The sequence below is a fragment of the Anabrus simplex genome, chromosome 1 (genome assembly GCF_040414725.1).
Source record: "Anabrus simplex isolate iqAnaSimp1 chromosome 1, ASM4041472v1, whole genome shotgun sequence".
Taxonomy (NCBI): Eukaryota; Metazoa; Arthropoda; class Insecta; order Orthoptera; family Tettigoniidae; genus Anabrus; species Anabrus simplex.
The window spans coordinates 1270422523-1270494611 of NC_090265.1; positions in this window are offsets into that span (position 1 = coordinate 1270422523).

The following is a 72089-nucleotide window of genomic DNA, read 5'->3' on the forward strand; positions in this document are numbered from 1 at the left end:
TTCCGCACCGTGAGCTAACTGTTTGTGAGCATTCCAGAAGTCATTACCAGTGATATTGTTGTATCTTCATCTGATTCACTTGAACGTGAGCTTGCAGAAGAAAGATTGTCTTCCTCTATAGCACCTCGAATTATCGCCATGGCTTGCAGCAGGATCTTGGAAATGTATGTTTTTGAATCTAGGATCCAAGATAGCGGAGATCGCAACAATGGACTAATGTTCAATTTGACCGAATCTTTTTTTAAGGTCCTTTAGAAAAACAGCCTTTCACTGGATTAGACAGCTGGTATTTTAGTGGAAAAGTCATTATCTATGATGATAAACAATTGAACATAGGAATGACCTTCGAAAGGGTCACGTACTGCTCCCCTGAACTTTCTCTCGTTACAAACTCAAACGGATGTAGGAGTTGTTTTAAAATTTCTATCTCGGATGACAAAGGTATTTCAGGACTCGAAACATCATCAATTAAGACTTCAGCAATGGTTGCCCGAATTTCAAGAAATTGCTCAATCATGTAGAACGTTGAGTTCCGTCTCGTTCTGGTATCGATTTTTAACTTTCTCAAGAAACCTTCTGTGACCTTCCTGTCGATTTGGGCGCTCCTGAACCGCTCAGAGACGTTTATACTGTTCTTTATGAATTTCACAATGTATCTTAATTTGGATATAGGCTCACTAAAGCACGTCATGGATGTAGCCGCTTCTGTAACCACATTTAGGGTATGAGTATGAGCAAAACATGGAAGCCGACGATTTTCGAACGACTTCTTCATAGCTGCTGCCATATAAGAACCCTTATCTGTCACAACACTCATGACTTTGCCTCGTACATTACCCCAGTCCTTCAACACAGACAAAAGAGCATTGTTTATATTCTCAGCGGTATGCGGTGACTGCATGTGTTTTATTGAAATATCAATGGAGAGAAAATGAGTACCCTCTAAAAAATGCATAGTAATATCCAGGAAACGTCTCTCGGCCATGGTTTCTCTCCACAAGTGATAAGTTAGGCACAAGATTAGGGGCCGCTGTGATCCTTAACTTGAAATTATTTTAGAGAAGTTCGTGTTTCATATTTAATTGCTTTTTGACCTAAGAAACACACGGAACTTTGAATGAAGGAGCCAAAAGTTTCGTCAATCGTTTGAACCCCTTTCCTTCAATAACAGCAAAAGGCCGATTATCTTTACAAATGAAATATAAAGTATGTGACTTACTATGCAACATGTCGGAGTCCTCCGTCAGAACACTGAGATGCGTTTTCAAGTGCTTGTTTGGTTGAGAAAAATGATTTCTTCAGTTGAAGATCGGCGTCACTGTTAGCGTCAGAAGGAAAAATCCCAGAAGTGGGTGGTGATAAAGATAACGAAGGTTCACTTGACTTTGAAGTCCAATGCCACCCTTTTTACTGTATGTTTTGCACAACCTGGCCAAAGCTATGTGATAATAAGATAAGTACTTGAACAAGTTTGTCATATTTCCACTGAATTTTATGTGTTTAGAACATTGTTTACATTATGACACTTAACTGTCTATTTTTAAGTACATCAACACTGCACTGGGTGGTGGAGCCATCTTTACAACTGAAAGTAACTTTCACGGGAAAACCACCAATGCAGAAATGTTATGTGCGAATAAAAATTCACATTAATTTACAAAGTACAAAATGTCAACAATATGCAACAGGCCAACAGTACCAACGCAAGATACACGCAAAACAATGATAAAAAAATGAATGGATAGCCAACAAGATAAAGAGAATATCCTTGTTACTGGTCACTAAATTTTTTCCGTATTAAAAACTTCGTGTTTTCCTACTAGGCTATTAGACTACTCATGGAATGTTCTCCTCGTTATAATTGTGTACCTGTTGTTCGATTAACACCACTCTTTCATAATACTTTAATCATCATTTCGGTATCAGTAACATATCACAGAACCATATCGATACCATAAAATATCGATACTGAAATATCGAATATCGGGGGAAAAGTACCGACACTTACTCTTATCGAACATCCCTATATTGATGACGCTGCTTTTGCAAAGATCCTTACTTTCATATTACATTCGATCGCCCCAGTTCAATCTAGATCTCTTCCATTGTCGTCGGCATTAGGTGTGCAAGGCCTAGGGAGTTCTTCTTCTTATCGTCTTTGAATGCTATTATTTTTCCATTACTTTCATTCCTAGAAGGTTGGGAACTGTTTATGTAGACTGTGCTACGTAACTTTGGTCCCTAAGGGAGCAACCTAACTATTGTAAATTTACTGTATTAGGATAACACCAGCTAAATAGAATAGAACCTAGTTCAAATAGGATTAAGGAATGCTTTGTTGAAAGCAGTGGCATCATTACGTCCAATTAGTAAAATATTTATTACTTATGTTTTAATGAAGATGTCCAAGAAACACGTTTCTGATATTTAAGTATTAATGTACGATAGGATCCAAATTTCGCAACTTTCAGCATTAGAGGTATTAAATGGCAATGGAATTAACTGTATTAAATGGTAAACTGATTTTGTTGATTCACAAGCTGGAAATAGTTACTTCCGAGTTGTACAAAAGTCAGCCAGGATGTAAGGAAGAAATGAAATAGGAGAGAGGACTGGCTCACTGCTAATCTTGCATATGTTTATTTCAAAGACGAGATTCCTTCAATCAAATTTTCTAAATCAGTTGAGTGCTAACCGGCTTCAATTATGCGTAATTAACTTGTTTCTCTGTTGATGGTGGAAAAATAAACGTTTGCCAAAACGGGCTATTTTATCGACTGACGGAAAAGTTACTCATTGTGATGTAATTAAAATGGTCATTTCGTGAATTAACTAATTAATGTAGTATTTCGCAAAGTGAGATATAGGCGGAAAAAATTCCTAGTCTCTGCTCTGATTTAATTGGAACAAAATGTTATTTGAAGTATATTAGAATGACGTACGAAATTAATTTAATTTGAGTGGTAAGGACTTAATTTGCTCTTTGTAGTGCTGAAATATTGCAAAAGGCAGAAAACCAAATGAGCTTTATGGATCGTTAGTCCATTGTTTAAATGAATACCCTATATTCTCCGCATGCTTCGTTGAATTTATGCATGCCAATATACCGAACGGGAAGTGTTTACGCTGTAGGATTGTTATACCTCTATGTAGATACCATACTTAAATAGCATCGGGAAATGTAAAAATGTAGATCGTACTGGGGGATTGGAGCAAAACAACTGCGCATACATTTAGTAAAGTTTTGCGCATGAAATGGAACTTATATCGAAAATTGTTCAAAATATTATCATTCATTCGCTCTTTCACGTTGAATATTCAATTCTACTATAATTAGGGTTTCTAGATACTATTTTATTTAACACATTGAATGCCACGTCATTCATATATGAATGACACTTAACTTCCCGCTACTGCAGCGTCATCCATATATGAATGACGCGCAGATGAGCTGTATCAGGTTTCGTCATTCGCATACGAATGACGCTACGGTAAAATCAAATGGTAGCCTTAAAGTGTGGCCCACGGGTTACTTTTTGGTGTGCTTGGTTTGGCCGTACCTGTAATGAAATTGGGTATACCATGCTGAATGTAAACATAATATGCGCGAATAAATTTGTTATTTATTCTAGTTGAAAACAAATTAAATATTTTATCGAACACACTTGTGCTGAATTATTGTCTGAATTATTGTATTTTAAACGTATTATAAATATCCGATAATATGTAATGATACCAGTAATGACCAGTGGCGACTCTAGAATTACAAATTTTACATTTTTAAAATTATTATTCAAACTGGGGGCACGCAGGCTGAGCTCGAACCGTCTCTGGTAATGGTTTATTTTGATGTTTGTAGTATTTGAATTTTCCCTGTGCCTTGCTGAAAAATAAAAAATGTCTAGTTATCTAAAAGAACCTAAATAAAAAGTCTGCAGTACAGGAACCACTGGTGCACCGAATTGAAACAGTCTAGACACAGTTGTGGCATTCCAAGACGTATCTTGCATTAGGTGAGAACCATTTTTGCGTGCTTTTCTCGCCTCAATCCTGCCTCAGACAGCCTTTGTGTGCGACGTCTCTTACTTATTTTTAACAAATTTTAATCAATTCTGAAAAGATAAAAAGAAAAGAACATTAAAAAGTGTCATTCATATATGAATAACATGGCCACCATATGTAAAAGAATGCCTCCAAATTAACACAGGGCCACGTCATTCATATGTGCATGACAGTGAAAATCATGAAAATAGGACCGTATAACTGTTGCAGATGAAAATAAAATTCAAGGTAGCAATCCATATGCGCAAAATAATTCAAATCACTTAAAAAATACATTTGGCCCCGGGGAAGTTTTACGAGCAAGACCTTGGCATTCAATGTGTTAAACGAGTAAATTAGACTGTTAACCCATTTTAAATAGGCAAAAAATACCAAGTAGTTATTTTGTTAGTGTTACCGTGTTTTTGCGGTAGGTAGAGGTGAAAGAAGGTGCGGGCTTGAACGGGTCTCAAACTACGAAATTAAAGTTAATTTAAAATTTAACAAGGTTATATTTTCTTTGCAAAATCAAGAAATAACAAGCATGGCAGGTACAGAGTAGCAAAGCCACTACTCGAGAATGTACAATTACAGAGTTACAGGATGGGCTCCGAGAGCCAAACCCACAATACATGAACAATTAGCTCACTCTTACGATATACAGAAATTCAACAAAGGGGCAGAAGACCCCAATCATGCCCCGGAGCACTTGCTCCGAATTACACAGTAAAGCCTCCTCGAGGCGTACAACACTCAATTTTCGAGAAAGAGCCACTCGCTCTCAACATTAAGCCTATTAAAGGCCACACCAAACTCCACCTTCAAGTTGTCCTCTAAGGACATAGATACAGGGGTAAAATACCCAACCTACTGAGGCCTATTAAGTAAGAAAAAGGTTAATTACATGACCTCAAAAATAACCACTTGAGAGGAGGCGATCTGCGCTCCTAATACATTTTGTTTAAAACCTAATCTGGCTCTAGGCCGCTAATGCAAGGGCTAATCCCATACTACAGAGGTGACTTTAGAAAAGAACAATTTACCTTACATTAAGGAAGAATCGGTTGTGAGAAATAAGTTCACCTCAAAGCAATATGAGTGGGAGCTCGAGAGGGTTAAGCACTCTCTATCCCAATATGTAGCTTTAAAAAAGAATAGATGCTAAGAGTAGTTACATTTTAGGAAAAGGTTACATGCTGGAAACGCTTCGGACCCGCCCCGAGAGTTAAACTGCTGAGCTAGCAAGAAAAGAAATTAAAAGGCCATTACCTGGTTATTGAGCTGCTGCCCGAAGAAAGAGGCGCTTCCCGCCCCCTGCTACGTACTTTACACACTGAAAGATGGTACAGAAGTGGCGCAGAGACCCTAAAATCAGCAGTTTATATACTCTCGCAAAAAGTTCGAGGCGTTTCAGGAAGAAAAACACCCGCCCACAATCATTTATTGGCTAGGGTACAGCAACATATCCCCTTTGGAGAAGATACACCTGATTGGTTAGAAATTAATTTTAAAATTTCGGGATTGGCTAAATACAAAACAAGGGGAAAGAAAGGGGTATACAGCAAACTTAAACAATAACAGAAAGAAATTTAACAAGAAACAAACTTTTGAAATAAAAATTTCTCCAAAAAACAGTTCTTTCACTTCGCACTAGGGTGCACTATTGTTGATCTTCAGTAGTGTCCTCTAGAAGAGAATGTTCACACTTCCTACTACAAGCAAAACAAAAATACGTCGAAAACAACACAGTTCAGAAACGTCAAAATTTCCAAGTAGTGACATCTTCAGGGTAACTTGAAAATTAACACATAAGACAAAGTTCAGACTTATTCCAGTAGGGGAGTTTCAACTGGCGCAAGGTTTGAATTAGCGGCGTGGAGGTGTACCGCCCGGTACAGTTAGCATTAGTTATATTAGGTAAGTTAGCATTTCAAATCAGTTTGACACTGACATCCACATTTACTATAGTCTGGTTTCGGCACACATTCCTATTCTTCTTTCCACTATATTCGCCCTATCTAATTATGCCATTTATATCTTGTAATTAAAAACAGTTATTTATTGTTGAGGTACCATGATATGTCATCGCGAAATTATACGTCAGTTGCCACGTTTTGAATCCAGGCAATCTTTGAAATCGGGTTACCATGTATGTAAGTTATTCTTTATTGTCAGACAGATAAATAAATGTTCACAAGTGATATAACAAATTATATTATTTTCTTACATGTGGTCAAAATTTGCTAAATATCTTTCACAACCAAGCAAACTGACCAACAGTTGTTGCGGACTAATAGGATAAAGAGTGGGTTATGCCTGTGAAATTTGAGTTCCAAGACAGCTGAAGGAACAAAATACAGCACTTCGTTAATCAGGAAAAATTATTTCCTAACGTGCCTCAAGCATAAAAAATGCAACAGCCATTGCTCCCGCCGCTACAGCCGTTAGCCAACACCGCGTACCTCAAGGCCAAGAACAAGTGGAAACGAGAAAGGATTTGATACAAAAGTTATATACTGTATCTTTCACTTCAATACAGAATTATCCTTCCAAGTAGTTCTGTACGAAAGAAATGCCAAAAATGAAATTATCACAAGAAGGTAGTTTTATTTCAGCTAGTGAATGAGTTCGGAAAAGACGTTTTTACAATAGATGGACGTGTTTTATTTTGTAAACTGTGCAGTGTTAAAGAGTGCGGAAAAGCAGTTTGTTATACAAAAGCATATTAAACGAGTAAAACATATGAAAGCAGTAACGAGTGTGATGAACACGTGTTTGCAGGTTCTTCGGGGACAAGCGCTTTGCAATAAATATAACATGGATACATTTCTTATAAAACCATTGTTACAAATTCACCTGAAGTCACTACTAATGCCGTTGTTTATGGTAATGAAACTTTTAAGTACATTGATTAGTTTCACGCGACAGTGTTCTCTGTCTTATCCAAAACTTACCTTTTCAACTCTGACAATTGACGTCCACATGTACTATAATACGGTTGCTTCATTTCTAAAATCATCACCATCATCAGCATCATCATAAAAAATCGATTTACTCCTTTATGAGTATCGTGACACCCCTGGCTTTGCTGGTTAGATCTCTGCTGTACTTTCGCCTTCCCGGACGACCTACGGTTTTCCTTAGGACACATTAGAATGACAAACCGGTTACAGTATTCACTTGTCCCATACATCTGGTTACAGTCCGCTGTGATGTACTGCCCTCGACCTTCCCTTCCATGATTAACTTCTTTAGATTTTCTGCAGGTCGTCTCGCTATGAGTCCAAAGAACTGCAGTATTCTTTCACTGGTACTAGAACTTTAAAATCTTCAGCTCCAGAAGAATGGACGCATTGGCCCTTGCGGTCCAAGTCATAAGTATCGTTCTACGCCACTACCACATTTCAAAGAACGCATTGGTTCTCTCGATCCCAGGCATATGTGCCGTTCTACGCCAGCACCACATTTCAAAGGATGAATTGTTTCTTGGGGTCCATGGCACACGTACCGTTCTACGACAGCACCACAATTCAAAGGACATATTGCATCTTGCAGTTCAAGGCACACGTATCGTTCTACGCCAACACCACATCTCAAAGGACGCATTGGTTATTGTGGTCCAAGCACACTTACCGTTCTACGCCAGCTCCACATTTCAAAGGACGCATTGGTTCTCACGTCCAAGACACACGTTCCGCTCTTCATCAGCACCACATTGCGGTCCAAGGCACACTTGTCTTTCTACGCCAGCGCCATATTTCAAAGGACGCATTGGTTCTCATGGTCCAAAGCACACGTACCGTCCTACTCAAGCACCACATTTCATAGAACTCATTGTTTCTCGCCGTCCAATACACATGTGCTGTTCTATGCCAAGACCACATTTCAAAGGTCACATTGGTTCTTGTCGTCCAAGGCACAGGTGTCGTTCTACTCCAGCACCACATTTTAAAGGACACATTCGTTCTCGCGGTCCAAGGCACACGTGCCGTTCAGCGCCTGTACCACATTTCAAAGGACGCATTGCATTTTGCGGTCAAAGGCACACGTACCGTTCTACGCCAGGACCACATTTCAAAGGACGCATTGGTTCTAGCGGTCAAAGCACACGTACCGTTCTACACCAGCATCACATTTCAAAGATATCGATGCGTTTTTCATCCAAAGACTTTACGGTTCAGGTCTCAGAGCCATGTAATTAAACATAAAATACAAGCGTTTCAACGGGACGTATATTTGTATTATTAGTAATTCCTCTGTTCTTCTAGATCTTAGTTAATTTCATCGTAGCTCCTCGTCCTAGGAAATTCCTTCTCGTTATCTCTTTCTAAGAAACTTCCGTATCGCTGATAGTCGACCCAAATAATATTCTTTTAAATTATTGCTCTTCCGAACATAAGGCAGGAAGCTGCTCTCCTCTCACTATCAGGATGGAGTTTTTCTACATTAGTAATATTTTCTACCCATCTCACCTATAGCATTTGTTGCACCATTAGTTTTGGAAAGCTTCAGTTTTTCTGTTTATTATATATTAGGTGTGGCGCCACTAACTTATTACTTTTACATACTGTTAACAGTGTAATTGTCATGTAAGAAATCAAACGTTTCTGAATTTTCAATGTATTGAAATGTTACGAATTGTAAGCTCAAAATTGTACGCTTATGGTCACCTTGAATTAATAAAATTGATTAACATTTAACGACCCTAAAATAACTTCTCATAAAACATCAATTCCTATCTTAATCAATTTATAAAATTATGAAAAATTGCTATTAACACCCAAGTAAAAAGTGCAATGGCCACTTTAAAATTATTAAACTGAGTAGAATTTTTAGAGCCTTACGTAAAATCAATGTTTTTTTTTCATGTTCCTAAATTATTTCTTGCAGAAACTTAACTGTCAACTGTAACGTTATTATTTCGTGTGGCTGCAGTATGGATTCTTTTAAGCTGATAAATTCATGATATGAGCGAGTAAACATTGCAATCTACTTTTGTAAATTTGTAAATGGGTTAATACTTAATGGATGGGTTGAACATTTGTGTTTATGTATAATATTTATTTTCAAATTTAGCATTTAATATGTGTATAACAGGAAACTGGAATCCATTACCAAATTACATACATGAGAAGCTCTGTCATCATCTGTTTATTAGCTAATGATATATCGATTTTAACATGGAAATGTTCCACAGGGTGCAATATTAATCATTGTAGATGATACTTAGGAAGTATTTTCCATTGATTTTTTCTAAGAACCAGTCGTGTGCTGTTGAGGTAGCATGTCAGTCTCATGGCTTTAACTGAGGAGCAGAAAGGTAGAAGGCCTTATCATGAAATCCAAGCAAGACAATTGAATAATTCGTAAAGGGGACCACTTGGTATTATAATACTTGCTGGCTCTCTGGCTGAGTAGCAGTCGCTGTGGCAGACGAGGGCTTTTAATGAGATCTGTGTTACAGCCTTTCAGAAGAAACTGTTAAGTCAAATAGCTTAGTTAGGTTGCAAAAGGTAATAAGTCACAAGACAGTAATTGCGAGAAAGTTGCATTTGAATAGGATCGTATGAATAATTCACATTGAAAAAATAGCTGTTTACGTACAGTATATTAAAGATGAATTAGTTTTATACTCAATTTATAGAACATAACATAACTGTGTCTTACTTACGTAAATCCCGTCCTGCGGGCATCCCGAAAACCCTGACATTTAAATATGGGTATAACACGTTTTACACACCAATAATTTAACCTTAACACGTTTGGCACACCACACGTGCGAAATTCTCCGGTCAAATCATTTCAGTGCTCATAGGGATCAATGCTATGAAAGGTACTTTAATTGAACTGTAAACAAACGCTCCACATATTAAGTGAAAAAACGACCATCTACTTTGTTCAAAGTAACTTAGCATGGTTCTTACATGGTGAAGCTAATGGAGAGAAAGACCCTAATCGCACTAGATTTAATAAGGTGAACTGGATAGTATGAAACACTTCATTCTAACCATCGTTACACAAAACAAACCAAAAATCACAGGTAATGTTCACTTATCTGCAACATGGCGTTTATCATAATTTACTGTCTTCAGCAATTGTATCAGGATGCAAATTTCCGGCAGAGTGTGTTGTTTAGAGATCCTTTTAGAATTCATTAATTACTGGATAGCCGGGCTGAGTGGCTCAGATGATTAGGGCGCTGGATTTCTGAGCCCAAGTTGGCAGGTTCGATTCTGACTCAGTCCGGTGGTATTTGAAGCTGCTCAAATACGTCAGCCCCTTGTCGGTAGATTTATCAACACGTAAAGAAATCCTGCGGGACAAAATTTCGGCGCCTAGGTGTCTCCGAAAACCATAGAATTAATTAGTGGGACGTAAAATCAATAGCATTATTATTGTTATAAATACAATTTCTCTGTTGTGATAGTGTGGAGATGAAAATCGATATTTTGGTCATTTTTGTGAAATTTTTATGACTAACATTGGAAGGATTGAGTTTCTTTTCTCTTGTCACGAATTTATTCCGCTGAATTCAAACAGTTTATCACTGTAGTAATGCTTTGTTTGCCCATTGTAATTTTACATTTAAATCCTATTTTCTCCAATAATATCCTACCAAATGTAACAAAATTGGTATGGTACATGTATCACCGCTATATTAAACGTGTGTATGGAATTTTTGACTGCAGAAGTTTTCAAGTAGTAGGAACTTTTAAGTCCAAAATATTAGAACGTAAAAATGACACAAACCTTAGTACGATATACGAGGATTGGGGCAAAAATCATGGCAACTATTTTTTTCTTGTAGATATGTGAACGGATCACAAACGAATATGTGTCGTGTAGAAGTTCTGCAGACATAGTGTGTATGCAGAACAACAGATGGCTCTGTGATAGCTGGTAGTAGCACAGCGAGGGCTGTGAAATCCATAGAGTTAGTATATTATACACTAGAGGTATCATTGGCGCTGCAGTCGCGTGCGAAGTTGAACGAGCGCGCTGTTTGGCAAAAGCTGTATTGTTTGGCACTGTCACTACTGGAGCTTCCCGATAAATTGAAGTATATACTTCTTTGAAGGAAAATGCCAGTCTCCTGTGTGCAACGTATGGCTGCATAGAGAGGTTCATAAAGGGCAGTGGCTTATCATTTCACAGGTATGTTTCCTTGAAATTCATTTCCGTGCGTATACAATAATACTTTGGCCTACTTGGGCTGACTTCGCGACTGATTCCCCTGTCGGCGCGAATGAGTTTCTTTGGATCTTTCCTTGAAGACTGAAAATAAAGTTTTAGGAAATATAAGGGATGACATTTTCCTTTCGCTGAATGGTCATGCTTTTGAAAGCAAATATGCAGAAAAATCATGTGCATGATACCGAGCGGGTGGCTGCAGGCTTTAGGTCACGTAGCTGTCAGCTTGAACCCCACTGTCGGCAGCACTGAAGATGGTTTCCAATTTTTACACCTTAATTAAGGCCACAGTCGTTTCCTTCCCACTCTTAGCCCTTTCCTGTCCCATAATCGCCGTAAGACCTATGTGTGTCGGTGCAACGTAAAGCAAATCGGTACAAAAAAGAAAATAAGAAAAGTTGTGCATGATAGCCTGGAACTGTGCTCCATTTTTCAGTTTCTGTGTGTATTTATAGTATTAAAAGCTAATGAATGTATTTTCTGTGTATACAGTTTGTTGCTTTCGCTTCGTATAGTACGTGTACTGTAGCATTCCCCGTTCATGCCTTACCAGACTAAATGTGCAACACTGTGTGAACATCTGAGTCCTTTACTTTCGTGAATATTATTCCCTTAAATGGCGATAGCACTACAGGCCTATACAAGCATAATACGTAAATTAATGACCGAGCGAGTTGGCAATGCGGTTAGAGCCACGCAGCTGTAAGTTTGCTTTCGAGAAATAGTGGGTTAAAACCCCACTGTCGACAGCACTGAAGATGGTTTTCCGTGGTTTCCCATTTTCACACCAGGCAAATGCTGGGGATGAACCTCATTTAAGCCCATGTGCGCTTCCTTCCCACTCCTAGTCCTTTCCTACCCCATCGTCGCCGTAAGACCCATCTGTGTCCGTGCGATGTAAAGCAAATTGTAAAAATTATTGTATTTTTTCAGTTCTCTTCGATCATATAATTTACCACTTTCCCTTTCCATTTTACATTTTACAAGTTAAAATCTTAAAGCAAATCATACATTTCACGACAAGCTAAGTAAAACTCCATAATAGGCTAAAACCATAAGCGAGTGTCATATTTCCACTTGTAATCGCATTTAGAAAACATCGATAATAACAATAATAATAATAATGGATTTACGTCCCACTAACTACTTATGCGGTTTTCAGAGACGCTGAGGTGTCGGAATTTTTTCCTACGGGAGTTTTTTCATGTGCCGGTAAATTTATCTACAAGTTGACATATTTGAGCATCTTCAAGTATAACCGTACTGAGTTAGGCTCGAACCTGCCAACTTGGGCTCGGAAAGCCAGCGTTTAAACCGGCGATGACAATATTTTGTCTAGTTTACCCCAAAATCTCGCCAACGTTTTTAGGCCTAAACACTCTCTCATCCGCTTCGTACGACAGAGGACATTTTCGGTCATTGGGCAGAATTATAGCAAATTCCTGGCCATTTACACAAAAGATAGCAAAATATACGTGCCCTCCTTCTAAACGTATGTTGTTAGAAGACTTAATATGAACAGCAAATTGATTTTGTGTTACTTAACTGCACCTGAACACCGTCCTCTTTTATCACTCATTTCTCCTGTATTTTTGCTTTTAGGGCTCTCGTTTTTACTGGAAAGAAGCATCGCAAGTATGCTGTAGTATCTGAGAATGTTTACATGTTAGAAATTTAAATCGTATCTACATCCACACAGTTTTAAAAGTCCCCAATTTACATAGATGAGTACGGCGGAGTGAGCTTTTTGCCAAACAGCTGCGATTTCAATATGCTCCGCTCGCTACAGTGATTCTCTGGTAGACGGTGGCGCCAATGCTACCTCTAGTGTGTTATTTACTAACTCTATGGTGAAATCAGTCAGTTGGTGAGTGTCGTGCGAGATGGAAGTAACTCTGTGTTGAGCAGCGCGCTTACATCAAAATAGCCGTTCTCCAAGGGAGAAAGGCGATGGAATATCACAGTGAATTAGTGGAAGCCATTGGGAATAATGCCCTACCATACCGTACAGTAGCACGGTGAGTAGGAAAGTTTCAGCAAGGACGTGTGAACCAGTGATGAGCAACGTTCGGGACGACCTGTCAGTGTGCGGACCGACGTGGCACGTGCCGTCATCGAACAGCTCCTGGAAGAAGACAGACGATGAACGCTACTGGAGTTAGAGATGGCAGGTGGCATCGAGAAACGCACCGTCCACAGGATATTGCGTAATGAGCTGCAACTGCGCAAAATCGCATCGCGGTTGGTACCGCATGCACTGACGGAAGTTCAGAGGTGGATGAGCTATGCAACATACTCCGACCACCTTGTACGCTGGCAACAGGACAGCGATCAATTATTTTCACGAATAATCGCCATCGATGAACTTTGGGCCAGGGCATACGAATCAGAGCTGAAACGTCAGTCCGCGGAGTGGCGACATGCTGGATCACCAAGGAGGCTGAAGGTCCGGCAGAATCCTTCCCCAGTCAAATTGATGGTGATCGTCGCGTATGACGTCAGGCGTGTCATTGTTTGCCACTTTGCTCCACATGGCAGAACAGTGACCGCACAGTACTACAGGGACTTCCTGGTGCGGCAGGTACGACGTGGCGTTCGGGAGAAACGTCCGGATCTTCTGGACTGTGCAATAATCCTGCACGACAATGCAAAACCACATAAAGCAGAGTGTGTAGGGCAGCTACTGCGACGTTGGGGATGGGAAGGATTGGAGCACCCACCGTACTCTCCCGACATTTCGCCCTGTGACTTTGATCTCATTCGAAAGATTAAGGAACCACTACTGTGCTGTCATTCTTTTGCATCGGGAAGGCCATATTGCCCTGTATACTACCGTAATAAATTAATGTCTTACGATATTTCAGTGCTATTCATTGTCCACACATGTAGTTAACACCTTGTTATTTCGTCTGTATATGTCTCACTTTCCAACTGGACTGGTATCTTCATGCAAAAAAAATAGTTGCCATGACTTTTGCCCCAATCCTCGTATCTCCTCGTATAAATTATGTACAGAAATATCGTTAAGTAGTGCTTTTAAAATAAGTATTATCTACCTAACTGCGAATTTAAATTAACATATTAACTTTCATGAAGAAAATGGAAAGGAAATTTCAAAAAAGATATTTTGAAAAAAATATGAATTGTACAGTATATGAAAGAAATGTTCGCGATATCTCTACTGTTATGCAGGTGACATTCACACAAAGTGAAAATCCATGGTTTAGGTAAAAATATACGTTTTATCTCCGGGGTGTCGCCTTAAGTTACACATCCAAGTTAATACAGAATGGAAAATCGATCTTCTGGACTGTGCAATAATCCTGCACGACAATGCAAAACCACGTAAAGCAGAGTGTGTAGGGCAGCTACTGCGACGTTGGGGATGGGAAGGATTGGAGCACCCACCGTTCTCTCCCGACATTTCGCCCTGTGACTTTGATCTCATTCGAAAGATTAAGGAACCACTACGTGGTAGGCGGTTTGAGGACATTGCTAATGCTGTGCGCCAACAGGTGACTCGATTCACACATGGTGCGGCAAATGCTGAGGCAGATGGTATTCAGCGCCTCCCACATCGTTGGCAGCGTGTGGTGTCGAAAGCAGGGGACTATTTTGAGGGACTTTAGGCCCAAGTTTGTCATGTCAACTTTATGTGTACTGTGCTGTCATTCTTTTGCACCGGGAAGGCCATATTGCCCTGTATACTACCGTAATAAATTAATGTCTTACGATATTTCAGTGCTATTCATTGTCCACACATGTAGTTAACACCTTGTTATTTCGTCTGTATACGTCTCACTTTCCAACCGGACTGGTATCTTCATGCAAAAAAATATAGTTGCCATGACTTTTGCCCCAATACTCGTATCTCCTCGTATAAATTATGTACAGAAATATCGTTAAGTAGTGCTTTTAAAATAAGTATTATCTACCTAACTGCGAATTTAAATTAGCATATTAACTTTCATGAAGAAAATGGAAATGAAATTTCAAAAAAGATATTTTGAAAAAACTATGAATTATACAGTATATGAAAGAAATGTTCGCGATATCTCTACTGTTATGCAGGTGACATACACACACAAAGTGAAAATCCATGGTTTAGGTAAAAATATATTTTTTATCTCCGGGGTGTCGCCTTAAGTTACACATCCAAGTTAATACAGAATGGAAAATGTTAAGTTTAGTATCTAACTAAGCATGCCACCTAATCCAAGATATCAACACAAACACAAGTCGAAGAGAAAACAGCAGCTAATAAACTTCTTCGGAAGAACATACCAAATCCTAATATAGCAATGAAATTCCAAATTCACACAATAGTCTACAAGATCAAGATGGTAAACTTTGACAAAGATTAATAATATGCAACAGAATATAATTGTATAATTCCAGGTTCTCAGAGCAAGTTCGGAGTGAATTAAATATTAATCTTACACCTTGACAGAGGTACAACCTACTTTACCATTAGCACATTATCACACTTTATTGTAACCCATAGACATGAATCGTGGTTAGAACATTCAAGAGAAAGGAAAGGTATTAATAACAGTTAATAATAGTAGTAAGAACCAAAGAGCAAATAACGTAATTCATCGGTAAGTACTATACATCCTAAAATGACCAGGAAAGGAAAGCAGTAGGAGTTTAGGTGGGGACGTAAGGAAATCCATATGTGTACAAGAGATCTCAAAGGTTAATCCGCACTAACCCTATTACAACTATTACCAATCCAAGAAACAAGGATGAAAAATAACTCATTAAATAAATAAATATACTACACCAGAATGTCAAGGTTATGAAAATATAGTTTAACTTATGATTCGACAGTGAAACAGGACAAGGACAAACTAAGGGTGGGTTATTAATCAATAGTTCAGATAGATAATGAACGAAATGAGTTAGTGGAAATCCTCCTAGCTTAATAATTTAAGTTACTAAATGACTACATTTAACATCTGATGATCTGATAAAATTTGAAAGAGAATATAACGTCCCATATCAGAATACACCAAAATGCCAAATTATGTCAGAAGCCAATTCACACCGAAGAATCGACAAATGCCCCAAAGGAGTCTCAGGATAAATCTCGGCTAATAATAAGGTGAATTACCTCACATACGAGACGTCCAATACAGCCCGTAACAACCTTGCCTACCGCTAGGCACCCCAAGTTTAAAAAAAATATACCAGCCGAGACATAGACATACGATAAGAATAGACATACGGTAACACTAGGGAATCAATCTCGAAGACCCCATAATCGACCAGGCTGACAACAACATAAATCTCCACGCTGACAAGATGCAAATCAGATAATCCCGTACTTATCGGAGAACGATATTAATTCAAATGACAATAACCCAACACATTAAGCTGACTTCATGCCAGAGCACGAATCCAGTACAGAAAAAATGGACAGATACAGTATACATTTCCTAGCTATCAGAAAATTAAAAAAATTAGAACACAATAAGCAATTATAACCACCTCACAACAGAATCATAGAAGTTAAGATCCACCAGAAAGATACCTAATGAGATATTATACAGAGGAGGTAGAGAAAATAAGGTATAATTTACACAGGGTAATAAATTCAAAGTACCAAAATTACTTAGAATAACGGATGTAGAACTAACTATATTAATTTTTCTCAACAACTACCCAAAATAAACAAAGGACATCAGATATAATTCAAAAAACGTCAGCACTCATTAACATGTCCAGACAGCGACATCAATAAATTCTGTACTGATATAGCCTAGGGCTTTCACCCATAAGCGTCCATCCAAAATACCATTGCACATTACAAAAATAAATGTTTAAAAGTATTATAAGCTAACACACCAAATATTAAAATCAGAGACAGATAACAGAGGAAAGGCAAGACAAAATTTCCCACAAGAACCAAAATCATAAAATAGCAAATGAAATGGGTGCCAAGGATTAATTTAAGTCACTACCAGATTACACACACATGCTCACATTCAACCAGGTCCCTTACCAACATGACACAAATGATAATTAAAGGTTATGTAACCCTCCAGAGTGTCTTATTGTATCACCTACATATTACCAATAACCACTAATAACAAACGGTAACATCAGAAACATGCGCCAATCCATCACAGGAAAAAAAGGAATTAATATCCTCAGTACATAACCATAATAGGCCTAAATTCTCAATTTTCAAACACATGGATTCTGAAGATAATGGTCCATTAGAAGATACACACATACTATAAGACAAGATGTAACGCGTACGACAGGGGCATTGTTATAAATGGCAAAATACATTAAGATTATGAGAAAAGATTTTAAGAGAAATCATTTGAAATTCTCAAAACCAGAACAAACAGAACACCATACTGCTGAAATGACATGGTAATAATATCAAACATAGTTAAGACAGCTTAGCATAAATCCAGGCATCGTCTTAGGGAAACATAATTTAATGGTTAAATGATTAAAACACTAGGATCATTCTTAAATAAAAGGACGTATCTTCAAGATGATCACCAGATCGCCATGTATGCCATTTCACATCAACCTGGATAAATAGAGGAATATCATATTTTAGATCCACATAGTGTTTCAGTGAGAATATCACCTAATAAGTTGGCTGAGAGCACAATCTGCTCACTATCTAATTACATTATCAATACCATTAATATATTCAAAATAAAGGCCACAGGCTTACTTTTCTTGCTCCAGGAGGATAGGACCAATAAAATTAAAATTGCATACACATAAAATAGGTTGATATCCTCCAAACCAACTCCAGAATGATAGGATCCAAAAGAATAATTCCAACATATAACATCCACTCTCCATGCAAATAATCAAGATAGGTACAAGCCAGAAACACAACATGGAAGTAAGACAACAATAGGATTAGAAGAATGCACAAACAAGGTTAACAAATAATCCTTATATACCATTATGTTAATCAGACCAAACAAGAGGCAACCACGCTCTGCTACCACTGTAACTTGACGACAACTAATAAATAAACTGATCAACCGTGTACATCAAACATGAATACACTGAAAATCAAAGTGGTATGGAAGGAGCTAGCCATAACTTACCCAAAATCCGTAAGATCGTTGCGTGATTGCCAACTTGATGTTCGAACAATATAATGATAACTCAGAAATAAATTATATCAAGGCTTTAACGAAGGAAAATACAAATTCAAGAACTACATAGATACATAGAATCAATCCTACGAACCCCGATTTGATATGCCCCAATGACCATTGGCTGCATTTATTCGTTATTATTCATATCAACACAAGAAGGTTTTTATGAAGGAATTAAGTTCAAGGATGGTTAGTCAAACGTAAATTGAAATTAAGTTATGACATAATAATACAATACTTCGTTAATTGAATTTATTTAGGTCGATATTTAAATTAGAAGAGTTTTTGTATTTTGCTAAAACCAAAACCTACAGCGTAACAAGTTTGTTATCAGTGGATAGAATATAGTAATAAAATTTAAATTATACAGAATTACTAGGTTTACACACAAAATGGTGAGTGAGACAGAGATATCTCGACTCCAACGAAATTGAGTTAATCCAAGAATAAATAAGTGCGCAGTTAGATTTTGTTCGAATAAAGATCGATCAAATTACGACAAGCCTTGAACAGAAACTGAAAGAAGGTCACACTAGATTTAAGATTAATCACTCTAAGTCGAGGGAAAATAAATACCGAATATAAAGAAGGTGTCCGATACATAAATTGCATAGACCCAAAAGGGACATTCTGGGGCAAGATACCCGTGCTTCGCTACGGTATTATACTGAAATTAATAGTTGAATGCTCAACATTTTATATACAGTATAATCCGCCAAAATTCGCTGACGGCATACTTCCTCCCATTCTTCAATCTTTCTTTCCAGAAATCGATTTCGTACTTCCCGAGCCAGCTCCAGGTATTCCGCCCGGTCAGTTGGGTCCCTAAATCTTTACCAACTTTTCCCATAAGCATTTTTAATGCGGACGGGCGTGGTGTCGTCTTGGGTGCCATGGCGGTACTGATGCCGCGGCCGGACTGCATTTGTAGTCATTACCCGTTCAGAACCCGTTCCCAGCGCGGTCCGCACATTTTGACGACGGTCCAGAAAATTGCTTTGCTTGATGATGCTTGTTGTTTTAAGAGGCCTAACATCGAAGGTCATCGGCCTAGTCCAAAAAGTTATTATTATTATTATTATTATTATTATTATTATTATTATTATTATTATTATTATTATTATTATTATTATTATTATTATTATTATTATTATTATTATTATTATTATTATTATTATTATTATTATTATTATTATTATTATTATTAGGGTGGGTGATATTAGTTGAATTTAGGTTATTATTATTATTATTATTATTATTATTATTATTATTATTATTATTATTATTATTATTATTATTATTGTTACGGGGATACCCGTGGAATGCAGAGGTGAAAGAAGTTTCGGGCTGGAATGGGTCTAATTACAAGGCCGAGATACGAATTAAATATTTTCGAAAATAGCAAAACTTAACAATTATCACATATAATTTGAACATTCAACAAAACAACAAGTCAGCAAATAATCAGGTCCAAGACCAGGAAAGCCAAGATTTAGATACAAATTAACGATCTGGGCTTCAATCCCTACTTTTTACAATTTCTGAGCTCTCAGCTCACAACCACATATTACCAAAGGGCAGAAAACCCCTAATAACATGAAGCATTTGCTCCCACCTAGCAATGTCAGGCCTCCTAGAGGCACATATCCAAATACTAGAAAGAGCTGACCCACTCTCAATTTTTCAAGCTTATAAAGGTAATACCAGACTTTTACACATGATTGCCATCAAGGCACAGCTTACAATGAAACAGGGGTACCTTGTACCCAATCTACTGGGCCTTAGCCGACAAGAAAAGGTTAAGTAAATGGCCCGCAATACCAAGTAGAATGGAGGCGAGTACTTGCACTCCTACATGAAAGCTTTTTAAAACCTAAGAGGCACTAGGCCGATGAAAAAGGGGCTATTCCCAAACTATGGAGGTGACCCGCATAAAAAATTTAAGACATTACAGAAAGGAAGAAAATCAATTACAAAACGTAGTCACCTCAAACTAGTATGAAGGAGAGCTCGAGAGGGTAAAGCACTCTCTATCCCCGAATTACAGTTAAAGATATTTGAAGTTTTACAAAACGATGGGAGATTATATGTTTATTACGTAGCAAAGGTTTCGGACCTTCCCCGCGGATTAAACTGCTGAACTAGCAAGAAATAAAGATGTTAAGTGGCCATTACCTTGTTGAAGAACTGCTGCCGGATGAAAGAGGCGCTTCCCGCCTCCTGCTACACTTCCATACACTATGCTAGATGTTGTTCGAGTGGCCGAGAGACAAGAAAATCAGCAGTTTTTATACTCTCAGGGAAGATTCGAGACCTTTCATGAATAATTAAGACACACCCACAAGCGTTTATTGGGTAGCTTACAGTTACACATCAGAATCGAAGAAGAAAGACACGATTGGTCAAAAATTAATTACAGAAATTCTGTATTGGCTCAATTCAAAACTGGCGGAAATAAAGGATTAATATTGCCAACCCACAAATGAAAGAACGAAATTTAGTAAAGAGAAAACTTATGAATACAAAATTTCTTCAAAAAGTTCCTTAACTTCGCACCAGGGTTTGTAGAGACATCTAACAGAGAATGTCCACACTTCTTGATCAATAGAAAACAAAACAAGTTGAACTCCACACAGTACTGACAACTTCGTAATCTCAAAATTTACGGCAGTGACATCTTCTGAGAAAACTTATGAGTTTATACAGTTTTTAAAGTTCAGAGTTTCTCCTATAGATGAGTTCCAATTGACGCAATATATAAACTTGCGGCGTAGAGGTGTACCTCGCGGTACAATTATTATTATTATTATTATTATTATTATTATTATTATTATTATTATTATTATTATTATTGATGTTCTGGACCCCGCAGCAAGATGCGAGACCGCTACTTGGCGGAAAATTAGATATGCTTCCATTCTCATTGCTCACAATGTGACCAGCACCATTGTCGCGCGTAGGCAAGTGCGCGAGATTTCTGGCGATAAGAATGATATACCTCAGTGCGTTATTGACCTTACTACAGAGGTGAACAATTGCAAGATCAATATCATTCCTATCGTTTATTTCAAGTGTGTTTAAATGTTTATTGATGTACCAGGAGAATCAACTGTAATCTAACTTTAAGTTCTCCGAAGGAAAAGATGGCTCTTGAAAACGTACCCACGAAAGATTAAAAATCATCGGTTCATGATCAGAATCAAGTTCATTATTAACAGTAAAATCAATTGGTCACAGCTCCTTTTCCACCCCACCGCCGTTAAGTTGATTTTCCCCATCCCCCCCCCCCCCCCAAAGAAAGAAGGCGTGTTTCTTTATGCTAAAAGGAGATTCGAAATACCAATGTTCACGTCTGTTACATTCAGTTTTGAGATATAGGTTACGCAAGAAAAAGAATTCACTTTTCTCACTTCCTTTCACCCCCGCCCCCATTAAGTATTTTTCCGGAAAATACTTGTTTCTTTAATATATAGGATCTCCTAAATACCAATTGTCACGACTGTAACATCTTCAGTTTTTGAGATATGTGCCCTCATGAAAGGAATTCAACTCTTTTTAACCCCCATCCCACCAAAATGACCTTCCCCCCAAAGTGCCTTTTTATTTTGTTTTTAAAGGAGATAAAAATACCAATTTTCGCGTCAGTAACAACTTTAGTATTTATTACATGTAAGTATCCTTACTTAGTTACTTACTTACTTACTTACTTACTTACTTACTTACTTACTTACTTACTTACTTACTTACTTACTTACTTACTTACTTACTTACTTCCTCTTCATGGATTAGGCTAATAGCCTGTTCCGACCTCAGATTTCATTCCTTCTCTTCATAGGACGACCAATATCTCTTCTTCCCGTAGGATGGTATTCCAGGGCAAGTTTTGAGATTTTGTTGTTATCCATCCTCAGAACGTTGTTTTTCCAATTTATCCTGGTTTGGAATATTCTTTCATTCACTGAGAATATATTTAATTGTTGTCTTATCTCTTCATTTCGTATTTTATCTTTTAGGGAGCATCCTTTCACTGATCTTAGGAATCTCATTTCAGATGATTGTATTTTATTTCTAATAGCTCGTTTTATCCACCCATGTCTCACTTCCATATAACAAAGTTGGTACAGCCATAGTCTTATAGAATTTAAGTAGAGTATCTTCTCTTACTTTTCCTTTCAGTGTTCGGCGAATTGTCCCACACATATGTTGAAATCGATGAAGCTTCTCCTTCATCTCGTCATCATTATTTCACAACCAAGGTACTTAAAATTTGAGACTTGTTCTACTGGTTGATTGTCAATTACTATCTTCGCTCTGATAGGATACTTCCCTTGCCATGAAAAAACTTTAGTTTTCGTTCTAGATAGCCGAAGATTATAACTTTTACAAATGGAGTTTAACTGATGTATTGATTTCTGGTGTTTATCTTCATAATCCTGCAGGATAACTTGATCATCTGCAAAGAGCATAGTATTTATGCATGTTTCTGTGTTCAATTTTATTCCAGAGTGCACAATTTTTTTCCTATTTCTGATTACTTCATCTATATGTATATTGAATAGTGTTGGAGAGAGGCTGCATCGCTGACGTACACCTTGATTAATTAATATTTCTTCTGTTAGTTTGTATCCTAGATCTAACACAATTCTCGTCCTTTTGTTCAGACTTTGGATAACTTGAATAAGAATTTTAAGGCATCCATTCTTTACCATTATGTTCCATAACTGTTCTCTTTCCACCCTTTCAGAAGCTTTTTCATAGTCGACAAAAGCGACATAAGTATCCAAGTTAAATTCATTTCTCTTCTCCAGTATCTGTTTGAGGAAAAATATGTTATCTGTACAGGATCGGCCTTTTCTAAATCCACATTGTTCTTCCAATAAGAGTTTGTGTGCAATGATTTTAAGTCTATTGTTTATTATTTTAGCATATATTTTATAGCCAACATTTAATAAACTTATTCCTCGATAGTTACTGCAAAAACTTCGACTTCCTTTCTTGAAAAGTGATATTATTTTAGCTTTCCTCCATTCTTCGGGTATCTTTCTTCTTTTTCAGGAAAGATTAATTAAATGTAACAATCTAAATTTAAGAATGATCCAACCATATTCCATATTTATATTGTCTAACCCTGGTGTTTTTCTATTTTTGAAGGATTTCAGAACAGTATTAAGTTCTTCTATATCTATTAGGTAAATTCCTTCAACGTTGATATCTCTGTCTTGATTTTCCTGACTCCGTTCATACTCTCCGTTATGCTACAATTCTTTGTAGTGTTGTATCCATGATCCTTCTTCGATTACATTTATATTAGCAGTTTCTCTTTCATCACAGTTGAGGTGCTTCATTAACTTATACGCCACCTCTTGCCTACCATGGATATCATCTTCTATTGAGTTTATTAACCTATTCCATGATTCTTGCTTGAGTTTTCTCGTTAGTGACTTGACCTTGTTCCTGCTCTTTTTATATTCTTTCTCATTTTGTGGGGTGCGATGCTGAATCATTTTCAGGTATAATATTTGTTCTTGCTTGACAGCTTCTGAAATTTCTTTATTCCATATTTTAAGCCCAGTGTTTGTCCTAAATTTATTCTTCATTCGAATGGCTTCATCTGCTGCCCTCTGAATTGCTGAGGTTATGATTTCCCATTCTTTGTTAATATCAGTATTTGTCGGAATTTGAACTAAATACTGCTGCAGCCGATTTTGATATAAGTATTTTATTCCATCATCCTGTAGTAAATATACCTTATAGGTTTCTTGGTTTCTGTGTATATTTCTATTCAGCCTTTTCCTCCATTTAGCAAGAATTCTGATTTTTGCAATGACCAGATAATGATATGCGTATAAATCGCTGCCTGTATGTACTCTGACATCTGTTACATCAGGGCCTAACTTTTGATTGACCATTATATAGTCAATAATTGATCGCTGTCCTCTTGCAGTCCATGTAAATTTATGTATGTCTTTCTTCTCAAAGAAGGTGTTAGTAACTTTTAATTGATCATAGGATGAAAATTCTATCATTAGTTTACCATTTTCATTTAAAGTTGGTTCAGCTTTATTTCCCACTGTTTCTGCAATTGGTTTGGTCCCTACTCGGGCATTGAGATCATCAGCCAGAACAACAAAGTCATTTTTACGTATATTATCTTACACTGATTGAAGAACTTCATAAAACTGTTCAAATTCTTCCTGTTTGGTTTCTTCAGGAGCATACACGGCTACCAAGGTTAATTTCACTCTCTCTACCTTCAACCTCAGCACTAAATCCTTTCATTTATAATAGTGTAGTTTTCTATTTTGTTTTTCAACTTCCTGTCTATTAATATTGCGACTCCTGCTGCAGCTCTTTTATACTGTGTAACTCCGCTATAAATTATAGTGTATTTATCAATTTCTTTTGTCCCTTGTAATATCATTTTTGTCTGAGTAATTACAGCAACATTGATTTCTTTCCTACCCAGCTCTCTATCCAGTTCTTCTTCTTTGCCTTTTATGCCTCTCACGTTCCAAGTTCCCAACTTTAATGTATCTCTAATTCCAAACCGTTTGTCCTTTCATCTTTTCTTTGTCGTCATTCATTAATCCGTCCGGTTATTCATATGAGATTTATGAGTGAGGTAAGTTTTTAAGTGGAAGAGTTACCAGCCCTTCGCACAACCCCAAACCTGGAGGACCAGGGACTCTTCTGTCGGGGTTACCATACCTTAGCCGAGGGACTAAGTTTTAAGGCGCCAGGTACTCGCCCTCACCCATCCCCATGAGGGGTAGGATTTACTGGTTACATTAACAGATGGACTGTCAACTAAAGCATTCTTTGAGTTTTAATGGCAGCACTTACCCAACATCAGTGCATCCCCCAAGGATCAACAACCAGCCATTGACCTTCCTCCTTTACCGGGCTTGGGACCGGCACTAGGAAATCCGAGTCATTCCTAGTGGCGGAGTTTGTAAGTATCCTCATAAAATTAATTCAATTAATTTTTCAAATCCTTCACTCTCCCTTCATTGTATTTTCCGAAATCAAAGAATATTTTCTTTACTTTTAAAGCAGATTCTAAACACCAATTTTCACGTCTGCAACATCTTTTGTTTATGAGATAATAGTACCTTCATTCAAAAAATTCAAATATTTTTTTCAGTTCTACCCCAGGATTTCCAAAAAGGGACATATTTCTTTATTTTTAAAAGAAATTCTTAATAGCAAATTTCACGTCTGTAACAACTTCAGTTTTTGAGATATCAGTATCCTAATAAAAAGAATTCAACCCCATTTTTCAGCGGTTTCTCCGAAAACAAAAATTACATGTTTTTTATTTTAATAGAGATAAGAAATACCATTTTTCACTTCTGCAAAATGTTAAGTTTTTGAGATATACTGTAGACATGCTAATTTTAAAATTTCACCCACTTTTTATTTATTTACCCTTACGTGGAGTTTCCGAAAACAAATCACCTGTGTTTCTTTACTTTTACAGGAGATTCCAAATACCAATTTTTACGTCTGAAATGTACTATAGATATAGTCTTTCAAGAAATTTACCTCATTTGTTACTCCTGTTTAACACCCATTAATTGTTTCTTCCGGAAAAAATACGCGTTTCTTTATTTTTAAACGAGATTCCATATACCAATTTTCAGGTCTGTAATATCTTCAGTTTCTGAGATATAAGTATCCTCATTAAAGACATTCATCCCTTGTCCACCCTTTTTCACCCCTCCTAGTGGGATTTTCCGAAAACAAAAAAATACGTGTTTCATGATTTTTAAAGGAGATTCTATATACCAATTTTTGCATCTGTAAACGTTTAAAGTTTTGAGATATAGATACACTCATTTTAAAAATTCACCCCGATTTCCACCCCCTTAGTGACGGAATGTCCAAAAATCCTCCCTTAGCGAGAACCTACAATGTAATACAAATGTCTCCTCAAAATGTCATTTTGTTATGTCTAGTAGTTTTGGCTCGGCGGTGATGAATCAGTCAGTCAGTCAGTCAGTCAGTCAGGACATGTTCTTTTATATATCCTACATAAGGCGTCTGTAAACGGGACCGTCTCAAGCCATACTAAGTAACTATCAATGGCAGACAAAACTCGGCATGGCCCCACACAGATGTCCGCAGCGAGTCAAACACTCGTCTCAAGGGTGCGTATAGGGATAGGTTACATAATAATAATAATAATAATAATAATAATAATAATAATATTTTGAAAGAACAACATGTATAATAATACTGTTACACAACAAATCTCACTTATTCACATTCTTAATAATTACATACAGAATTCCCTTATCGAATGATTAGATGACATAAGATGCGTGATATGTAATTAATTCTGCAATCTAAATGATGAAAATCAGAATATAAAATGTAATGAATCGGATCAATAATGATAATAATTGTAATGAATGCTGAATGATGTCTGTAACCCTGTTGTACGGTTACACCAGTTCCATATTCTGGATGTTCACGTGCACTTGTGCTCTTGTACACGAGTCGCGCTGCATTCAGTCTTTAATTTTTCAGTACCGAGCTCGATAGCTGCAGTCGCTTAAGTGCGGCCAGTATCCAGTATTCGGGAGATAGTAGGTTCGAACCCCACTGTCGGCAGCCCTGAAAATGGTTTTCCGTGGTTTCCCATTTTCACACCAGGCAAATGCTGGGGCTGTACCTTAATTAAGGCCACGGCCGCTCCCTTCCCACTCCTAGCCCTTCCCTGTCCCATCGTCGCCATAAGACGTATCTGTGTCGGTGCGACGTAAAGCAACTAGCAAAAAAAGAAACATAATAATAATTTTTCAGCACACAATCTACCATAACAAATACTGTATCCTACAAGTGGTTTCATGCACATATCCATGGTAATTAATCCATTTACATTATTCCTGAGCCCCAGTCATGGTATTACGACTTATTGGTACAATAGGTTGTTTTTCGCATCATGCTGCTCCATACTGGTGCTCCAGGTCAAAGTAAGGTTTTTTAATTATTCAATGAAATTTAAACTGTATAATTGTAAACAACTTACCAAATACATCCATGCAATTTAGTTCACTGAGTAAGTTAGCTATGTTGTGTGAGATGTGTAGCTGTATGCTGTGGGAGATGGTGGGTTTGCACCTCGCTGCCTGTAGCCCTGAATATGGTTTTTACGGTTTATTATTTTTACACCAAGCAAATATCGGTGTCTTACGTTCTGCGGTTCTACGGCCACTAACTTCCTAGTGCCCGGCTTCATAGAGTAACGGCAAACACCATGAGCTGCCGTCCTAGGGGGCCTGTATTCAATTTCCGTTACTACAAAAATTGTGAGGTTGGGAGGAGGGCTGTATGTGGTTAAATGGTACATGCAGCTCACCGCCATTGGGGGTGTGCCTGAGAAAGAGCTGCATCACAACCAAGGTACTTAAAATTTGAGACTTGTTCTACTGGTTGATTGTCAATTACTATCTTCGCTCTGATAGGATACTTCCCTTGTCATGAAATAACTTTATTTTTCGTTCTAGATAGCCGAATATTATAACTTTTACAAATGGAGTTTAACTGGTGTATTGATTTCTGGGGTTTATCTTCATCATCCTGCAGGATAAACTGATCATCTGAAAAGAGCATAGTATTTATGTATTTATGTATGTGTCTGTCTAGCTGTTCTTCCCCTTACACTGAAACAATATGTGTTAAGGGGATGTTGGATCGAAGGAAAGATCAGTACAACGTTTAAATGTGGAAGGAACAACGGGCTAAGTCCTATATGACACAATTACACTGAACGAAACATTTACAGAGAAGTATTTTACATTTTGTTGAAGAAAGTACATCACAGAAAATTCAGAAATTATTTCTCTCAAAAGAGCAGTATTATATGGTTTTATCTTCAGCGAACTAAACACACTCTAAATGAACTGCGTACGAATAAATGAAACATACATTCTGTAAAAGGAATGTAATAAGTACTTACACGTGTACTGGGGCGCTTCAACAACCGGACTAAAGCTGAGCTCTAAATACTCTACCAGATTCAATGGTAATACCTCCCGATTGCTTTTACAAGCCTTTCTCTCCATATTAGTAGTAATCCCTTACTACTCAATCACTAATGTGGAATTTCAAAGAATGCGAGGGATGGATGCACAAAGAGTAGTTTTTCAACAGATATTATAACATTTTGCATTGAGTACCCATACTTACTGAGAGATCGGCTAACATTGAAATAAAAGACTGTCTATTAATAAACGGAACACTTGTAAATAATGGTACAGAAGGAAGAGAAATGACGTAAGATATAAACTTTGAGAAATATATAATAATGATGAAACATTAACAAAATGAATTAAAATTAAGTGTGACGACAAATAATTTAATAGCCATTTCAGTAAACTGGCAGTCATAATTAGGATTTTCAGTATACGCATGTTAGTGCATGAAACACCGCTTAAAATCTGGTCACGGAAGATAAGAAACTTCTAATCTCATTGTCAAACTTCTTGAGATATTGTCCTTATCTCCCTATTTTAACGCTTGGTAAATATTGTGTTAACGCTAACGTTATTTATAGTCAACTTATCAACTAATACACTGATTTGAAAAAGCAGCATTGCATATAATGTTCCTGTGGAAACGACATGAAATGTCGTACGGCTTTTAGTGCCGGGAGTGTCCGAGGACAAGTTCGGTTCTCCAGATGCAGCTCTCTTGATTCGACTCCCTTAGGCGACCTGCGTGTCGTGATGAGGATTGAATGATGATGATGAAGACGACACATACACCCAGCCCCCGTGCCAGCGGAATTAAACAATTATGTTTAAAATTCCCGTTCCTGCCGGGAATCAAACCCAGGACCCCTGTGATCAAAGGCCAGCACCATAACCATTTAGCCATGGACCCGGGCGTTCCTGTGGAGACTTCCCATACGAGTTTTTTTGTTGCTATTTGCTAACTTTGCACCGACACAGATAGGTCTTATGGCGACGATGGGACAGGAAAGGCCTAGGGATGGGAAGGAAACGGCCGTGGCCTTAATTAAGGTAGAGCCCCAGCATTTTCCTTGTGTGAAAATGGAAAACCACGGAAAACCATCTTCAGGGCTGCCGACAGTTGGATTCGAACCCACTATCTCCCGAATGTAAGCTCACAGCTGCGCGCTCCTAACCGCACGGCCAACTCACCCGGTCCCATACGAGTTACGAACATGAAAGCGTTGATCACGGTAATTGAAATACCTCAACCTTCACCACCACGACCAACAACAACAGCAGAGCTCTTAAATAAACTTGATTTACTATCTGGAAGAATATACTGTGGAGACAAGACGCCGCTAAAACAATTAGAGGAGGGAGTGAAGTATACAAATAACTAAAAAGTCCTATGTTAGTGTCGAATCCAAAGTTTTCGGTGTCGATGAGATAAACAGTGACACTCTGGATGCCGTTTAAGTCAAAGTTCAGCCCCAATCGGAATGGAGGTTAGAAGGGACGGAAAAGGAATGTCCATGAGAATACCAGAGAAGGGGATGCCACTTAAAAATAATCGAAAACAACACATTGTTATCGGATCCGTAGTTTTCGAGGTCCCTGAGATTAATAGTGTATATCCCGATGCCGTTTAAGTCCATGTTCATCTCCAATCGGCATGGGTGGTTGACACGAGAGGAAAAAGAATGTATGAAATGGCCGAGATTATACATGCATAATTGTGTTCCAGCTCAGCTCTTACCAAAGTTGGTACACATGCTGTATGACTTACTATCTCGAAAAATAACTGCGTGGGTAGGACACTTATAGCACCCTTGGGGTTGGGGTGAAGTGGGGGTGACATGTACAAATAATCGAAGAAGATCAATATTAACGTCGATTCCAATGTTTTCTGGGTTGCTGAGGTGAATATTGACACGTCGGATGCCGTTTTAGTCTAAGTTTAGTCCCCATCGGTATGGGGGTGTGAGAAAATAAGGAAAAGAATGTCAAAAATGGCCGAGATAATTGATGTTCCAGCATATCACTCAAGCAAACTTGTTACACATATGATTTAATACCTAGGATATATACTGCGGTGGTAAGACATTCGTAGCACAACTAGGGGAAGGGATGACATATAAAACTAATCGAAAACGATGGATATTAGAGTAAAAACTATGGAGAACTATGGATGGCACTCAAATCAATGTTCAGCTACAATCAGAATGGGGTCTGCAAGGGGTGAAAAAGAATGTCCAAAATGACCGAAATTATGGAAACACGTGCGTATGTTCCAGCATAGCTGTCAACCAAACTTTACCTGGAAAAAATACTATGGGGATAAGACACCCCTCTCACCCCTAGAAGTGCGCTGGAAACGGGGTGAAATAAAAATCAAATAAAATGACCAATATTAATGCAGGACCGAGATTACGGACACAGCATAGATCTCAACCAAACGAAATTTTGTTGACGCAGTCCTTGATGCTATAGACATAAACCGAACACCAACATTAAACCAAAAGTGTTTCATTTTAAATGGACAAGTAGGCAATGTAAAAGGTTTAATTACTTGACTCTGTATCATACAATCGGAGGGAAGGTGGTTCAAGCTATCCCAGAGGTGTCTATTGCAATAGCAGCTACACTTTTACCAGGAGGATGAACTGCTATTCCTGTTTTCAAAATGCCATTGATTCTGAATGCTAATTCTACCTAAACATAAATCCAAAGTAAGCTGAGGTAAAATATCTCTGAAATACAAAATTAATAATGTGAGATGAAGCTTCACTGATGTAAATGTTTTGAAAAAAGACCTTTTAGACTAATAAATCAAACAACTGTTCATTTTCTGGCCGTGGCAACTAATATCTCATTGCATAGTCTTTTGCTTCTATCACAGCCTCATATCTCACAGGCACGGAAGAAATAAGGCAGGGCCCCTCAGGGTGCATGCATCGGTGCTTTGCACGGTGCACGGTGCAAAAGACGACTTCGCTAGGTTCACCATAGCAGACCACCACTCCTCGATTTTGAGCAATAGCGCTATCTCTCTCACTTCCCACGCCTATCTCGCTCGCTCCACCTGTCTCCCCCTTCCTCACTTACTCTGCAGCGCTCAAAATTCCGAGCAGAGTTTAGTCGAGGTTAGCCGAATCACCCCGAGACAGAACGCTGGTCCGAACCGAGCAGAGTCGGACCGATGCACTGTGCACAAAACCTCTGCACCTTGGTTTGCACGCGTGAGATGTTGAGCGTTTAAAAAGCCCTGCAATAAAGGATCTATTTTTGTCTTTAGGGAATGCAGCCCATTCAGATTTCAAATTGTGAAGGATGTCCGCTTTACTTTTTTTAAATTTTATCCTGTCCTTACACGTGTGTCTAGCAGCTACCACATGTGTTCTATTTGATTTAAATCCAGACTTTGACTTGGACATACCTAATTGTTATCTTCTTCTTTTGAACATAATTTTTTACACATTTACATCGATGCTTGGAATCATTATAATGTTGCAAACACAATTCTCCAGGTATTTTTTTTCTAGCATATGGTAGCATATGCTTGTCCAAAATATCCTTGTAGTCAAAGCTCTTCATTACACCATTATTATTATTATTATTATTATTATTATTATTATTATTATTATTATTATTATTATTATACCATCGATGCGCACTAATTTATTGAAACCCTTAATGGAAAAGCATCTCCACCTCAATGTTTTACAGTAGGAACCTGGTAGCGTGGATGGTATCTGGAGCGACTTTATGAATAAGCAAGGTGGTTAAAACAAGCAAATATACCGTCATTTTATTTTGTATCACACGTGACTATAAAAATTAAAAAAATATTTCTTATTTATGGTGGTACATTTTTCTTTAGGAAGGCCGAATTCCGTTTTCAAAATGTTTTCTTTTCCTGTAGGCCAAAATATATTCGGGTATGAAGGTTTTAAGAGAAATCACAACTTGATTGAGGAGATAAATGCTAAGTTAGGAGTGAACTACAGTAGTGCTATAGTCATATTTAAGTCGTTTGACATAGTGTGCACCATCTCTAAACGATCACAGTCTTTTGACATAGTGTGCTCGATTTCTAAACGAGGGCAACACAGACGATCCAGTTGTAGTGTGGGAAGGTGGGAGGGAGTTGCAGTGTTTACTACAACGCAGCAGAGTCATCAAGTCCGGGTATAGAAAGTGTTTCTATGAGCATTTCCACAGCAATGGTTTCTATGTGTTGCAGGGTAATTGAAAATCATTAACTTTTCCAATGCCACCTCATAAGCGTAAAGAGTACTCCATGGAGTTTAAGGAGGCAGTAATATGTGCCTGAAGAGGGACCTCAGGCAGAGACTTCTCCTACGTTCAGCATATAGACAACTGGTATCTGTTAGTAGTATAATGGGAGAGTTCGGCGGCCTCCTCCGCCGCCCGCCTCCTCCTCCTCCGCCGCCTCCGCCGCCGCCGCCGCCCGCGGGAAATTTGAATTTTGGCGGGAAATTTGATTTTTGGCGGGAGATTTGAATTTGTAAACAAAGCCACGTGCTTTTTGACAGCTGTCATCGACAACAACGCATCGCTAACCTCACTGCTGCCATCTTGACGGGCCTAAACCTCACTAGTACCAACTTAACCTAACTAGCGTGAGGTAAACAAAGCCACGTGTTTCTTGACAGCCACGTGCTTTTTGACAGACAACAACGCATCGCTAACCTCAGTACTGCCATCTTGACGGGCCTAAACCTCAGTAGTGCCAACTTAACCTAACTAGCGCGAGGTAAACAAAGCCACGTGCTTTTTGACAGCCACGTGCTTTTTTGACAGCTGTCATCCGCCATCTTTAAACCACAAAGCACTGTGCTGCCCTCTATATCGCAGTAGCTGCATCAGTACTGCCATCTTGACGGGCCTAAACCTCAGTAGTGCCAACTTAACCTCACTAGCGCGAGGTAAACAAAGCCACGTGTTTTTTGACAGCCACGTGCTTTTTGACAAATTTGTAAACAAAGCCACGTGCTTTTTGACAGCTGTCATCGACAACAACGCATCGTTAACCTCAGTACTGCCATCTTGACGGGCCTAAACCTCAGTAGTGCCAACTTAACCTAACTAGCGCGAGGTAAACAAAGCCACGTGCTTTTTGACAGCCACGTGCTTTTTTGACAGCTGTCATCCGCCATCTTTAAACCACAAAGCACTGTGCTGCCCTCTATATCGCAGTAGCTGTAAATTCGTCACCTGTCATCGGCAGTGCTGCCATCTTGACGGGTCTAAACCTTAGTGCTACCAACTTAACCTAACTAGCGCGAGGTAAACAAAGCCACGTGCAGCTGTCATCCGCCATCTTTAATCCATAGAGCACAGTGCTGCCCTCTTTAGCTACTTACCTTTGAAATGTGGTGGTGGATAATATGAAAAATGCTTTTTGACAGCAGCCATCTTGCATCGCAAACCTCAGTGCTGCCCTCTTTAGCTAGATACCTGTGGTGGCAGACAATTCCACGTGACAGCAGCCATCTTTAATCAAGAGAGCACCGTGCTGCCCTCTATGTGGTGGCGGCAAATTGAAAAAGTCCACGTGCTCTTGTTTGGAAACAAACTCACGTGCTTTTTTGACAGCTGTCATCTGCCATCTTTAATCTATAGAGCACAGTGCTGCCCTCTTTAGTTTGAAATGTGGTGGCGGCAAATTCCACGTGCTCTTGTTTAGTAAACAAAGCTACGTGCTTTTTTGACAGCTGTCATCCACCATCTTTAATCAATAGAGCACTGTGCTGCTATCATGCGGGCAATTTCGTCAGCTGTCATCCGCCATCTTTAATCCACAGAGCGCCGTGCTGCTCTCTGTAGTAGCGGGCAATTTGAAAAGTTCTGCTAGCTATCATCCACAATCTTTAATCAAGAGAGCACCGTGCTGCCATCTTTAGCTAGATACCTTTGAAATGTGGTGGCGGCATATTGAAAAATTCCACGTGCTCTTGTTTGGAAACAAACTCACATGCTTTTTTGACAGCTACCATCCGCCATCTTTAATCAACAGAGCATAGTGCTGCCCTCTTTAGTTTGAAATGTGGTGGTGGCAAATTCTACGTGCTCTTGTTTGGTAAACATAGACACGTGCTTTTATGACAGCTGTCATCCACCATCTTTAATCCAGAGAGCACCGTGCTGCCCTCTTTATCGTAGTAGATGTAAATTCGTCACCTGTCATCCGCAGTGCTGCCATCTTTAGCTAGATACCTTTGAAATGTGGTGGTGGATAATTTAGAAAGGGAAATTCTACAGCGGCCCTCTCTCGACGCTAATTGCATAAGATGGCGGCTATACATTACTCCTTAAGGGTGCTTACGCAAGATGGCTGCTATACACAGGTTCTTATGAGACGCCCTTGGGATGCTTGCTCAAGATGGTAGTTATACATGGCTCCTTATGAGATGCCCTAGGGATGCTTGCTCAAGATAGCGACTGCTCTTATGGGACGGCTTAAGTGTCCTTGCACAAGATGGCTTGAGACGCCCTAAGGATGCTTGCGCAAGATGGCGGACACAAGTTGGCGGCTATACACGTCTCCTTATGAGACGCCTTAAGGGTGCTTGCGCAAGATGGCTGCTGCTCTTAGCTTAGAGGCTAACGTGTCGTGCTAGTTCGATTCATTAAATTTGGGGCTTAAATGCATAATGTTAAATATCTCGAAAACGGTGCATCGTAGAGCAAAACGGACAAAATTTTTCTACCCAATACCTCGGTTCGCAGTATGGGGAACAAGTAAAACATAGTCTAATGATGAGATCAACGGTTCGGTTCCTACTTAGGCCCTTTGGCATTCGCTCTGTTTTAGCTTGTATTGAAGCAAGTATTCGTAACATGATCAGGTTTAGCTATGGTAGAGAGTATAACGTGCCGTGCAGGTTCAATTCATTAAATTTGGGGCTTAAATGCAAAATGTTAAATATCTCTAAAACGGTGCATCGTAGAGCAAAACCTGATACCTAGGTTTGCAGTATCAGGAACAAGAAAAAAACATAGTCTAATGATGAGATCGACGGTTCGATCCCTACGTAGGCCCTTTGGCATTGGCAGCTATCTAATTCTACAAGATGGGGGCTATACATAGCTTCTTATGAGGCAGCTTAAGAGCGCTTGCACAAGATGGCTGCTGCTCTTATGAGACGCTCTAGGGGTGCTTGCGCAAGGTAGCAGCGACAATACGGTGACTATACACAGCTCCTTATGATACGGTCTAGAGGTGCTCACACAAGATGGTGGCTGCTCTGATGAAGAAAGCTAGCTTTGCATCGTGCAGGTATCTTTACTTCACTAAACCTCATACCTTTGAAATGTAATTTGAAAAATTCTACGTGCTTTTTCTTAACAGCAGCTATCTTTAAACAATAGCGGCTATACATAAGCTGTCAAGGCACAGCTCTATCGGACAAGTTTAAACCTGCATCGGGATAGCTAGAGTAAGCACGTGCTGCAGTGATGACGTCATTATGCATGTTTAGACTTGCAAATCACTAAAGAAACATAACAAGACTAGAATCGAACACTGCACTCTATGCTGTTAACTTTATCATGTGATCGGAACATTGATTGAAGTGTTTAGAACACTAAATAAGTAGAACAGAACACTGTACTCAATACAACATGTCAGGGGATACCTTTGTTCTAAGAAGACTAGATTACCGCACATTCCTTGTAGGGCTAATAGGCTAAAGGGCTAATGGGCAAAAGGGCTAATGGGCTAAAGGGCTAAAGGGCTAAAGGGCTAAAGGGCTAATGGGCTAAAGGGCTAAAGGGCTAGGGTGCCTCTCCTCTCTTTATCCGGGCTTGAGACCGGCTCTACAACTAGAGGCGGAGTTAACACCCTAAGGAAGGGAGAATGTTGGGAAATAATCTATACGAATATAGCTACTCGATCGACTATATACTACAGATGGATGACTTAGGTGAGGGTAAGCGCTTACTTAATAATACCAACACGACGTAATTCATGCTCTATTTCAAAAATATCTTCTTTGTACTGTGTGTAACCAGCATCATGATAGGCTCTTAGCAGTTGTAAACGTTTTACCAGTACGTTGGGGTCTTTACAGTAGCTTATATCTACATAGGGTAACAGAGGCTTGTTGTGAACTTTGAGTCTATATGCAGACAGTTGATGTGCAGGGACTTGTTTTTATATTGTACGTGCTTCAGCAGTAGCGTTTCTAGGTACAAACATAACTTGTTTCGATAGCGATGAAGCGTTGAAATTTCCTTCTTCTTTACCTTGCATCTCTTCTTGAGATGTTTGCACTTCGACAGAACGTGTAGTAGGCTTAGGAAATGAAGTAAAATCATCAAGCTGTAATGACAATGAATTTTCTTCTTCTTCTACTTTCCCTTTAGTACTGTTTTGATCAACATCATTATCCTTATTATCATAATCATGATCTTGCCTCTCTTTATCTTGAAGTTTGTGCTCAGCAACAGAACTTGCAGCAGGCCTAGACAACAAGGGAGAATTAAAAATCTCTCGCATTATTGTACTTTTTAAACATAAATCAGTGTTCGCTGGAATATGGTCGAGCTCTTTGTATTTTGTTCCCGATGAAGCTACATTACACGCGGCTTCATGACGTTGAGCGTTGTATGCGTTCTTGAACTCTCTTCTACAATGTTTGCATTGAAAAATCGTCCTACATGATATCTCATGACGTCTCCTGTGATAGCTTCGGGAAAATGCTTTTCTACACTCTTCGCAAATATACCTAGAAATAGTTTTTTCCATGACGGACTTTTATCTTCTGCTAACAGATTCTTCTTTAAATCTACTCGACATTTGTTACTCTCAACTTCGATGATGCGAACAGCTTAGCGATTAACAGTAAACAAACACAAAAGCGTATAAACAAGGTAGCAACAGTAAGGTTTAAGCCCATCAAGATGGCAAGAGTGAGGTTAGCGACGTTCTGCTGTTGGATTTTAAATTCCGCGCTATAACATGCATAAGGTAGCAGCCTTGAGGTTTACTGCCGTAAAGATGGCAGCAGTGAGGTTAGCGACGCTCTATTGTCCTTCAAAGTGAGGTTAGGGTCCGTCAAGAAGACAGCTGTCAAAAAAGCATGTGGCTATGTTTACCAAACAAGAGCACGTGGTCGTGACGTCACGGTCACGTAATCAATCCTTAGCTCTACGTCGTTAAGAGCAGCATTAGGATGAGCTATGTTTAAAAAATCTTAGGAACAGAGCAGCAGTATGAATAGCCATGTTTTAAAGCGTGTAGACATCACCTATCGATTTTACATGCATCGACTCTCGTACTAGACATCTTCCGCTAGATCGTGCTGCTATCTTAGCATAACCTATACGCATGACCTTAAAGAACAATGAATAGTCATGTTTCAAAGCGTGTACGCATCAACTATCGATTTTGCATGTATCGAATCTCGTACTGAACTTCTTCAGGTAGATTGTGCTGGTATCTTAGCATAACTTATACACATGAACTTAAAGTACAAAGAATAGCCATGTTTCAAAGCGTGTACATATTACTTATCGATTTTGCAAGCATCGACTCTCGTACTAAACTTCTTCCTCTAGATTGTGCTGCTATCTTAGCATAACCTATGTGCATGAACTTAAAGTACAAAGAATAACCATGTTTCAAAGCGTGTACAGATCACCCTGAACTTCTTCCGCCAGATTGTGCTGCTATCTTAGCATAACCTATACCCATGAACTTAAAGTACAAAGAATAGCCATGTTTCAAAGCGTGTACATATTACTTATCGATTTTGCAAGCATCGACTTTCGTACTAAACTTCTTCCTCTAGATTGTGCTACTATCTTAGCATAACCTATGTGCATGAACTTAAAGTACAAAGAATAACCATGTTTCAAAGCGTGTACATATCACCCTGAACTTCTTCCGCTAGATTGTACTCCTATCTTAGCATAGCCTATACGCACGAACTTAAAGCACAAAAAATAACGATGTTTAACAGCGTGTACACATCACCTATTGATTTTGCATGCATCGACTATTTTTTACCGCCAGAGTGTACAACGATCGCATATGTGTATTGCTAACGTATGTGAATAAAGCTAAAGCACAAAGAATAGCTATACTCCAAAGCGTGTACACATCACCTATCGATTTTGCATGCATCGACTATCGTACTAAACGTCTACCGCTAGAGTGTACAACGTTCGCAATTGTGTGCTGCTACCTATGTGCGTGAACTTAAAGCACAAAGAATAGCGTGTACACAACACCTGTCAATTTTGCACGCACTAACTCTTGTACTAAACTTCTTCTACAACAGCGTGCAATCATCGCTTGTGTGTGCTGCAATCCTAACATAACCTATGTGCACGAACTTAAAGCACAAAGAATACCCAAGTTCAAAGCGTGTACACATCACCTATCGATTTTACATGCATAGTCTTTCGTATTAAACGTCTTCCACTAGAGCGTGCGACAACCTTATAAGTATGCTGCTAACTTAGTATAACTTATACGAATGAACTTAAAGCATAAAGAATAGCGATGTATAAAAATCTTGTGAACATAGCAGCAGCAGTAAGAATAGCAATGTTTTAAAAGCGTGTACGCATTGCCTATCGATTATACATGCATCAGCTAGAGTACAAAACTTCTCCCGCTAGAGTTTGCTGCTATCTTAGCATAACCTATGTGCATGGATTTAAAGCACGAAGAATAGTTAAGTTTCAAAGTGTGTACACAACACCTTTCGATTTTGCATGCATCAGCTATTATACCAAACACATTCCGCTAGAATGTACAACGTTCACATGTGTTTGCGCTGCTACTTTAGCATGACCTATGCGCACGAACTTAAAGCATAAAGAATAACGATATTTAAAAATCTTGCCAACATAGCAGCAGTAAGAATAGTAAGGTTTAAAAGCATGTACATATCATCTTTTGATAATGCATACTTCAACTATCGTACTAAACAACTTCTACGCGAGCGTTCGACCATCGCTTGTACGAGTGCTGCTATCTTAACATAACCTATGTGCACGAACTTAAAGCATAAAAAATAGTTATGTGTAAGTGAACATAGCAGAGTGTTAACTACGTAGGTGTAGACATTGAACTTTGCATGCTGAAGCAGCATACTACGTGACCGTGAAGTCACGACCACGTGCTCTTGTTTGGTAAACATAGCCACATGCTTTTTTGACAGCTGTCTTCTTGACGGACCCTAACCTCACTTTGAAGGACAATAGAGCGTCGCTAACCTCACTGCTGCCATCTTTACGGCAGTAAACCTCAAGGCTGCTACCTTATGCATGTTATAGCGCGGAATTTAAAATCCAACAGCAGAACGTCGCTAACCTCACTCTTGCCATCTTGATGGGCTTAAACCTTACTGTTGCTACCTTGTTTATACGCTTTTGTGTTAGTTTACTGTTAATCGCTAAGCTGTTCGCATCATCGAAGTTGAGAGTAACAAATGTCGAGTAGATTTAAAGAAGAATCTGTTAGCAGAAGATAAAAGTCCGTCATAGAAAAACCTATTTCTAGGTATATTTGCGAAGTGTGTGGAAAAGCATTTTCCCGAAGCTATCACAGGAGACGTCATGAGATATCATGTAGGACGATTTTTCAATGCAAACATTGTAGAAGAGAGTTCAAGAACGCATACAACGCTCAACGTCATGAAGCCGCGTGTAATGTAGCTTCATCGGGAACAAAATACAAAGAGCTCGACCATATTCCAGCGAACACTGATTTATGTTTAAAAAGTACACCTCTGCGAGAGATTTTTAATTCTCCCTTGTTGTCTAGGCCTGCTGCAAGTTCTGTTACTGAGCACAAACTTCAAGATAAAGAGAGGCAAGATCATGATTATGATAATAAGGATAATGATGTTGATCAAAACAGTACTAAAGGGAAAGTAGAAGAAGAAGGAAATTCATTGTCATTACAGCTTGATGATTTTACTTCATTTCCTAAGCCTACTACACGTTCTGTCGAAGTGCAAACATCTCAAGAAGAGATGCAAGGTAAAGAAGAAGGAAATTTCAACGCTTCATCGCTATCGAAACAAGTTATGTTTGTACCTAGAAACGCTACTGCTGAAGCACGTATTATATCAAAACAAGTCCCTGCACATCAACTGTCTGCATATAGACTCAAAGTTCACAACAAGCCTCTGTTACCCTATGTAGATATAAGCTACTGTAAAGACCCCAACGTACTGGTAAAACGTTTACAACTGCTAAGAGCCTATCATGATGCTGGTTACACACAGTACAAAGAAGATATTTTTGAAATAGAGCATGAATTACGTCGTGTTGGTATTATTAAGTAAGCGCTTACCCTCACATAAGTCATCCATCTGTAGTATATAGTTGATCGAGTAGCTATATTCGTATAGATTATTTCCCAACATTCTCCCTTCCTTAGGGTATTAACTCCGCCTCTAGTTGTAGAGCCGGTCTCAAGCCCGGATAAAGAGAGGAGAGGCACCCTAGCCCTTTAGCCCTTTAGCCCATTAGCCCTTTAGCCCTTTAACCCTTTAGCCATTTAGCCCATTAGCCCTTTTGCCCATTAGCCCTTTAGCCTATTAGCCCTACAAGGAATGTGCGGTAATCTAATCTTCTTAGAACAAAGGTATCCCCTGACATGTTGTATTGAGTACAGTGTTCTGTTCTACTTATTTAGTGTTCTAAACACTTCAATCAATGTTCCGATCACATGATAAAGTTAACAGCATAGAGTGCAGTGTTCGATTCTAGTCTTGTTATGTTTCTTTAGTGATTTACAAGTCTAAACATGCATAATGACGTCATCACTGCAGCACGTGCTTACTCTAGCTATCCCGATGCAGGTTTATACCTTGACATAAGAGGAGGCCTTAACAGCTTATGTATAGCCGCTATTGTTTAAAGATAGCTGCTGTTAAGAAAAAGCACGTAGAATTTTTCAAATTACATTTCAAAGGTATGAGGTTTAGTGAAGTAAAGATACCTGCACGATGCAAAGCTAGCTTTCTTCATCAGAGCAGCCACCATCTTGTGTGAGCACCTCTAGACCGTATCATAAGGAGCTGTGTATAGTCACCGTATTGTCGCTGCTACCTTGCGCAAGCACCCCTAGAGCGTCTCATAAGAGCAGCAGCCATCTTGTGCAAGCGCTCTTAAGCTGCCTCATAAGAAGCTATGTATAGCCCCAATCTTGTAGAATTAGATAGCTGCCAATGCCAAAGGGCCTACGTAGGGATCGAACCGTCGATCTCATCATTAGACTATGTTTTTTTCTTGTTCCTGATACTGCAAACCTAGGTATCAGGTTTTGCTCTACGATGCACCGTTTTAGAGATATTTAACATTTTGCATTTAAGCCCCAAATTTAATGAATCGAACCTGCACGGCACGTTATACTCTCTACCATAGCTAAACCTGATCATGTTACGAATACTTGCTTCAATACAAGCTAAAACAGAGCGAATGCCAAAGGGCCTAAGTAGGAACCGAACCGTTGATCTCATCATTAGACTATGTTTTACTTGTTCCCCATACTGCGAACCGAAGTATTGGGTAGAAAAATTTTGTCCGTTTTGCTCTACGATGCACCGTTTTCGAGATATTTAACATTATGCATTTAAGCCCCAAATTTAATGAATCGAACTAGCACGACACGTTAGCCTCTAAGCTAAGAGCAGCAGCCATCTTGCGCAAGCACCCTTAAGGCGTCTCATAAGGAGACGTGTATAGCCGCCATCTTGTGTCCGCCATCTTGCGCAAGCATCCTTAGGGCGTCTCAAGCCATCTTGTGCAAGGACACTTAAGCCGTCCCATAAGAGCAGTCGCTATCTTGAGCAAGCATCCCTAGGGCATCTCATAAGGAGCCATGTATAACTACCATCTTGAGCAAGCATCCCAAGGGCGTCTCATAAGAACCTGTGTATAGCAGCCATCTTGCGTAAGCACCCTTAAGGAGTAATGTATAGCCGCCATCTTATGCAATTAGCGTCGAGAGAGGGCCGCTGTAGAATTTCTCTTTGTAAATTATCCACCACCACATTTCAAAGGTATCTAGCTAAAGATGGCAGCACTGCGGATGACAGGTGACGAATTTACATCTACTACGATAAAGAGGGCAGCACGGTGCTCTCTGGATTAAAGATGGTGGATGACAGCTGTCAAAAAAGCACGTGGCTATGTTTACCAAACAAGAGCACGTAGAATTTACCACCACCACATTTCAAACTAAAGAGGGCAGCACTATGCTCTATTGATTAAAGATGGCGGATGGTAGCTGTCAAAAAAGCATGTGAGTTTGTTTCCAAACAAGAGCACGTGGAATTTTTCAATTTGCCGCCACCACATTTCAAAGGTATCTAGCTAAAGATGGCAGCACGGTGCTCTCTTGATTATAGATGGTGGATGATAGCTAGCAGAACTTTTCAAATTGCCCGCTACTACAGAGAGCAGCACGGCGCTCTGTGGATTAAAGATGGCGGATGACAGCTGACGAAATTGCCCGCATGATAGCAGCACAGTGCTCTATTGATTAAAGATGGTGGATGACAGCTGTCAAAAAAGCACGTAGCTTTGTTTACTAAACAAGAGCACGTGGAATTTGCCGCCACCACATTTCAAACTAAAGAGGGCAGCACTGTGCTCTATAGATTAAAGATGGCAGATGACAGCTGTCAAAAAAGCACGTGAGTTTGTTTCCAAACAAGAGCACGTGGACTTTTTCAATTTGCCACCACCACATAGAGGGCAGCACGGTGCTCTCTTGATTAAAGATGGCTGCTGTCACGTGGAATTGTCTGCCACCACAGGTATCTAGCTAAAGAGGGCAGCACTGAGGTTTGCGATGCAAGATGGCTGCTGTCAAAAAGCATTTTTCAAATTATCCACCACCACATTTCAAAGGTAAGTAGCTAAAGAGGGCAGCACTGTGCTCTATGGATTAAAGATGGCGGATGACAGCTGCACGTGGCTTTGTTTACCTCGCGCTAGTTAGGTTAAGTTGGTAGCACTAAGGTTTAGACCCGTCAAGATGGCAGCACTGCCGATGACAGGTGACGAATTTACAGCTACTGCGATATAGAGGGCAGCACAGTGCTTTGTGGTTTAAAGATGGCGGATGACAGCTGTCAAAAAAGCACGTGGCTGTCAAAAAGCACGTGGCTTTGTTTACCTCGCGCTAGTTAGGTTAAGTTGGCACTACTGAGGTTTAGGCCCGTCAAGATGGCAGTACTGAGGTTAACGATGCGTTGTTGTCGATGACAGCTGTCAAAAAGCACGTGGCTTTGTTTACAAATCTGTCAAAATGCACGTGGCTGTCAAAAAACACGTGGCTTTGTTTACCTCGCGCTAGTGAGGTTAAGTTGGCACTACTGAGGTTTAGGCCCGTCAAGATGGCAGTACTGATGCAGCTACTGCGATATAGAGGGCAGCACAGTGCTTTGTGGTTTAAAGATGGCGGATGACAGCTGTCAAAAAAGCACGTGGCTGTCAAAAAGCACGTGGCTTTGTTTACCTCGCGCTAGATAGGTTAAGTTGGCACTACTGAGGTTTAGGCCCGTCAAGATGGCAGTACTGAGGTTAGCGATGCGTTGTTGTCTGTCAAAAAGCACGTGGCTGTCAAAAAACACGTGGCTTTGTTTACCTCACGCTAGTTAGGTTAAGTTGGTACTAGTGAGGTTTAGGCCCGTCAAGATGGCAACAGTGAGGTTAGCGATGCGTTGTTGTCGATGACAGCTGTCAAAAAGCACGTGGCTTTGTTTACAAATTCAAATCTCCCCCCAAAATTCAAATTTCCCGCCAAAATTCAAATTTCCCGCGGGCGGCGGCGGCGGCGGAGGCGGCGGAGGAGGAGGAGGCGGGCGGCGGAGGAGGCCGCCTGAACTCTCCCATTATACTATTTCTGTTTGAAAAAAAAACTGTACACAGTACGTAATCACATGCACAATAAAGCACGCCAAGGTCGACTTCGAAGAAATAACACAGCATAATATCAAGTGAGACCCAACACAAATAAACACATGCCCTTAAAATAACACAGAAGTTAAAGTGCGACACGCAAACCGACAGGATTGAACCAGTGACCTTGCCATCAGATGGATGCAACAAATGGGAAACGAAACCCCGCCATCGAAGGCACATTAAAAACAATCAATACAATGACAGCCAATAAAAGAAACACTCGACCTGTAATAAGAGACATGAAAAACAGCACAGAAGTACATAAAACAGCACTCCACTGGAGACAGTTTATCAAACTCATGTTCGTTCGGTGCTCCACTCGAAGTAAGGACCTGGAAACCCGAGCTAAGCCTAAATTACTCATCCAAATGTCTCGTTTCATCTCATAATAGTCCTTTTGCAAACCTTGTCGCTAAATGGATAACACTAATTAAGGATTAATTCCAAAGATTATCGTGGTTAAAAATTTCAAGCCGTAAAATCCCGACGGATCCCTGGCCCCCTTTTATATCGGTGGCATACGAAGACTGTCCTCCGACGTTATATATTCATAAATCTCTTTCCTTCAGTTCAGCTCCAGCTGATAGACAATGGCCCGTCCCGTTCCTCTGTTCGGCCAAACACGGACTGTCTGTATTTCTAAATTTCTCATTATTCACGAGCTTGCCCGGTTCTTAAATCATCTATCCTAACACATTTGACGGTCACCAAACATCTCTTATATATATCGGCCAATTATTATCTCATAATTATCAATTTTTCAAAGAATCTTAGCCAATAGGTCACAAAGTAAAATCATAACTACTCCCTAAATGTCAGTCACCTCTCCTACAGTTATATACCTGGATTCAATTCCCGGTCCAAAAAAGAAAATGGCGTTTTAAGTCACATGGAAAACACACAAACTGCACATATACTAATAAAGACCCTAGCTAAAATCATGGGTTCAACTCAAGGTTCAACGGAGTGGGAAAGGTGGACCCTTTCTTGATTGACATCCGTTTCCTCCTCTCTGAAAAACAACCGTGCATCAAAACCCTTATGCAACATTTAATCTATTTTACTGAGTGTCTCTATATGGACAATAAATCCCTGGTCCGATACATAATGAAACTTCGGGGCTTCCGACACTTTGATGATCACAAAAAATGAATACCTTAATAAACACATGACAGAAAAGCACACACTGAACTTTTCATGATGCCTATATTTACACTTCACTATCCTAGAGACTTACGCCCCCCCCCCCCTCACTGTTAGACAATCGACGAGTAGATAAAATAAACATACATGCAATTAACCTAATATATCTCACCGGCTTTCCGTATCCTAACCGAATACAAACAACCTCAGCTAATATAAGATTTATATTATAGTGGTAATATTTTAAAGGTTATTTTATTTCTCGGTCCCGCGGTGTAGAGGTAGCGTGTCTGCCTCTTACCTGGAGGCCCCGGGTTTGATTCCCGGCCAGGTCAGGGATTTTTCCTGCATCTGAGTGCCGGTTCGAGGTCCACTCAACCTACGTGATTACAATTGAGGAGCTATGGTGGTGAGATGGCGGCCCCGGTCTAGAAAGCCAAGAATGACGGCCGAGAGGATCCGTCGTGCTGACCACACGTAATCTCGTAATCTGCAGGCCTTCGGGCTGAGCAGCGGTCGCTTGGTAGACCATGGCCCTTCGGGGCTGTTGCGCCATGTGTTTGTGTGGGGAGTATCCTATTTAGAAACAGATACTCATCTGACTCCTACTGGTGGTAGCTCTTAAACCATTTAGGCCCTACTGAGAATTGAGCACATCACTGCTACACTGCTGGAGTCCTCAGAAGAAACCACGGACCAACGACTGAACTTCCACTTTCTATTGATGACTTCTTCACCTGTCATGTAGAGACAGTCTGCTATGAACAGGACAATAGCTCGTTGCTGGTTCAATGCGCGATTAAAGCTCACAACAACCCACACGAAAAGTTTGCCATACAAGTTGGGCCGGACTTCGAACAATGCACTTCTCTCAGTATCAAAAGCGTCAGTATATATAACTAGTTCAAAAGTTAGTGTTTCAGAGAAATATACGCGCCACCGCGATGCCATTTTGCCTACGAAAGTTTGTGGTGAGCGAAGTTAATAATGTTGTTGTTATAGTCATCAGTCCATAGACTGGTTATATGCAGCCCTCCATACCACCCTATCCTATGCTAACCTTTTCATTTCTACGTAACTACTGAATCTTACATCCGCTCTAATCTGCTTGTCATATTCATACCTTGGACTTCCCCTACCGTTCTTACCACCTACACTTCCTTCAAAAACCAACTGAACAAGTTCTGGGTGTCTTAAGATGTGTCCTATCATTCTATCTCTTCTTCTCGTCAAATATAGCCAAATCGATCTCCTCTCACCAATTCGATTCAGTATCTGTTCATTTGTGATTCGATCTATCCATCTCACCTTCAGCATTCTTCTGTAACACCACATTTCAAAAGATTCTATTCTCTTTCTTTCTGACCTACTTATCGTCCATGTTTCACTTCCATGCAATGCCACGCTCCACACGAAAGTCTTCAAAAACATCTTTCTAATTCCTATATCAATGTTTGAAGTGAGCAAATTTCTTTTCTTAAGAAACCTCTTCCTTTCTTGTGCTAATCTGCTTTTTATGTCCTCCTTACTTCCGCCATCGTCAGTTATTTTACTACCAAAGTAACAATATTCATCTACTTCCATTAAGACTTCATTTCCTAATTTAATATTTCCCGCATCACCTGCCTTCGTTCGACTGTACTCCATTACTTTTGTTTTGGACTTATTTATTTTCATCATGTACTCCTTACCCAAGACTTCGTCCATACTATCCAGCAGCTTCTCGAGATCTTCTGCAGTCTCAGATAAAATAACAATATCATCGGCAAATCTCAAGGTTTTGATTTCCTCTCCTTGGATTGTGATTCTCTTTCCAAATTTCTCTTTAATTTTCTTTACTGCCTGTTCTATGTAAACATTGAAAAGGAGAGGGGACAAACTGCAGCCTTGCCTCACTCCTTTCTGGATTGCTGCTTCCTTTTTAAAGCCCTCGATTCTTATCACTGCAGACTGATTTTTATACAGATTGTAGATAATTCTTCGTTCTCGGTATCTGATCCCTATCATCTTCAGAATCATAAATAGCTTGGTCCAATCAACATTATCGAATGCCTTTTCTAGATCTACGAATGCCATGTACGTGGGCTTGTCCTTCTTGATTCGATCCTCTAACATCAGACGTAAAGTCAGGATTGTTTCACGTGTTCCTACATTTCTTCTGAAGCCAAATTGATCTTCTCCCAACTCAGCTTCAACTTGTTTTTCCATTCTTCTGTAAATAATGCGTGTTAAAATTTTGCAGGCATGAGATACTAAACTAATGGTGCGATAGTTTTCACACCTGTCAGCACCGGCTTTCTGGGGAATAGGTATAACAACATTCTGCCGAAATGAAATGAAATAGCGTATGTCTTTTAGTGCCGGCTTTTAGTGCGGGTCTCCCATTTCATCAGCGTCAACAGCCTCTTCTTGTTCCAGAAACAAATTATCTACATCTTCGCCTTGATACAACTGTTGGATATGTTCCTGCCATCTTTCTGCTTTGTCTTCTTTCCCTAGAAGTGGCTTTCAATCTGAGCTCTTAATATTCATACACCTAGATTTCCTTTCTCCAATGGTTTCCTAGATTTTCCTGTATGCAGCATCTACCTTTCCTAGGACTATACAACCTTCGACATCCTTGCACTTCTCCTTCAGCCAGTCTTCCTTGCACTTTCTATCCACTTCATCCTTTAATCGCCTGTATTCTTTTCTGCCCTCTTCATTTCTAGCATTCTTGTATTTTCGTCGTTCATCAATCAGGTCTAGTATCTCCTGAGTTATCCACTGATTCTTAGCTGATCTTTTCTTCCTTCCTAACATTTCTTCAGCAGCCCTGCTAACTTCATTTTTCATGACTATCCACTCTTCCCCTATTGTGTTTCGTTCAGCCTTTTCATTTAGTCCTTATGCAACATGTTCCTTAAAACAGTCCCTCACGCTCTTTTCTTTCAACTTGTCTAGTTCCCATCTTTCTGCATTCTTTCCTTTCTTCAATTTCTTTAGCTTCAGATGGCATTTCATGACCAACAAGTTGTGGTCAGAGTCCACGTCTGCTCCTGGGAAAGTGTTGCAATTCAACACCTGGTTTCTGAATCTCTGCCTAATCATAATGAAGTCTATTTGATACCTTCCAGTGTCTCCAGGTCCCGTCCACGTATACAGCCGTCGTTTGTGGTGTTTAAACCAAGTATTGGCAAGGACTAAGTTATGATCAGTGCAGAATTCAACCAGCTGACTTCCTCTTTCGTTCCTTTGTCCCATCCAAATTCTCCTACTGTATTACCTTCTCTTCCTTGGCCTACCACTGCATTCCAGTCTCCCATCACAATTATATTCTCGTCACCTTTTACATATTGTATTAAATCTTCTATCTCTTCATATGTTCTTTCGATTTCCTCATCATCCGCTGAGCTAGTAGGCATATAGACCTGCACTATTGTGGTGGGCATTGGTTTGGTGTCTATCTTGACGACAATAATTCTTTCACTGGTGCTGGTCGTAGTAGCTTATCCGCTGCCCTATTTTTTTATTCATCTTTGAACCAACTCCTGCAGTTCCTCTGTTTGATTTTGTGTTGATAATTTAGTAGTCGTCTGACCTAAAATCCTGTTCTTCCTGCCAACGTACTTCACTTACACCAACTACATCTACCTTTAGTCTATCCATCTCCCTTTTCGAATTCTCTAATCTACCACAACGTTTTAAACTTCTAATATTCCACGCTCCGACTCACAGAATGTCAGTATCCATCTTCCTGATGATCGCCCCCTCTCGTGTAGTCCCCACCCGGAGATCCGAATGGGGGACTAGTTTACCTCCGGAATATTTTACCCGGGAGGAAGCCATCATCAGTACATCATTCATCCAGAGAGAGCTGCATGTCCTCGGGAGTTAGTTACGGCTGTCGTTTCCCGTTGCTTTCAGCCGTGTAGCAGTATCAACACAGCTAAGCCATGTTGAGTATTATTACAAGGCCATATCAGTCAATCATCTAGACTGCCGCCCTTGTAACTTCCGAAAGGCTGCTATCCCCCTTTCGATGAACCATTTATTAGTCTGGTCTCTCAACAGATACCCATCCGATATGGTTGCACCTGCGGCTCGGCTATCTGCTTCATTGGGACACGCAAGCCTCCCCACCGCGGCAAGGTCACATGGTTCTCAGGGGAGGAAGTTAATAATAATAATAATAATAATAATAATAATAATAATAATAATAATAATAATAATAATAATAATAATAATAATAATAATAATTTCAATTTCGTGATTTTATCTGTTAATGCACTCACTTCCCTGTCACTCCATGTGGGATTTGTGCTGGACAAAGCGGAGGCGGGACAGGTTTTTCTCCGGGTACTCCAGTTTTCCCTGTCATCTTTCATTACAGCAACACTCTCCACTATCATTTCATTTCATCTGTCAGTCATTAATCATTGCCCTAGAGGAGTGTGACAAGCCTTAATAGCCGGCACAATTCCTATCTTCGCCGCAAGTTGGGGGGTTCATTCATCCCATCTCTGACCCGGTCATTGACTGGAAAACAGGTTGAAGGTTTTCAATGCATTCACTTCGTTACACACTGCCTATCGCATTAAGAATTCAGCTGACTTATAGAAAATGTCTTGGTTAAATAAGTCATTGTCTATAGCAATTACCACACGCAATATTTCTGTAACAGAACTTCCGAACTTCAGACAAACATTCTCATCCTTCGCTATGAGTGGCTAGCATATACTGGAAGAAATGAAGTAGGTCAGGTGTGATACACATTCGAAATGTGAGCTTCCTTGTCCAGGCTGCTAAAAATTAGTGGCATTGTTCAAATTATTCTTCAGGAGAAGATAGGTATTTTGACATATCCGTTCATGCAATCTTGAGATACCAATTAACAACGGATAGCGTCCTCTGGAAATCCCAGAAGGTGGATATAGGCTTTTCGTTAACCGCCACTTCCCTTGATCTCCGAGGAACTAGATTCTCACCTACGCTTTCAACCTCCTTCATAATTTGCAGATCTTACAATTAAGGCCAAATCTAGTACCATCTCATTCCAAAATGTCTATATTTACAGGTCTTAAATTTTACTCACGCTATTTTCATTCCACAGGCGAGAAATCGGAATATTTATGCTGCTCACATGGGTTGGTGGAGTTGCCCTGGTTCTCGGGCCCCTCAGGTCTTATGATATGGAGGTGGCACACAGCTGCCTTCCGTCTGTCATTTGTTGTGTTAAGGCCGCTTCACACTAGGCGACTGGAATCGGTGACCAGTTGCCCATGCATGTGGAACATTGTTTTAAATGGAGCCCTTCACATTGAGTTAATCAGTAGCCGAGCTACAGAAAGAAGCCCGGCGACCGACCTTGCAGTAGCTCACTCCCGCTACCGGTTGCCGAAGCAGATTCCGCAACCCCGGCTGGCGACAGCTGGTGAACCATTGTTTTGTTTTCAGAATATTACAGACTGTACTAAATAAATATATTACATTCAGTAATTATACAAACTGAGCAGCGTCCATCGGGAACTTTAACTGTGACGAGTGGGCTATAGTAATGAAGTTGAGAAGAGAAATGCATACTATGAAGTAATGACACAATTTTTCTGTGACTTAAACAAAGAACATCCCAGGGAAAAAATCGAGCTTTGTAATTAAAGTATTACAAATAAAAGGACATCACTTTTATAAATGTTGAATATAATTGAGATTTTGCTCTCGGACTCGTTTGGCTGTATGCTCATCAGAGCGTCCTTCGGTCCGGAGGGTCCTGGGTTCTATTCTCGAACCAGTCTTTATTTTTTTACAATTTGCTTTCGGTACCAAAGACACAGATACAAGTCTTATGGCGACGTTCTTCATTTAACTTTAAAACCGAGGGTTGAAGGGAATCAACCAATAATTTTCAAATTCCGGCTGTGTGTAATAACAACTCTACAGTACCGTCTCCTCAGTAGTCTACAGAGAAAATGAACTACCAGTAACTAAAAAACCTTGGTACCACCATCACATAAATCATTGGATAGTTTATTGGAAAGTACTATTTCCAAACGATCTTTCATATAGGATGTGAATGTAACCTAGGAAGCTTACCTTCTTTCTTTGTGACAATAATAAGAGCAGAATGAGACACTCCACTGCCTGAGAACTCAATATGAAAACTGTCACTAGGCCGGGGGAGGTGGCTAAGAAGTGCGGCCGGCTACGGCACGGTGACACGGAATTCACCTGAGCTACTCCGTCGCCGATTCTAGTCGCCGATTGCTGTGGCCTAGTGTGAAGCGGCCCACGTATCTCCCCCTCCGCTCGGCAGCTGTTTCCTCTCTCATATAACTTCTAGGTGTAGCGTGCAAGATCGCTTGCGATGGTTGAAATATGAGCCCATCTGAGCGGGAGACTGAGTGTTCGAGGCCTGGCAAATCCTTTGTGACTTCTTTATGTGTTTATATTTCAGGTCTGGGCTTCGGTACAGGTAAGATACACTAAAACGCATGATATTAAAGGGAGAGTTTCAAGCACCATACTCAGTTATCTTTGATTATTCCTTTCTTGGTTCCATATTAATCCACAAGCTATTTACCAGCATATGACTGATCCATAATTTCTGTGTAATTACGATTATAGCAGTGCCAAAATAATTTAGGTCATGAGAACACAGTAGCACACGAGTATGATGTACACTGTAATCCTAGATCCCCAATGAAATAAAAATATATATTGCTTATAGCTCCATGGAAACTTGAAAAGAATTAAGTAATGTAAAACCCTGCACTGCCCAGTCAACTCGTTACGTTCATGACTTTGGATATTTATACAACTACGCTCCGCTACACATATTTGCTAATTAATTTTATTTTTAATTCACTGGCTAGAAACAGTGAGTTGGAAAATTTGCTTGGATTCTACAGATTTTTAAAAATTGTTTCACTGCAGTTAAATGCCCATTGATTATTTTGAAACGCTGCTTTTGTTTCTAATCCAGCGAAAGAAGCTCGCCGAAGGTCTGTATATTTTCAGTAAGTCTTTTGAAATTGTGCCGCTATTGATTTGGGTTTAAAATAAGCTCTAGAAGGCGAAGAATTTCAATCATAAACACGATACATTAAACATGAGGCAGACTCAAGCGCTCCTGTTGCATAGTCTGCGTTCTGAACAATAGCGTTCTTAAGATCTCTCTTGGGGAGGCATTCACCATGGGGAGAAAAGAAATAAACAGCGAGGTGGAATCGAGAGGACTCGATAAAGCATGCAGGTTATTTATACAGAATGCAAGGAATAACGGAATTTCACTACCGTCTGATTATAACAGCTTATTACACAAGTGATGTATTATTTGGTACAGAAATTGCAGGTACGGCTACAAGGTTCTTGCGGGCAGAACAATGAATATTTAAATGTCACAGTATATATGACATTGTAAACACATCAAAATATATAAAATGTCTATATCAATGCTACCGAGCGAGCTGGCCGTGGGGTTAGGGGCCCACAGCTGTGAGCTTGCATCCGGAAGATAATGGGTTCGAACACCACTGCTGGCAGCCCTGAAGATGGTTTTCCGTTATTTCCCATTTTCACGCCAAGCAAATGCTGGGGCTGTACATTAATTACAGCCACGGCCGCTTCCTTCCCTCTTCTAGACCTTTCCTATCCCATCGTTGCCAGTAGACCTTCCTGTGCCGATGCGATGTAAAACAGATTTCTTAAACAGATTGTATATCAGTGCCCACTAACATTTTCAAATACGCAGTAAATGGTACAGCGGGAACCTATTATTCCAGCTGGAAAATAGCAAACAAAAGTCCCTTCATTATACAGAGTCTGACTTAAATACCCCCAATCCAATGCTGCGAGAATGCCTCGTCCAGGTACTCATGGACCGCCAAAGAAGAATGCGGTGGGGCCCCGTCCTGTTGAAAGAACGATTCCGCGTGCTTGCAGTTGTGGCACCACAACGTTGGTCAACATCTCCAGATACTTGGGACCATCAACGTATCCATCGAAGAAGACAGGACCCACGACACCATCGCAGGATATGCCACCCCACACTGTGACGCCTGGCTGATTCAATTGCGTAGTCATAATGACAATGTTGATTTTCAACGGCCCAGTACATACAGTTATGTCTGATGACGTGACCAGACAATTCGAAGCAGGCTTCATCTGTCAAGACGATGTTCAAAGGCAGGTTCTTCAGTCAGTTGATTGCGCATTATCTCGCAGAACTGTATTCTGCGGTCTGGATCATATTCCAGAAGGCCATGCAATAGTCTGAGGCGGTACAGCTTAAGGTGCATCTGGTGCATCAGACGTTGTAATGATGTCCTCAGGATACTCAGCTCCAAAGACCTACGTCGTGTGGACTTCTTTGGAATGTTTACGAATGTGAGGGCTACCTTCACCACATTTTCTTGTGTGGATGTCATACGCGGTATTCCAGACTTCGATGCATTGGCGACGGAACTCGTGGCCCCAAACTTGTCTCTCATGCGGTAAATCGTAATACGTGGCGGTGCTGCGAAATGAAATTCCTCTTCCCACACACTGCGCACGGTCTCAGCATTTTCATACTTCCAGTAGGTATTCAGGATCCACCGTCATTGTTCCTCGCTCAGATTTCCAGCCATCGTTTACCACAGCCCTTTTAGAAACAAAAGGATGGGCACAATGTATTGAAATTGAAATTAGACAAAATTAGGCACAATTGATTTTGAAATTAGACATTAATAAAAGGAACCGGGATTTGTGTGTAAGAATGTCAGGGACAGGTAGCAGGAATGCATCAATGCCGAAGATGTATATGTAACTGTATACCTACTTTTGGGCCACCCTGTATATGATGGTTTGTGATTTAAAATAACATGCATATATCCAAAGGAATAAACACAAGTGACTGATTCAATTACATTAGGGTTTAGAAGTGATTTGATTTTTGATTTGTCCATTGCTGTCAATGCATTCACGCAATCTCTTTCCGAAGTTCTCCACCACTCCGCACAACGCGGTGTTATGAAATTCCTTCCACTGCGTCCCTTATCTCTTATGTTTCACTTCACGTCTCCTGTTGTTCGTAGTTTATTTTCATATACCGTTCGTGCTAAGTAGCTCATACGGCAGAGCGCTGGCCTTCAGACCCTAACATGGCAGGTTCGATCCTTGCTTAGTCAGGTTGTATGTGGAGGTGCTCAAATACGTCTGCCTGGTATTGGTAGATTTACTGGCAATAAAAGAAATCCTGCTGAAGAAAATTCTGGCCCCTCGTCATCTCCAATAACCGTGGGACGTAAAGTCATTAACATCGTTATTTCCATGTACATTTGAGTTAAGAAACCCCACAGAAAGAAGTCAATGCGATCGAGGCATAAAGTCGGCCATTCAATATCATCGCGTCTAGAAATTATGCAAGCAAACATACTTTCACAGCTATTTCTTTTCTACCCTATGTGCAGTAGCCTACATTAGACTAATATAATTATATTAATAAAATTTCTCGTTTTGTTTCTATAAAATTAAATCAATCTCTAACAATACATAAATCATGGACCCAAGTGACCGGCTCATTAACTGATTCGTCAGCGCAGTAGCCTTCGGTTCAGAAGACCGTCGGTTTTATTCCCGGGTGGGTCGGGGATTTTCACTTTGTCTGGTTAATTCCTCTGGCTCGAGGGTTGGGTTTCTATGCTCGTCTCAACACACATTTTCGTTTGCATACAACACATCAGACTACAAAACGCAACAAAAACACGCATACTGAACACAGGAATACACCCCCACCCCCAATTCCCACATAGAGCTGACATCAGGAAAGAATTCTGACAGTAAAATGGGCTAATTCCATACATAATATTGACCCCAGGAAATTAGATAGAGGCCAGGAAAAAGAAGCAATTATGGGCCGATTTTGTTACAGTAGCTTAGGGGAAGTTCTTCTCGTCCATTGATGAATATACATACTGTAGATCTATGTTGTAGTCTGTGTGTGTTGTATCTAGGCTTCTCTATCAATTAAATGCATTTATCTGTGATGTTGGTTTGAACATTGCGCATCTCACGAACTGCGGTAATTTGGTTTAATATATACGTTTTACATATTTTCAATTTTCAGCAATCAAATCTTCAGTATTTCTGTGTAGAGTCCCCGGCCTAAAGGATGGTTGAATCCCCAACTGCTGAACTGTCAACTGGGATATATATCCTAAATACATGCAATTCAGTAATGATAAACATATCATGCTAACGATCTGTCTAACGTCCCCATGGCTGAAGGGTGTTATAAGTTATTTTGTGTACTTTTGAAAAATTTGAAACACATCTTGATGTCAATTTCCAGTAGTTGTCCAGCATTGTTAATTAAAGAGCGTCACTACAGATCACGTACAATTTACGATAACTTGCAGCAATAATTTCTAACCTTAAGGGAATCTATACACATAGAGGGCTGTAGATCTAGATGATATGTTGTTACTATCCAAAGTATTAGGTCTATATATTTGGACTGTGTTTTTATTGATTAGAGAGATCGTTAGTATGTTATTTTAATCATTTCTAAATTCCGTGCATTTAGGACATAAAATCCAGTTGCTCATTGATGTACTTTATAAATTCTGCATTTTAACGTCGACAACTCCTAGGCATGGAAATTCTCTAATCAAGCTCGTGGGAGAAACCTTTACACCTGTATCTGTTCGAACTCTCTTACTGGAAACAGAAAAAGTTTACTGTGGGCGTTATATTATTATTATTATTATTATTATTATTATTATTATTATTATTATTATTATTGTCGTTGTTGTTGTTGTAACGGGAGGTACACCTGACCCCGCACATTCAAAAGAAGAGACTTAAGGAACGCTATCTATCGAACATATTTTGAAACAGCTAGTGTAGGAAGTCGGGACATTGTTCAGAAGATGTCATCACTAAACAACATAATAATATATTATTTTAAAGTTTCCTAAACTGACTGGATTTCTTTTTTGTTTTGGAGTATCACTAGAAGTTCGCGCTCTTCTCCATAGATGGCTCTACAAAAAACTGAGGTCCTGCACCCTGGTGCAAGGTGGAATAATTAGTGATTTAAAGAAATTTTGTGTTTTTAGGTTTCATCAACTGAACTGACTTTTATTATTTTGAAACTTCAAAGTTTTCAACACTTCCGTCTCATCCCGCCAACGGTGCTTTTTAAACAAAAATATATTTTCTCTATTTATTTCTCAGCCAATCATAGGCTTCTTGTAACTTTCTGACTATCCAATAAAATGAGAGGGTGTCCGGATTGACTCCAGAGCCTTCTCGAACCCTCCTCTCGGGTATAAAAGCTGCTACGTTTTCAAGTTAATTTGTCTTATTGCCCGTCGAGTTACTGCGTTTGTGCGTTAAGAGAGGACGCGAGGTTCCGCATTCTTCGGCAGGAAGAACATCAGCCTGTTTTCACTGTTTTCACCTGTTTTCTTTCTCTGTAGCCATCTCCCAAAACTGACCCGAGGGGAAGATTCTAACCGTTAACTATGTAACCGTCTGTTTCTAAAATGTAAACTTTCTTCTTTCTCATGTAAAATTTCATAAAGACTTCAACTGTAAATCGGGGATAGAGAGTGCGTTACCCTCTCGAATTCCCTTTCAATTTATCTTGAGGTGACTATGATTTTGTAACTGTTTTCATCCTGTAAATCATTTATTCATTAACTTGCCATTCTAGTCACCTCAGTAGTTTGGAATTAGCCTCTGCATCATCGGGCCGCGAGCCCAAGTAGGGTTTTAAACTGGGTTGTCAAGGAGTGCAAGTGTACGCCTCCATACATTTTGAGTTTGGACCAGTAACTTAACCTGTTCTTCTCTTTCACGAAGGCCCAGTATGATGGGTACTAGATACCCTTGTGTAAATTAAATATTATATCTTAGGTTGTGCCTAGAGAGGCCAGAGATTGTAAGGTTTTGTGTAAAATTGCCTTCAGTAGGCTGTAAGGAATTGGGTGCGTAGTCTCCTTGGTTGAATTCAGAGAGCATGTAGACTCTTTTCTGGTATTAGTGTAATATTGAGTGGTGCCTTTGGAAGGCCTTAATTGTAACGGTTGGTGCAAAGCGCTCTTGAATATTGTGTCTTGGGAGATATCTCTCCTTATCTAACTAAACGCAACATTAGCGACGTTGTAACCTTGTAAATTTGGAGCTTGAAGCTCAAAACTTGTAAATCACGAATCCTTGGGTTTTTCTATTCTGGCAACAAAATTGCTATGTACCTGATATTTTGTGCTTCCACCTAGTGAAGCATTTTGTTAACATTTAATTTCTGAAAAGAAATATAACCTTTGTTTTGATATCGTAGGTAGACTCATTCCCACCAGCACATTCTTTCACGGAAACTCCGCAACAACAACAACAACAACAACAACAATAATAATAATAAATAATAATAATAATCATTGTAATAATAATTTATTATTATTATTATTATTATTATTATTATTATTATTATTATTATTATTATTATTATTATTATTATTATTATGGCGGCTGTGTGATAGGACGTATCGTTTGCGAGTGATAGTGAATTGGTACTTATAAGAGCAATACTTCACAATACAGACTGTATTAGTTGTGAAGAGTGTAAGAAGCAAACGCTGTTCAACGGACGTTAAGGTGAGTCTGTGTGAAATGTTTAGTGTCGTTAAGAATCACGAACTACGGTTGCATGAAGGTACTTAACCTAAACGAATAAGAGTTAGGTGCGAAGCTTAGACAACGTCGAAACGTAATAAGTAGTTCACAAGATCACCGTTAAAGGCGTATTGGAACAATAATTTTGTGGTACTATCACTTGAGTTGTGAGGAAACAACACTAGAGCGCAGTTACACACCTAGTGCTAATGTGGGTCGTTCGCGTAATGTTCTGGTGATAAATGGAAACATCTACTAACACAATCACGCGTGATCAAAATCAAATGGTTACTCCGAGCATCGAATCATCGAATAAACTGAAAGAATCAAACGATGCCTCGCGAGATACCGACCTAATTATCCTATCTACAGCTGTGGAACAAGGTGAGGGAGAGGGGGAAGATGACCCAAACCAAGACCAACTACAATATATCAGACCTTAATGCAGCTATCGATATTAGCTAAAATGGCGGCCCGATCGGTTTGTTCAAATGTAAACATGAGCATATGCGAAGCATCTGTTTAGTTCTTTCTGTTGGTTTGGATTGATTAGAAAACGTTAGTGAAGTCTTTTTTTTTTAAATATGGTTTTAAAACTATTTTGATATATTAGGACGTGTCGATCGTATTGTATGTATGGATGTAATTCATATTACAGGAGATGCACTCGCATTCAGATCAAGTGTACTCAATGCATCGTGACGATTTCGTAGTTACAAGTAATTTATTACGGTGCATTAAAACATTCGAGGATAAATTTGTCAATAGAGAGGATGTGTTCCGTGTAATTGATGAGCTGCTTTTTCCGGATAAGGCCAAAACTCTGTGTTGGTGCCAATCCTAGTACATTTCTCAATTACTATACCTTTTGAGTATTTTAAGAGTGAGGTTATAAAAAGTGATAAAGCTATTTATTCATCTGTGAATGAAGATTATATTCTCCTTGTTAAATTAGAGGACAAGGTATCAATTGATATACTGTCCCTTACAGTACGTATTTACGTTGCCAACGATGTGGGTGTTAAAGTGCTTTGAACGAAAATACATATGCTACCAGAGAATTTCAAGTTCATTCTCCTATAGATTCTCTGAAGTGAAGCAGATGTAGCAGTTTGGTGGACCATTAGGCCCTATCAGAATCATTGTTATGAGAGAATTGAAATTCGCGACAAGGTTATGTTTCTAAAAAATTTCTTGAACGAGGTAGGCTATTATAGGCCTACTTAAAACATATGGTAATAGAAAGGTCATTCAAATAAATGTATTTATAAAACAAGTATTGATTTATAGGAAGAAGAATTACGGTCTGGAATAATTTACCAAGGGTGCTTCCTATACCAATTCGATAAATTTCCAATTTCTTTGAAATCACTTAAGTACTAAGTAGACAATTGATACGTAATCTGCCACTTGGTTGACAGCCCTAAATTCAGATCATAGATGAGCTATTAATTGACTGAATTGAAACGTATCAAATATTCCCCCCAGGACTGTTATTTTAGAATGCAATCCTATATTACCTATTTCCTTTACCATACTAGTTCATAGAAAATATGTACCGTATATTTTGAATTATCCACATATTGCTTATCTAAACATAGGCTGTTTCTAGATAGTGTTGGTCTATTACCCAAAGTAAAGTTTCTGTTCGTTATTATTGACAGCTCATCAATTCAATACGATAATCAAAAGAGTATGTTTATGTATCACAGGCGTGTTTACATGGAACCGATGCGTCGGCCATGTTGTTTTCGTATTAAGGTCTGATATTATTGTAGATGGTCTTGCCCAAACATGGTCGAGACGGCAGAAGTACAAAACAAAGAGCTTATATTTGTAACATTAGTCAATGAGATTAAAGAATGCGACAAAGTAAAATGGATCGAAAGATTGCAGAAGATGATTGATGCACGGTTTAGCAGGATGCCCCGAGGATGGTGGCCGAAAATAACCAAAGAGTTTCAACAACGCTTTGACCAAGGAGCTCGTCAAATTGATGTCAGGAATTTATACAATCGATTCAGACACAAGAGTCAGAATATTAATGCATGTGAAACGCATAACCTCAAAGAAAATAATGCAATACAAATGCCATCTATGGTGAAGAACACAGACTTATTCCTCAAAGTGAAACGAACGTTATTGACAAATATTGATGAATACTGTAAGAAGAAAGAGGCAAAAACAAGAACTAAGAAAATATTTAGCCAGGAAATAAATCAAGAAATATTCGAAATGATGAATGTAATCATAAAATCGGAACGAGTAGAACAGCAAATAACCACGATCGCCGAAATGAATGATGTGTTGTATGCATGCCAACAGACGTATGAGATGGTGACAACTAAAGAAAAGAAGGCATCTGTCTGGAAAAGCTCTATCGAAGCCAAGATCAACAAATTGAATAGAAAATTGGAAATAATTGATGCCCACCGCCCAAATGAAAGAGCAAGTAAAGAGTTGATTAGAATGTGTAGAGAAAATCGAATTCATTCAAACAAGAGTAGTGATTTTCAGAAGATGCGTGATACGATTCTTGAGAAAATAGCTATTTACAAGAAGAAGATAGTGATAGCTGAAAATCGTATAGCATCTAGAAACACAAACCGAAAGTTTGAGTTTAATAGAAAGACCTTCTATCGTGACCTTGAAGGCGACAGATTTACAGTAAGTGAAGATATTAATCTTGAAGAAACCAAACGCTTTTGGACTACAATTTGGCAATATGATGAAAGATAAGATTATGAACAACTGATCCAAGAACTAAGTCCAGCGGAAGTGGAGGTAGATATGGGTAGAGATAAGATAAAAGAGGTCATATCCAGGTGTATAAAGCACCTTGCGAACTGGAAAGCAACAGGACCTGATTTTGTATATAATTACTTTATTAAGAGGATGTATGCACTACATGAGAGGTTAGAACAACTAATCCACGAAATATTCCAAAACCCAGACTTGATCGATGAAGAGCTTTATGCTGGGATAACATATTTGATTCCAAAAGTCCCGAATGCAAACATACCGCAGCTCCTGAGGCCAATTACATGGCTTTCAAATTTATTCAAATTAATCAGCAAAGTGTTCACGGTAATAGTCAATGATTTCTGTGACGTGAACAATATTATCTCAAGTAATCAAATGGGAACACGCAACCGATGTCAAGGCGCTAAGGAACAAGCACTTATAAGCAAAACCATAAACGAAAAGTACAATAATAAATTGTGTACTGCTTGGGTGGACATTCAGAAAGCATATGATTCGTTGTCACATGAATACCTAATTGAATGCCTACGGAAGATACATATGCCAGAAAACATCATTAAATTTGTCAATAGAACACTTGACAAACAGAGAACAACATTAATATGTGGAAATAAAGTGGTCGGTGACGTGAAAATAAATAGAGGAATATTACTAGGAGATGCTCTATCACCCAAGTTGTTCGTAATTGCTATGGAATCATTAAGCAGAATTTTAAATAAGAACTGCGAGAAGATCCAAGCAGATGAACATGGAAGAATTGAGTGCAACCACCTCATTTTCATCGATGACATTAAATTGTTCGCCAAAGATGTGCAGACATTGAACGAGCTGAGCCAGTGGACGAATCAATGTCTCAACAACATGGGTTTTACAATCAATCAGCAAAAGTCAGCGAACAATATCAATTCGAACCATATCTTTGGAGAGAAGGTAAATGACGTGGAAGGATACAAATACCTAGGAATATTAGAAGACTCGAGAAATGTAATTAAACCCGAGAATTAAGTTATCATAGCCAACCAGATCGAATCACGGGTAACAAATGTATGCCAAACAAAGTTGAACGCGAGAAACCTGTTTGCAGCAATAAATGAGTATGCGTTATCAACTATTAACTATTATATTGGCCTGATCCCGTACGAGCACGAAGAATTTAACAACATTGATCTGAAGGTGAGAGGAATCTTGAGAGAGCATAATATCGTCAGAACAGCAGGTAATATGGAACGACTGTACCTGAAAAGACATGAGTTAGGAAGAGGACTACAAAATATTTCTGAGAAGGCCGAATTGATTTTACTAGAACTATGTAAATATTTGGCAACAAACACAAGAACGAAGTTTATCGCAGAAAGTGAAAGAAGAAATGCAACCCATCTTGGACTGATTGAAGAACATTTGAAGCGGAAGTACCTAATTGAGGAAGGAAACGATGTCACGGTAAAAGTAGTTAAACAGAAACAAAAACAGATGCGAATGGATCGAATCATGGCTAAGTCAATGCATTCCACATTGTTCCGTGAACAACAGGAGAAATTTGTTGACGTAAAACAGTCATCGTTATGGCTAATGAGGGGGAATATATCTCCACAGGAAGAAGGAATGTTCTGTAAGATACAAGACAGAAACATCTTCTTTAGTCACGGGAGTATATTCCAGAGGTGCCCACACTGCAACCAGGGCAATAAGACACTAGATCACCTGGCAACCCAATGTGGACGAATGCATAATTTGGACTACAAGAAACGCCACAATGATGTTGTCAGATGCTTGCTTTTCATGTTCACCAAAAAGTATGGGCTGAATAATTCTAAGAAAATAAAGAACTATAAAGTTGAAAATGTCATATCCAATCAGCGAATTAGAATAAAGTCAGACGTCATCATACAGACTGAGCTTCGCATTAAACACAATAAACCGGATCTGATGATACATGACCTTGTAAAGAATGAAATCCTATTAATTGAAGTTGGAATCACAAATAAAAATATCCTAAAACAGACTGAAACCACTAAAGGAAGAAAGTACGAGATGCTAGCCAACGAACTCTCACTTATGTACAATGGGGCCAAGGTGACGATGGTCCCTGTGGTAATAACATGGGACGGGCTAGTTACCAACTTGTTCAAGAAGCACATGGACAAATTGGAAGTAAGCAAACAGCTACAGGCTTACCTACAGACCATTGTACTAAAAAGAACATGTGAGAGTGTGCTAATCGACTTCAGACGAGGCAACTTGGATAACGAGTTGTGGACGGAGGACTTGCAAACAATGATGGACCAGATGGAGGCGGTCCTGGTACCGTAAATGGTGTGCAGGAAGTGTGTATACAAATGCGTAGAATCATTGGATGTAACATGGACTTATTATTATTATTATTAACATAATTATTCGAAGTATTCAAAGACTTAGAAAACAAGTAACTTATAGTGTATTGTCAAATATTATGCACCAGATTTATGCAAATTTGAAGTGATTTTCTTCGCTAGATTCAATGAAATTAGCGACTTCTTTCAAAAAGTTAACTATATCTTCTAAAAACCCAAACCCCATGGCGCAACAACCTCAGAAGACCATGGCATACCAAGCGACCGCTGCTCCGTCTGAAGGCCTGCGGATTTTTAGGGGCCGTGTGGTCAGTGGTACCTTTCTAGACCTTTCTACTAACGCTAAGTTGTTCCGCTTTATGTCCATGTTGTGATGTCACCGTTGTTAATCGATCGTTCTACCAGTGGAATAATGTTTGGATTGAAGGTACGCGGGCATTCATTAGGTGACCACTGTCATATTTTGCAGCATTTCTATGTTTGTGGACAAACGTTCTTCCGATTGTATAAAGTTTCATGACAAAATTTATATATTTCCTGTACTAATGGGTTTTGGCATCAGCAGTGTGTATGTTTAGGCTTTTTAACTTCTCCATTTGTTCCTGTAGAGCAGCCTAATATGAACTGAAGAGGAATGTTCAAACAGGGGATACTAACGTACAATCAAAAAATTAATAAAATTTTGACAACAAAGTATTTAATTTTTCCATGAAACATCGAGAGGAAACCTCTTAACTTACCTCTGACCCTGTTTTATCCCTTTGACACACATCAGAACTACAGAATCAGAGGGAAACCTTTGACGTTGGCAACGCTGCTGGTGGCTTTCCATCCCGTACTTCCTACGAATATGTATCCCGCATGCTCTAGTAATGAATTGGAATGCTCGGTTTTCAAAGGAGCATTACAATGTGCTATATTCCGGATGTTGTGAAACAAATAGCAGTCATTCTACGACTCGCGTTCTGCACACTCCATGAAGGGCATCCTGAACAAAGCAATGTTCAGCTCTGAGGCCCTTTCTCAACTATCATGTCCTACCAATCGTTATACACTCCAGGATTGGAAATGTTCTCTTTTGCATATTTAGATCCTATAGAGCACTGAAGCCAATTTTTTAGTTTCGCGTTGGAATTTACAACAGATGTATGTGAGAAAAAGTTTGGAAACACGTTTTTCTTCCTTTCATTTAACCATAAACACGCCGTAGTGCGTACAGCTAGCCAGTGTGAACGACGGATGAGCTTTCTGGTGGTAATGAGCTGAAAGCCTCGCCTGCTCTAATTTAATAACGATCGCCAGCTCCGTAGCCACATGCCCTTTTTACTCGTTCTCTCCGTGTTGTCATTGTGCTATGAAAAAACCAATACTGTGCCCACACATACGGCTAAAAGCCTACTGTTGCTCCAAGTTTCATAATATTTCCACATTATTATAAAAACGTTCTGATTGGAAAGAAAATTACCATCTGGACGAACGGAACAAAAAATAGAATTGGGGAGGGGGTTGTTATAACCCGCAGAAAGGACGCTGGTCTTGTTTTTTTAACCATGAAAATCACACATTTTAATCTCATTACTAAATACGATATTGATGCCAAGAGAAAATAAGCACGTGTTTAGGGATTTATGCTTCTTACAAAGATCCTTCATAATGTGCAAAATATTAAGTTTAAAGTCAGTTCTCCAGTTAAACTCACTAGTCAACTTCGTGGGTTACAAATATAGCTGTGGTATGACAAAGGATATTTTCCCATAAAGGGAACACAGCTTTAAAGATGTGAGCAGCATTCACGGAGCCCTACCTACGTCTTGCACTGATTTAATCTTTGCACGACAACTTTCTGTCTTTCAATTTTCCTATAAAGGATTAGGATTAACTCTCGTTCCATTAAGATAAACTTGATACTATATAGACTTAAACTAGTCAGTATCTTTCCGCTTTCCATAAATCTTCACTTTATATACACGACGCCATCATTCCTCAATTGACTGGAATTATCTATGTATTCTTCATTCTAGCAGTTGTAAATCTCACCAGGCGCTTCCAGGTTGCATATTCTTTCACTCTTTGAATGATTATACCCCTTCCTTTTATTTTCTCATTAGAGGTAACACTACGTAAATCTCCTCTACCGACATCATAGTACCTACTCGACAAGCCCATCACTATAGTTACGCAACAGTGCAACCTATGTGTGTTATTCGATACTAAATTTCAATATAAGACCCACATAGAAACATACACAACCAAGGCTACGAAATTACTAGGCATTCTCTACCGCTTCACATAAATTTCTGACCCCTTTTCTCTTCGTCACTTCTTCCTTACGATCATTCAACCTCTCTTAAACTACTGCTCTCAAATTTGGACAACAGCCTCCCCCTCCAACACTAATCAGTTAGACAGAGCAGTGTCCTTCTTTGCTGCAGTTGTTAGGAATAGAAACCCCAAGCTCAGAAATCTGTCTACGCAGCAGGTATTAAGGGCAATAATTATGTCACCGCTGCACATCAGGCGGCAGGTAGCTGACCTGAGTTTCCTCCACGGGATCCTAAATGGGCATTACCGCTCGGAACATCTTGTCTCACTCTTCTCTCTCCGTGTTCCTTCCCGCTCCACCAGAACCAGAACACTCCACCAGAATACTCAGCACTCAATACCTCAACGATCTTTCCTAATCCGCCTCCCAACACTCTTTAACAATATTAATAGGAAACAAGAGCTTGATATAGCATCAAATAAAAGCATATTCGAGACGGGTGTAAATAGTCTCTTAAAGATAAGTTGATGTGAAGGGATTATACCGTCATCTTGACCCACGACGACTTGGCTATGAACATGACATGACATTCACATGGTTTTCGATTTGGACAGTTGTTATTACTGTAGTAGGCTGAGTACCTGATCTTGATATATTTTGTTATGTTTGTTATATTTTATTATGAAAGTTAACATTTCTTAATTAGTCTGTTGACAGCGCAAGTGAAATTTGCTCAGTGTAGCTGTATTTTGTGCTTCGTGAATAAATAAATTAATAAATTAAGACTTTCCCTTAAAACATTGATCGCCTCACTCTTAGTGTTTATAGAACTGTGTTAAAACAACAGCAGATTATGGCATTGAGGAGCCACACTTACGGTAGCTGTTAGAAGTTTTCTGGATAAAAGAAGTTCCACGCTAATCTGATATCTTGATAATAATATAAAGGGAATCTTAGCGCTCCGTGCAAACGAGTTATAATCTATAGCCTATATATAAAAGTGAAAGTAAATGGTGTTTTGATCAATAATATTAGATATACAGATGACACTCTGATTCTGTGCAACACTATAGAAGGCCTTCAAGAACTCCTGAACAGAATTAATGTCAGAGGTTTACAGTATGGTCTCAATATAAATGTAGAAAAAACTAAGTTAATGGTATTTAGCAGAAATAATTATGCAAATGTCACCTTATCATTAAACAACCATAAAATGGAACAAGTCCACCAGTTCAAGTACCTCGGCAGCATAATAACAGAGAGTATGGATCCAGATAAGGAAATCAGATGCAGAATTGAGAACGCTAGAGCTGCATTTCGCAGGATGAGCTCTTTGTTCTGTAATAATCATCTAAATCTGAAGCTCAGACAGAGATTAATGAAGTGCTACATCTGGTCAGTACTGTTATATGGAGCAGAAACATGAACCTTAAAAGCTGCAAGTATCAAACGACTTGCCGCCTTTGAAATGTGGTTGCAGAGAAGAATGGTTAGAATACCCTGGACAGGTATGATAACAAACGATGAAGTCCTAAGGAGAGCTAGGACGAAGCAAGAACTAATAACAACTATAAAAGTTCGCAATATAGCTCATCTAGGCCACCTATTAAGAGGAAACAAATATGGCCTCATAAAACTCATTCTCCAAGGTAAAATAGAGGGCAAATGGCGAGTTGGCAGACCAGAGATAACATGGTTACACAACATCAAGCAGTGGACCGGTATTGAGACAACTGAGAGACTCTTCCGACTAGCAGAAGACAGAAAATCTTTCTCCGGAGTAATCGCCGACGTCTGGGCAACCGGATATGGCACTTGAAGAAGAAGAAGATGTATAAAATCAGAGTTGTGTCTGTACATTGCTCGGAATTTAAAAAAGGACGGTATTTCTGTATCAATCGTGTCCCCAGTAACAAGGAAATGCTCTTTTTAATTTTACGTAATTTCTGTCTGTCTGTCTGTCTGTCTGTCTGTCTGTCTGTCTGTCTGTCTGTCTGTCTGTCTGTCTGTCTGTCTGTCTGTCTGTCTGTCTGTCTGTCTGTCTGTCTGTCTGTCTGTCTGTCTGTCTGTCTATATACCCACCACGAGAAAACGGCTGAAGAGAATTTGATCAAAATATGTCGCTACAATCTAGACTGTAAATAATTGTATTCACGCTGAGTGAAATGGTAGTTTATGGGAAGGCCTAAAATTTAATTCTCAAATATTTATGTTATTAAAGGTCGTATCGATAAATACCACATAAGTAGAGTTATATAGTATTAAATTCCCTATCATTTGCCTTATACATTGATGCCATACCGGATATAATCACAGAGATATTCATGAATTTGTATTTTTGTTACTAAGTCCATATCAGCGCCGAGCCGCGAGAAAATGGGTAAACAGAGTTTGATGAAAATAGGTATGTAAATTCGGAGAAAAAGGAACTACATTCCACGCTACAAATAGTTTTATAAGGCGCCCTAAAATCACAGAGTCCCAAGAAAATTAAATGTGAAGGCCTACAATGTATAAAGCTCATAAAATTGATCAACAATAACATCACATTGACCATTGTTTGTTGTGATGTGCTTTGAGTCTTCTGTTGCCACTCATCTCCGATAGATAGAATTACTGCTGTGCACCGAGTATTTTTTAATTTGCCTTACGTGGCACCGACACAGATAGATGGGTCTTATGGTGACGATGGGATAGGAAAGGGCTAGGAGTGTGAAGAAAGGGTCCTTGGTCTTAATTAAGGTACAGCCCCATCATTTTCCTGGTGTGAAAATTGGAAAAAACGGAATACCATCTTCAGGGCTGCCGACGGCTAACTCGCCCGGACGTACCGAGTGTAACAGCCTGCCTGAATACTGGCGGGAAGTAGCTGGAGACTTAGATAACTTTCTTCTTTAGCATGCCATTACTCTGGTTTATAAATGTTCTGATACTACTGGTACGTAACACACTGGTCCGTCATAGCATGCGAGTTATTCAATCCTACTCTGAGGCAGCAGTGTGCATATTTAACGGAATAATGACAGAGGAGTGTTCACGGCTGTCTGCGGCCTGGTCATTCCAGCTCTGGAACTATGGACTGTTAGATCGGCACCGTAGTACTGTTCGTTAAAAGTGAGAAAATGTACGGTTTTTCATTTGATCAAGTATTTTATATGATAACATTGCTTTTAATCGCTACATTTCTACTGACAATGTTGTAATGACCTATGTTGACTTCAGTTAGGGAAACTACAAAGTTAGTCTTTCTGAGAATCCCGTAGCGAAGCACGGGTACATCACCTAGGGTAATATATTTTAAGAAGTTGCATACCGGTACGCGGTTAGTAATTTGTCTACATCCCATTTCTATATCTCTTTTAGACTCTCGATAACTAATGATTTGTGATAAATCACCGGATAATGACTAGTAAAGTTAGTCGATACACTTCTTTGATGCCACTGCATACCACCATATCCTGGGCTACCTTCTCATTTCTAGATGACTACTGCATTCTTCAATCTACTCTAATCTGTACTGCTCATTTAATAGCAAATTAGCATTAATTTTTTTTTATTCCTTATAATTTCATCTAAAACCAACTGAACAGTTTCTGGGTGACTCAAGATACGTCCAACAAATCTCTTTCTAATTCTAGTCAAATTTTGCCAAATATCCCTCATCTTATCAAACTTAATTCAAGATCACTTAATATATGACCCAACCTAATTATCCTGTAACACCACATTTCAAAAATTTGTTTTCTTTGTCTGCACCAGTTACTGTCTGTTGTTCATATCGATATAGTGCCACCTTTGACACGAAGGGAAAGGTGGCATATGCCCTTAACATCGGTTAAAGAGGACACAGTTGTCAGCATTGTGCCTCGGCCAGCCAGCCACTGCTAAGAGAACATTCCCTCCCTATTCACAGTTGTCTGAAATTACATATTGTGTAAAAAACATTTTATTTTTTGTTGTATCAACTTTTTCTTAAAATACAGAATATTAAATATGGTATCCATCTATGAATTGAGACCTTCTTGAAGGGGTCATTTAGGTGATCTTCCGTTTATTGAGAGGACAGTGAATATTTCATTTTTTGAGTCTTAGTATTTGCACGGACCAAGATATGGGTTTCACAATATCAGCAGGAAACTTGGAGCCGAGGGTCTATTTGTTCGCAAGCTAATTGAGATAGAAGGGTTTCTACCTGACGCACCCTGACCTGCATTGGTTTGGTTTAGAACAAGGGAATAATGGAAGAGAACGACGTGGACGAACGGACCACATTTCGAAATCCTGGCGAGAGGCTAGGAGGTCATACGACATGAGTTTGAAGTGAGCGTCGGGCACGCGATGTTTGGATCCAATGAGAAGGTAGCATTGGTTAAAGTGAGAGATGACCCTAAACGATCATACAACAGCGTCTGTGGAGGCGAATTATTAAAAGTGACCAGCGCGTGGGCTAGCTACCCTTATTCGACAGGAGTCTTCAAAGTAGTAACGTCGTGAGAAGAAGTGTACTTGCGGAAGTGCGGAGTCTGGTATTATGTGCCTTTGATCATGTGGGGACTTCTATCATTTTGTTCAATACGCTGAGACTTCACATAATTACTCATGATTTAACTTTGATAAATTTGCATTTAGTATCTTCAATTATTTTTATGGAAAGAACAGTTTCGATATGAACATTTACACGCATAGTTGCCAGCCTGCCACGTATAGTTGTCGATTTTTCAAGGACACGAGCGCTACAGTTTCTAGGCCAGCATTTGTGTACTGTTTCCAGATGTTTGAGCTGTGACATAACACAGTTGAAGTGTGGAGCGAGTGGGGAAATTTGACCTAGTTACGGTGTTAGATAAGCGGCGGAATGGGAACTGGTTTTCACGGCCACGGGAAATTACCCCGACTATTGTAGAGAGTAACTGGCAGGTTGTATTGACCCATTTGTAATGCAGTGAGAGAACTGAATGTTTTAGTCAAGATTCGAACCGGCAGTAGCAGGAAGACGACCAGAACACATGTTTCTACGCCAGGATGAAGAACCACGACGTGAACGAGTTCCAATTTGAAGGTATCAGAGTCACTATGGTTGGCTAGAAGGATTGGGAGCCGGCTGTCCGTAAGCAGGCAGACGAATCAACAAAACGATGAGTATTAGATCTGCAATGAGGAAATGTAATTGTGCACGTGTTTTAATTTAGCCAAGTGGATAGGTTAGTTCCTTTTTATTATTTAATTTTCAATAGGTTTAGCTGTTGGTTGGAAGGACTACGTCCCATTTTAGCAAATGTAGGGAAGCTTGTGTATTTAAATGTAAATAACTGTAAAGTACATATGGACCGATTCTATGAGGTCACAGCTTGCCTTTTCCTTTTATTAAGATTTTATAGCTTAGTGGTTAACGTTATATTTTCACAAGTCAGTTACTTGGTTTTATTCTTTTATTATCGATTTGTTCTCCTTTGATGTTTGAGACGCAGTGAACGTCTCGGTGTTTAAATGTAAATGTAATAAGGATTTAAATTAAAGTCAGGAAGGACTAGATTCATTAGATAATGGGATTTCATAGTATACTAAAGCATGCCGTCATGTTTTCTCTGAGTTATTGGATGAAGTGTGGGTGAGAATGTGTGGGATTGTGGAGAGTGGATCCACACCTCTGTTAGCGTCCCTTTTATGATTATCTGAATGTAAAGATGAGTGTGAATTAGTGATTGATTCACGATTTCAGCGAACGCAGTTTCGTATTCCAAGTTCCGAATGTTAGAATCAGTTTCCTTTAAATCTTGCTCTTATTATTATTATTATTATTATTATTATTATTATTATTATTATTACTATTATTATTATTATTACTGCGATTTTATCGACTTGAAAGGGTAAGATATTTCAGTAACTTTCAGATTTTCAGACATGATATGTGTCTATGTGGTAATTTCACCTTGATAGGAACATACATCCTCCTCGTCTACTACACAAGGGAATGACTCAAAACCGGAGTATCAGTCTCCCAAAATATGCAGCAAATACCAAAATCATCCGGGGTCCGACCCTTAAAACACGCTGCACACAAGTCTACCCGAGGCAAGTTACTCAAAAAATAAAATGCAGGCCTTTCAAAATGAGGAACGCCTACCCTTTCTCATCATCGCACAAAAATATCACATGTCCTAAAGTTGCCAAAACTGATACCAATATAAATGACGTTGTCTAACTTTTGCTCTCAAAGTAAAGATACAACTCGGCGCTGGTCACATACCAGAGCACTCGCACTCGTAACGTAAAACTTTAAAAATAAAATGGCCAACTCTGTAATAGTTATCTGTAATAGTGGTTTTGGTATTTGCTGCATATTTTAGGAGACTGATACTCCGCTTTTGAGTCATTCCCCTGTGTAGTAGACGAGGAGTATGTGTGTCCCTACCAAGGAGAAATTCATTTTAGCGGCCGATTTATGATGTTTATTATTGGTGTTTGCCCATGCCACTACGGTTGATGCTGTAAACGATACTTTTATATCGCGACGTTCAGTTTTGACTTGCCTTTTATGATATGGCTGTGCTGAGGATTATTTGTGTCATGTAATTTCTTCAGGGACCAACGTTATGTGTTGAAGGTCTAAGCCTACTCTTATTTTCTTGAATTTTACGTCATGTAATTTATTTCA